This window comes from Monodelphis domestica, chromosome 6 (genome assembly GCF_027887165.1).
Source record: "Monodelphis domestica isolate mMonDom1 chromosome 6, mMonDom1.pri, whole genome shotgun sequence".
NCBI classification, from domain to species: domain Eukaryota; kingdom Metazoa; phylum Chordata; class Mammalia; order Didelphimorphia; family Didelphidae; genus Monodelphis; species Monodelphis domestica.
Genome location: NC_077232.1, coordinates 15,191,016 through 15,263,104, shown reverse-complemented (window position 1 = coordinate 15,263,104; position 72,089 = coordinate 15,191,016). Strand labels below are relative to the sequence as shown.

General features: G+C 34.8%; 2 protein-coding genes across 2 annotated transcripts; one reads left to right on the top strand and one right to left on the bottom strand.

Moving 5' to 3' along the window:
* The first annotated feature begins 8,835 nt into the window (after positions 1-8,835).
* LOC100028726 (olfactory receptor 14I1-like) lies at positions 8,836-9,825 on the top strand. The gene has a single exon (XM_001378649.3). It carries the CDS (start codon positions 8,836-8,838, stop codon positions 9,823-9,825), a length of 990 nt encoding a protein of 329 aa, XP_001378686.3.
* A 25,657-nt stretch (positions 9,826-35,482) lies between these two features.
* Positions 35,483-62,203, bottom strand: VN2R619 (vomeronasal 2 receptor 619). The gene is given in 6 exon segments (NM_001099571.1): positions 35,483-36,387; positions 39,431-39,554; positions 40,925-41,143; positions 54,974-55,777; positions 58,044-58,335; positions 61,959-62,203. Coding segments are annotated over 6 exon segments (2,589 nt in total).
* Between the last annotated feature and the right edge of the window lie 9,886 nt (positions 62,204-72,089).

The following is a 72,089-nucleotide window of genomic DNA, read 5'->3' as shown; positions in this document are numbered from 1 at the left end:
AATAATAATTTTATGTTTTTGTCTAGAGCACCTTTGCATAAGATCTAGTTTCTTTGATTATATCTTTCAATTAGGTCTATTTTTACTTAGCTTTTTCTGAGATCATGATTTCTATTGTTGGTTTTTTAATTCAGATACCATAATAGATTCTGCTCCACCTCCTTATTTTAACTATATGTGTTTTTTCTTTCAAGGATGTTTCTCTTAAAGAGCATATTTTTGGATTGCTTGTCTCTAATCCATTCTTCTATCAGTTTCAATTTTATAGATGAGTTCATCTGATTCATGTTTAGTTATGATGACTATGTATTTCCCCCATTCAATTTTTCCCTATTTATCACTCTCTTTTTTACTTCATTTTCACTATCCAAAAGCCTATTTTTCTGATCACAACCTCCCTTAATCCACACTTCCTCTGTCATGTTATATTTCTGCCCAATTTCCTTCCTGCTCAAATTCACTTCTGGCTAAGATAGATTTCTATTTTCGAATTGTATGTATCATACACACACACACACATATATGCATGTATTGATCAGAGAGAAAAATAGATGCCATGCCAAATGAAGAATATGAGATGGTGAATGTGAAAATGTTTTGTTATTCAGTCAGGACCTGAGCTATGGTTATGTTTTATCACCCACTAAATATAAAATAACATCCCTTTATATCAACATTAGATATTAAACCACTCTTATAATATATTTGGCCAGCTAACTTGACAAAATTAAGACTTATAAAAAAGCCTTCTGAGGAAATGATATAACAGGTTATGTTATGTTGGAGAAGGTAAAGTGAGACACAAAGAAAAGTTTATGACTTACTAATTTTAAACATAGCAATCAGTCTTCTTTTTTTATTAATAGATTTTGTTAAACAGAAATCAAATAAGATGATCTAATTTCTGTGTATCCCTTTCTTATGACCAAAAATAGAGTTTTCAGAGGTTTTTGGTAGCTTTAGCAACTATCACTCCATTTAAGTAAATCCATTTATGAATAAGTAAATATTCTCTCTTTACACACACTTCACATATATAGCCTGTATATAAATTCTCTACGCATAAACATATACACTTATGGATATATGAAGATATATTATATATACATCAATCATTATATAGCATACATTTATATATAATCCATATATATTACATATATATTGTTAGAATTAAATGAGTATCTAGTAATAAAAATATTATATTTTTAAGAGGTTTATTAAGGATTATTAGAAATCAAGGAATAAAGAAGATACAAAATAATAACCACATGCCCATGGCTGATTAGCCCATTCAAATCCCTGTGCTTAGCTTACTTACTATATCATTGCAATGGCAGAGAGGAGAGTGTGGGAGGCATTACTGCCAGTTAAATATTAATTGTGATCTCGCCCAGGTGGAGACTCAGGTGAGATTATCGGGAATTCTGGGAAATACTAAGGACTTCTGGGGATTGAAGTCTAGGGTACAAAATCTCCATTTTTACAATAGATGATATATCTCTCTCCATACTTGAATCTGTAGAAATGCTGGGACTCTAGTATTAGTTGTGAAAAATGGTAGACAGTGGCACAGAAAAATGCAGCATGGCATTCCCATATCAAAGAAGGCACTGTAATCTATGAGCAAAGCACAATTGTAGCAGTTTTAAAAAAAATGAGATGAGCAACTTTAGACAAATCTCCATATCAGATGTTTATATGGGCTCTTTCTACCCATATTTGTTGTAGAGTCTTTCAAGCTTATATTGGTCTGAACAGCCTTAGTCCTTAGTAGTAGTCTCTAGGTAACCGAGGATGATGATTGTCTTTGTGTGTTTTCATCTGTGATGTAGTTGAGTGTGCACAAAGACACTTGTGCGTGAAGGAGATTTAAGTGGAAAAGCCGATGCACAGAAACAGTCCTACTCTCTTGGCTTTGGAAGCCTGGGTCCAGTGGCACGAAAAGTCGTTACACCTGGAGACTTCCTCAGCTGCATTGGGTGGCCGTGTTGTCTTTTGTGCTCCAACATGCCCTAAGCACTCCAGAGTGCTTTGCTGCGTCGCCATCTCAGCTGCTGAACCTTCTTATTGGTTTCTTCTGTCTGTTCAGCCGAAGCAGTCTTCACATGCTGGGTGAGCAAAGCCCTAGTTCACCAGGGGTCGATGTCGACCCGATGGCTACCCTCATAAGGTTTAGCCAGCCTGTTGAAGCCATTGCCCGGGGTGTGGCCATTGCCACATGCTAGCAGCTACTAGGAGCCACAAATGAGAGCTGGGTGTCAGGTGAGGGTCAGAGGTTGGAGAGCTGCCCTAGAAGGGCACAACAAGCCCTCCACACCAGAGATTCTACTCCTACCTGAGCACCCCATACACCCCAGCCACATTTGGACATATATATATTGACCCCAACATAGTGATGGCATTTTGGTCCTCCCTCTGATTATGGAGGACAACAACCAATAAATACATATAAATACATATCCTTTTATAATTGCACATGAATGTATTTATACTTTATAAAGCTATCGCCACATAGATCAAAATCTCTAATTAAAGATTAAAAATAAAAATTAAGAGAGACCAAGAAACTTTATTAATTAACATTATAATATAATATAATGATATTATATATACATAAGTAATATATTTATTACATAACTTAAATTATATAATAAATTTATAGAAATAGAATATAATTATAATATAATGTATTAATTAATATAATAATATAATATAAATAATGATTAACATTAATTAAATATTAATGAATTTTATACTCTACATGCCATTTTCTCATGTTATTCATAAAAGAATATGTACCTCATCTAATTATGCTCAAGGGAAAGGTCAGAATATCTATGGCTAATAAGGGCAAGATAACTGTGACTTCTCTGGGGACTTAAGGAAGCAGTTCTCTAAAGGTCAGTTGGCAATATATTTCTTCTCACTTAAGAATCATCAACATTTCAGCAAATCTAGTAGCTTCAAATGATTCAGTTTCAGCACCCCTTCTCTGAAATTCCAAATGAGAACCAAATTAATTTATAGAAGAAAGAGATAATCTGTATATCCTGACTGTTCCTCATGAGTAGGTAAGAGGAAAAATTTATATCCATATCTATATAATCTATATACACATATGTTTGTATATACATATAGATGAATATATATTTTCAGGCACCTGATTTTGAGTAATAACAGTTTTGCTGCCATTCTAAAATTCTCTGTGGTATGATGTATGCAATGGTGTAATATCTAAGGTGGTAGACTTGAATCTATAGACACCTCAGTCTAATCCTTCATTAACAAACAGTAGCTCATGAATAAGAGGAAATCATTTAATCTCTCTGAGTCTCAGGTTCAAGTCCATGAAATGAGGATATTACCAGTAGTCTTTCAAAGGGTTACTTGGTGCCTTGATCAATATAAATATCAATTTTAATTGTTGTTTTTATTATTGCTGTTGTTATCATTACTATTGGGATTACTATTCTATCCCAGGTACATAGATATCAAATTTGGCCCAGGTGCCAATGTACAGTATTGTTCCCAAGTAAAATTAGGTAAAGTAAGGGAAGCAAATTCTTCAAAGTATTTCTCCTGCTTTTCTGAAACTTGCACTTCAAGATGAGATTATTACAAAAATAATTTTAGAAGGAATTAGGAGATGTAGGCTTTACTTCTAATGCTTGTACCTCATCTCTTGGTACGTCCATGTTCTCATTTAACAAAATGAGATACAACCTCACAGGGGAATGATAAGCAGAATTTGAAATGAATTTCATTGAAGTAAGTTTTTGAAAAGTTCAAAATATTATGGACTTGTTCTGTACCACTCTAGTAAATATTCCTGCTTCATTATCATTAACATGAATGCTACCATCATTGTTTATTTTTTTTAAGTATGTTTAACAGTGACTAGAAAGATGGCTCAAAGTAAGAAAGACTTGGGTTTAAATCTAAGTTTCCTACACAAACTATATTTGTGCCAATGGATAGCTCATTTAACTTTTCAGTGCTTCAGGTAACTAGGTCTGAAATCAGTAGCAATAGAGTTACAGGATGTCCTCCCAAGAAAGATTTTCTTTCCTGGTAACACCTTTCTCTGATAACATTATTTTGCTGAAGTTCAGTCATTTTAGTCTGGTCTGAAGCATCGTGACACCATTTGAAGTTTTCTTGGCAATGATACTGGAGACCTTTGGAATTTCCTTCTACAGCTCATTTTATAGATAAGGAACTGAGACAAATCGGTTACAGTGATTCACTAAGTACCACACAGCTAGGAAGTGTAGGAGTCCATATTTGAACTCAGAAAGATTATTTTTCCTGACTTGAAGCCTTGCAATCTAGCCACTAATTTATTATTAATAAATCAATAATTAATCAGTAAGCATTTTTGAAATTCATATTATATGCTGAGTTCTGTGCTAGACCTTGGAAAAGAGAAGAAAAAAAGATACTCCTTGCTATCTAGGATTTCAATTATCATCACAGCATCACAGAAGAATTATTATTTTTACAAGTATTTTATGGAAGAATATGTATAAAATAGTAATAATTTATGGTTTTAAGTACAATGATTATATGTAAATGGAAATAGGTATGAATATCATTCTATCATTTTTAATGCTTCATTTTTCCATTTTTTCCCTCTGGCTTTAATGTATATATATATATCCTGTGATCCAGAATTATACATTCAAAAAGCTGAGCAAAATAAGGTAAAAAAGTCAAAATTATTTAGGAGCGACAGAAGGAAACTATCTTAACAGTACAAACTACAAAAGTGTGTGGTGATTTGTGCCATTTAAGGGATACAATATAATAAATATTGATCAATTAAATTAATCAAGTCAGCATTTATCAACAGAGATATAAATTAGGTAGATTAACCCATTACTTGTAACAGATTTTATGATGTTCTTAGAGATGAAACACATTTTAGAGGAGGTTAACTACCACATGGAAGACTCTTATGGATAGGAGACCAGTGTAATATAATTTCAATTTTGTTGATGAAGGTGAAAAAAAATTTAAATGTGGTTACTATAATTAAATAAAACAATTTGGTTCTTTGTTATTTATGAAGATTCTATTCCTTATTCTACTTATACCTAAGAGAAATGTTTGAAGCTCCATAGAAACTAATTATGGCCATGTCTTAGAGGAATCCAAGATGACAAAATATTAAATTTAGAATCAGCACATGAAGTTAGAAGTTGCCAGTTTCACACACTAACTTCTGTCACCCTAAGGAACTTATATACTTGTATTGGCAGACTTTTAGTTGGGGAATAGCACTCATGATCTCGAAGGTCCTTTGCAATAATGAGTATGACCTTGTCATCCTATTTCACAGTCATATTTAAATAGTGAGAAATTGGCTCATTCCTCGCACTCCATGATTCACCAACTATCTCTTAGTGAGTTTTAATATATTTTGAATTATTTTTTTTATAGATCCCATTTCCAAGAGCCTAAAATAGGTACCAGGGTTCCCATTTTGACCTTTTTGAAAATGAAAATGTCTATGTATATGAAATACACAAAATATTAAGGCTCTTTCCTACATATTCACTGAAAAATCAAATTAGGATTCCTTAATGATATTATACACTTCTCGCTATTAGCCAAAAAGATATTTCTACCTAATTAGTATAAGTTAAAAAGTCATAATCTAAAGACACACAAGAAAACATCTAGTTCATTTTCTTTATCTTGTAGAGGAGATAATTGAAGTCCATTGAGATTAAGTGACTTGACCAAGGTCATACAGTTAAGTGATAAGAATTTAATATAGGTCATAGTTTTTAGCCATAGTCCTTTTTGAACTTGTGTGTGTGTGTGTGTGTGTGTGTGTGTGTATTTAGGGCAGAAGTAAGTGACTTCATGGGTTCAAGTCAATAGAGTAGGGTAGGTATTGTAAATAATAAAATTGGATATAGTTGCTGAGGCAAAGATGTGGAATTAGACTTCAAAATAGGCAAAAAGGTTCAGAAAAGTTAGACAGAGGATCTGTGACCCTTCAGAGAGATTTAGTTATGAGTGTACTCTGAATATGTCAGGATACAATGATGAATTGAGTTTTGGCATAATGATCTGATTAATACTAATTGGTTCTTGTTCAAAGAATTGATGGATGAATAAAACTGACTTCATTTGGAGAAAACAAGCTTTATTATAAGAGACCATAGCAAGAGAATATCTAGAATAGTGAATAATTAAGGTAAGGTAAGGAGAAAGAGGGGTAGTAAATAAAGGCAGGGATAAAGAAAAGAATAAGAATAAAAGATAAGGTAGAGAAAGGTAAAAGAGTAAAAGGTGAGTTGGGGGTCTCAGGAATTCTTTTTATGTTGAAAAAGTTGCTAAGGAAGGAGTTATTTGGGCAATTGTGGCCTGTGACTCCAGGGAACTGATGTTGCTTTATACATGGTCCATTTTGTTCTGTTTGGCTTTTCCTTTGGTTCTGTTTGTCCATTGCTGGGAGCAAACCACAACATGAATGAAATGCAAATAATATTTTCAATGCTCTGGGATGACTTTAGGTTAAGTTTTACTCTTTTTCTGGGGAGACTCTAAGAAAGGCAGTGAGCGTGGAAATTGAGCATCATTTGAGCCTAATCCTGTGTGACTCAACCACCTGTACTTCCTGTCCAGAGACACCAATTAATTACCTAGGTTATGTCTAAAGATTGATGTGAACTTTTTTAGAATTGTGAATCTAATCAACTCACATGTCTTTATATGAAAGGTAGCCCCATACTAACCAACTTATTTTTGTTTCAGTATTCTTTTGGTTGTGCACAGATACCTGGCAGGGTTTGTGGGACATTCAGCCCACATCAATATGGTGTAAAGATAAGATATTACAGCAGAAGTTTTGAACTGGGGAACTCTACTCCCAAACTGTTCCTGATTGCTCCTGGCTGATGCCAAAAAGAACTCATACTTGATCAGTTGTGCCAAGATGAAAACATAGATAAAGATAAAAAAAGGTGTAAAACATATTGAGTGAAAACCTTCAGGCTGAGATTTGTTTTGCAAAGTGGTTTGAACATAAAAAGTTAAAAATATTTGTTGAAATAATTGATGGGCAATGTAAAAAAATAAATACTGTCAGTTGGTGAATGCTTTACAGGTTTTGTTCAACTTATGCACAACATGTACAATTGAATTTGGAGAAGAACATCTTTCGTTCTCTTTGAAGGGACAATAGACATGTTTAAGAGCTGTATTTGAAATTGCCTGTCTTTTACAACAGCTAACCAACATAATAACTGATTGTTGCAATCATCTTCTCTAAAATCAACATATATGGAGATCACAGGAATCATGGATGTTGGGGCTAGTAGGTTCTTTAAAGATCCCCTAGAATGACCTTCTAATTTGATAAATTCTGGGCTCTTAGATGGGAAGGGTAAGAAGTGTAGACAAATGGAAGAGTTGGAACATAGAACAAAATAAGTAGATAGTGAACAATTCGGTTTTTATGTCAAGTTATTTTGAGGTTAAGTTCTGTCCTCTGTGTTGTCTCTGACAAGAGACGTAAGCTAGCATCAAGAGAGACTCTCACTGACTAGTGAAAAATGGCATCACAATCACAAGAAGAAATAAAATTATCATTTAATAAATCATAAAAAAGAGAAGCCAATTATTAAACTGCTGTAAATATTGGTAAGCTAATAAACAAATATTAAGAACTTGTCAGGTATCAGCCATTATGCTAACGAGTACAAAGAGAGAAATAGTTTTTGGTAGCTACAGACCCATTAAGAAATGCTTAACAGGAAAGATGAAAGGAAATAGGTAGAGGGGTAGTAATTTGACCAGTGGAGGTTTAGAGAACCAAAGTCGAAACATTTCAGGAGAAAGCTACTAGAAAGAGATTAGAACAGAGCAACCAGAGTTTCATTCCTGGCTCCTCACTATCTTTGCTACTAGTACATTGATTTCTTACTAATATTCTTAAAAATATATTATTAAAAAGTGACATTCATATTAGAACTTAATTTTCAAAACATTTTATTTTAATCAATCTTGTAATGTGAGCAAATACCGATGTTATCTTGAGTACACATATGAAGAAAGTGAAGTTCTGAGAGAATGAGTGATTTACTTATAACTTTGAAAATATCTGAGAAAGATTTTAAATTAAATTCTCCTAACAATAAAACTTTCTTCCCTCATTATCCTACAATTCCACTCTGGTAAAATTTGAAAATAGCTACTATTCTTAGCTCTATCACTTAACTCAATTTAAAAATATTTATTAGGCACTTACTAAATATAAGCTATTGTTAATGCCTTGGAAAAATCCAAATTTAAACAATTTCCCTATAATGGTTAAATTTGATTTTTTAAATAATGTTCTATTGAGTAGATCACTCAGATTTCAGATCTGTGATATGATTTGCTTTAAATAATTTCCTGAACTCATATGATTAAAACTAATGAGAATTCTATTGAGCTGAAAACATATTCCCTTCATGAGCTATTATACCCTGATCTTTCTTTATATATTTGCTAAATATATATTGGCAAAACTGAGCTAGCTAATAGTTATGCACTGGTAATGATATATGATCTGTTCTCTTATATACTTGGGTGTATAATAATTTACCTTTAAAAACTTTTTAGAGCAAACAGGACTCTGTTCTGGAATCTCAATTGCCCATGTTTCCCATTGCCGGTTCTTCTCTCAGCTTGGCATAAACTCAGAAATTTAAATATGGTCTGATTGTCTTTGTGACATGGTTAGTGGAAATGGGTAGTTCTAGGCCTTTCTCCACAATTAGATGTTTTTATTTTCTCTCCTCTTTAGAACCTGATATCCTCTGCTCATGTTGTTTCAAGATGAATTGCGGAACAAAAACAGGTATGGAAAATTTTACTATCTTCACAGAATTCCTCCTAATGCAGTATTCCACCATCCAGGAGTTGCAGGTCTTACATGCTGTGCTATTCCTACTGATTTATATGGCAGCCCTAATGGGTAATTTTCTCACTATCACTGCCATTGTCATTGACCCACACCTTCACTCCCCATTGTATTTTTTTCTGAGTAACTTATCTTTGTTGGATATTGGCTACATCTCAGTCACTCTTCCCAAATTCATTGTGAATTCTCTGACACATAATCCAACCATTTCTTTGCATGGCTGTGCTGTTCAGATATTTTTCTTAATCTTCTTTGCAGGAACAGAAATTGCTTTGCTTGTAGCCATGTCCTATGATCGCTTTGTGGCAATATGTCAGCCCCTGCACTATGGGGTGATCATGACACCAGCCCGATGCATTTGCATGGCAACTAGTTCATGGCTCAGTGGGATTTTCTATTCAGCTCTACATACAGGGAACATGTTCCGCTTACCTTTCTCAGGATCCAATGTGATTCATCAGTATTTTTGTGATATCCCTCATGTCTTGAAGGTCTCATGTTCTGAGGTTCGTGATATTGAGTATATACTACTTGCCACCAGTTCAACTTTAATTTTATTCTGCTTTGGTTTTTTAATTATATCCTATACTTACATCTTCTCCACTGTACTTAAAATGCCCTCTGTGGAAGGACGCTACAAAGCTTTGTCTACCTGTTCCCCTCAGTTGATTATCTTCATCTTATTTGCCCTTTCTGGCATAGTTACAGTTCTAGGTCCCCTCTCAGATACATCCCCAATCCAGAATCTTCTGATTTCAATGACCTATTCAATATTGCCTCCATTCATGAACCCCATAATCTATAGTCTGAGAAACACAAAAATCAAGACCGCACTTTTGAAGATAATCAAAATTATGTTTTTCCCTAAGAAGGAAGTGTCAGGTTTTAAGAACATCAAATTATAAAAAAATATATCATTAGAGTGTTTCACATACAATATAACATCAAAATTATCTTAAAAATGAAATAATAATTCATGATTTATCTATAAAATAAGCAAAAAAAGCAAAAAAAAATGTGTTGAGTGAGCAATGGTTTTCCTGAGATAAAAAATTCATTGAAATGTTTGTTAAATATTTCATTAGTGACAAACTGTACCTGTATTTATTTTGAATCTCTCAATGAGTTATGGAGAAGCTGCAAATGTTCACAAATGACAAAGAAGTTGAAGGAAATTGGATTAAACCCAGGTGTAAAACAGTTATTTTTATATGCTACAAAAGTTACAGAAAGAACTTCCCTTTAGCTGAAATATTATTGTCTTCTCTCCTCAATGACTTTGTGTCTACTATTTAATGTGTCTGAAATGACTATTATCAATTCCTTCATGTTGAAGATCTATTTGGCTTTCAAAATTCAATTCAACTGTTACCTCCTTCTTTAAGATTTCTTTAATCTTCCAGTGAAGATAGTTCTTTCCTAATTCCTTTGCCAATTCTTTCTTCGTGTTTGTGGGGTTTTTTTGACTTGGGTAAAAGCAAGTTCTTTCGAAAGATCCTTAATCTTTGAATTTCCCTCTAAGTAAGTTCATAATTTTAGAGGCTAAATTGTAGAGAGAATAAGGTCTTCAATCCTTATATAAAATGCATATTTGGTTATAAACTTTTACCTCCCCATAAAATAAAAAAGTTCTTCAATCTTGATAGAATTACACAGCATCCAACCATCATCCTTTGGTGGTCCTTTAAAATATACAACAAACTGAAGAATAATAGAGTCTGCTGAAAAGCCTTGGGAATGTGAGTTATGCCATTTGAAAAAAGATCAAACAATGCAAGAAAATCCCATTTTTTTTAGAGGAACTCTTTCTTTGCCTCTGGGAATGGAAGGGAGTAGTGAGTGTCTTTATTCTTCCTTCCTCTCTGAACTGGCAATGTTCTTTTATAGGGAAACAATTAACCAAATTAAGAAAATAAATAAACATCCAATCTAGCAGGGTACAAGTCAAGAGAGTGTTGACAGAGTACAGCTCAGAGATATTAGATTTCTAGAAATGATGAAGAAACTAACTTTTCCTTTTGAGTGTTGATTTTAGAATAGAGACTGAACCAAATACCAAAGAAAATCATTAAATTTGCATGTGTTTGTTGTCTTTAAGAAAAGTAATGAGATATTATTGCAATTTTCTGCTAGGTCTGTGTGGCACTTAGGGTATGAGCTCTGGAAAAAAAATGAAGATTGGGGCCAGGTGGGAAAGTATCACACAGCTCCGTTCATTAGATATCATCTTTACAAAGTTTTTCTGCTAAATCATTGTGTCATTACATCATCTCAGAAAGCCTCTCGGTCTATGAGATTACCCAGAGAACCTTGTTAATGAAGAGGCAGTCCCAGGAATCAAAATATTCCAAAGGGACATGAGTACATCCCAGATAACCACCTCCTGATTGCATTAATAGACCCAGCCTTACATGTGACTTTTGGCAGAGCACAGAAGTATCTCTCCCAGATTTATTCATGGCTTCTTCCTCAATAGTTCAGACTGACCCCAACAATTTTCTCTTTAATACAATAACCCTTGATTTGCCTGATTACCTTTTAAATTTTAAAACTATCTCCCTCTTATTTACCCTGTCTGAAAGTGCAATGGTTACTTAGGGGCCCAATCCTATAATTAATCTGAATGTGAACTTAGTCTCCTCCATTTCTTATTTGGGTCAATTTGCCTTTCATTAGTCAGTCCTGTTTTCAACTCCCATCCTGGAGACTCATCATAAAGGTGTCAGATTTAGTTTAGGTACCAAATGGCTTGAGTTCAAGTGAAGGTCAAAATTTGGGGATGAAGAAAATCACCACTTTGCTTATATGATCTCTTCCCTCTTGTTATATAGAACACTTTGTTTCACACTTTTCTAACATATCTATTCTGAATTATTGTTTCATGATGATATCTACATATGCATCTTATTCACCTGTGAGTTATTGTATGCCATGTGAGCAAGAATGCCAATTTAACCCTATCTAAACCTATTATCTTCTATAATACCCAATAGCCAGACAGAATAGTTAGGTCAAGCCTAATAATTATCTTGCATATTTTAAAGTTAACTCAGCCAAGGTGGGGAGAAGCATTTATGGAATTACTTTGTTATTTCTTTCTCTCTGATTCTGTGTCTTTCACTGTCTCTGTCTGTCTATCTATCTACCTGTCTGCTTGACCACCTGTCTATCTTTAACTTTCTATTATTTTTAACCCTTACCTTCCATCTTGGAATCAATAGTGTGTATTGGTTCCAAGGCAGAAGAGTGGTAAAGGCTAGGCAATGGGGGTTAAGTGACTTGTCCAAGGTCACAAAGCTTGTAAGTGTCTGACTCCAGATTTGAACCTAGGACCCCCCACCTCTAGGCCTGGCTCTCAATCCACTGAGATACCAAGCTGCCCCCTTTATCTCTCTATTTTATGTGAATCTCTCTCTCAACTTTGGTTAACTGAATTTCACTCCTTAAACAAGGGAAAGTAATTCCTGAAAACTTACTTGAGTCAACTTACATTAACCCTTAAGTCAGAAAAATTATTAGCAGCTTTTATTTACAAGGTAGAGATATTAATGTGGGAAATGTATGATGGAGGTAGAGAATTGGAGCACCCTTAGTGCTGCTCCAGTGAAGTTCAGCTCAGCACCTGGCAAGGGCTCCCTCAAGTCTTGATCTCCATGTGGAAGTCCTGGTGGCATCTTCAGCCATAAATTCACCAATGCAAGCTTCTTCCTTCAGCCTGAGTCACTCACCCAGCAAGCCTCTCCAAAGCAGAATGATCCAGCCCAGGATGTGTCCAGGAAAAAGTGACTGCCTCCGAGAGTCTCCTTTCAGTCTAGTTCACCAACACAGAATGAATGACTGGATCCTTGGGCTGGCCTTTTTAAAGCAGTTTACTCAATGTCACTTCCTGTCTCACTCCCCTACTTCATGGGAACCAATCACAGCCTTCCAATTTGCCTAGCACTGCTGGGGTTCATGGTTCTAAGCTGTTATCCAAAATGGTTGTATTAGCTCACAATCCCATCAATGTATAAATATTCCAATTTTCTCACATTGTCTTCAACATTTATAATTTGCCTTTTTGGTTATATTTGCCAATCTTATAGATATGAGGTCATATGTCAGAGTTATTTTACTACACATTTCTTTAATTAATTGTGATTTAGAGATTTTTTTCATATCAGTAGAGATAATTTTAATTTCTTTATTTGAGAACTGCTTATTCATATCCTTTGGCCATCTATTAACTGAAGAAGGCCTTGTATTCTTATAAGTTTGAATCATTTCTCTCTATATTTGAGAAATGAACAGAGATATTTAATGAAAACACATTTCACCAATTTTTTGTTTCCCTTATGATCTTGGTTGTATTGGATATTTAATGTAAAATATTCTAAAAAATTTAATGAAGTCATAATTGCTTATTACACTTCACAAAATATTTTGTCTTATTAGATCATAAATTATTTATGTTTGACAGGTAAATTCTTTAATATTTTTCTAATTTATATTTTCATCTTAATTCTGAGACAAAGGGTACATTTTTATTTTACCTTGGTATATGGTATGAGATGTTGGTTTATCATAGTTTTTGTGATACTGGTTTCAGTTTTCCTAGTAGTTTTTGTCAAAGATTGAATTCTTCCTCCAAAAATATGGATCTTTGAGTTTATCAAACACTGCATTACTATATTTATTTACTATATTACTATTTATTTACTGATTACCCACTTATTCAATAGATCCACCACTCTATTTATTAGACAATATCAGATTTTTTGATGATTACCACTTTAGTTTAGTTTGATATCTTCTACATCTAGACTACATTCCTTTATGTATTTTTTCACCAATATGCTTAATATTCTTCACCTTTTGTTCTTCCATATGCAATTTATTATTTTTTCTAGATTATGAAATAATTTTGGTAGTTTGATTAGTATGATACTGAATAAATTAAGTAAGGCAGAATTGTCATTTTAATTTTATTGATTTGGTCCACTCATGAGTAATTTTTTTCCCACTCATTTTGGTCTGACTTCATTTGTGTGGAGAGTGTTATCAAACTATGTTCATATAATCCTTAGGTTTGTCTTCAAAAGTAGACTTTCAATTATCTTGTGTCTTCTGCATATTGAATAAAATTTCTCCATCCCTCTCTCTCTCTCTCTCTCTCTCTCTCTCTCTCTCTCTCTCTATATATATATATATATATATATATATATATGTCTATCAATTGATAGATAGGCAGAGACATTTAAATATATCTGAGGAATTGAGAAGGATTTTATAAGTAATATGTCTGACACAGAATAATAGCCTTAAAATTCTATATTATTCATTCCTATGATAATGTAAAAACATCCCAGTAGCAGCAAAACCTCAACAGAAGAAACAGAAATTTTACTTAAAAGCACTTCACAATGGTGAGAAAAGGTTGAGCCAAGATAGGGGAATAGTAGCTATAATAATAAAAATGACAATTGTACCTAAATTAATTTACTTATTTAGTATAATACCAATGAAACTATGAACAAAACCCTACCTTATAGATTTAGAAAAAATAATAACAAAATTCATCTGGAAGAAGAAAACATCAAGAATAATCAAGGGAATGCATGGGAAACAAATGTGAAGGAAGTTGTTATAGCAATACCAGATCTTAAACTGTACTAAAAACTAGTAATCTTCAAAACAATCTGATATTGGCTAAAAAATGCAATGGTGAATCAATGAAATAGATTAGGGGTAAATGATTTCAGAAATCTAGTGTTTGATAAACCTAAAGTTTCCAACATTTGGGATAAAGAATCACTACTTAACAAAAACTGCTGGGACAATTATATAACTACATGAAAAAATAAGTATAGGTCAAAATCTCCTACCATCTACAAAGATTAGATAAAAATTGGTATATAATTTAGACATAAAAGGTGATATTATAAGTAAATTAAGGGAAAATAGAAGAGTCTACATGTCAGATCTCTGAAGAAGGGAAGATTTTTATGACCAAACAAGAGATAGAGAGGTTTACAAGATGTAAAATGAATAATTGTGAGTATATTAAATTGAAAAGGTTTTGTAGAAACACAGTCATTGTTAGAAGGGAAACAACAAATTGAGAAAAATTTTATTACACATTTCTTTGATAAATGTATCTTTTCTCAAATACATAAAGAACTAAGTCAAGTTTATAGAACTACAAATCCCAATTTAACAAATAGTTAAGAGATATGAATAAATAGTGTTCAGATGAAGAAATCAAAACTATCAATAATCATATGAAAAAATGTTCTAAATCCTTCATAATTAGATAAATGAAAATTAAAACAACTCTGAGGTGCCAACTCATATGTAACAGATTGGGCAATATGATAGTAAAAGAAAGTGATAAATGTTGCAGAGGATGTGGCAAAATTGGGTTACTAATACATTGCTGGTGGAATTGTGAACTGATCTAACCATTCTGAAGGGAAATTTGAAATGATGTCCAAAGGGACATAAAAGAATGCATAACTTTTCATCCAGGAATACTATTAATAGTTATATATCCCAAAGAGATTTTTAAAAAATAAGAAAGGATCGGTTTTTACAAAATTTATAGCTGCTCTCTTTGTGGTGACAAAGAATTGGAAATTAAAGGGATCTCCATCAACTGGGAAATGGTTGAAAAGATTGTGGTACATGATAGTGATGGAATACTATCATGCTAAAAGAAATTATAAAAGGATGATTTCAGAAAGAACTGAAAAGACTTACATGAATTGATGCAGAGTGAAATAAATAGAATCAGAAGAACAAGAAACAGAGTAACAGCAATATAATGGAATAATCAATTGTGATGGGCTTTGCTACTAACAGCAGTACAATGACCCAGAACCATTCTGAGGAATTTATGACTATATGAATATATGAATAAACACACATATACATATATAATATTTATATATATCCTTATTTGCATTAACAGGGATCTTAGAATTTTGGTATCTTTTGTAAAAAAGGGTAAAAGTTGGCACAGGACCATCCAGCATGGCATGCCCATATCAAAGATGTCTATGAACAAAACAGGATTATATTAGTTCAAAATGAGCATGAGATGTGCAAATTTAGAGATTTTTTATCTCATGTGTTTATATGGACCCTTTATGTCCACTCCCATTATAGAACCTTCCCATCTCATATTTGTTTGATAAGTAACAGCTGGAAACATTATACACTGGCTCCAATGTAGTAATGCCATTTTGGTTTTCCCTCTTGGAGTATGAAGGATAACAACTAATAATATATGTACTTATAGAAACAGATTAACATTAATAATACACACACGAATATATTTATACTTTATACTCTCAACCCCACGTAGATTAAAATGTCTAATAAAATGCATTTCAGAGAAACCAAATGTGATAGTCTTGCTTTTTGGAAAAGGTTAAAAAATCAAATGAATATCCTTTATGGATTATTTAGAAATTATACTTGACATACACTTTCCCCATGTTATTTATAAAAGAATGTAGACCTTATATAATTATACTCAAGGGGAAAGACAGAGAATCTATGACTAATAAGGGGAAGACAACAATGTCAGCTTCTCTGGGGACTTTAGGAAGCAATTCTCCAAGGATAAATTGGCAAAATATTTCTTCTCACCTAAGAATCATTAACATTCCAACAAATCCAGTAGCTTCACATGATTCAGTTTTAGCTCCCCTTCTCTGAAACTTCAAATGAAACTCAAATGTATTTATTTGGGCAAAAAATAATCTGTGGGCCCTCTCTTATTCTTATGAGTAGGTCAGAGGGAAATTCTATATCCATATGTATACCTCTATGTAATGTATACACACATATATGCATATATAGAGAGATGTATCTACATGTATATACATGTATTTGTGTTTTGAAAAGAGAGGAGACACAAAAAGACAGATATGTTATTCAGATGTATTTTTTTTCATTTTATGACTGTCCAGTTTGCTTTTTGATGGTGTAAATTCAGTCTCCTATATTGATCTCTACAAGAAAGGTAACCCTGCAGAATTTGATTTTGGTACGGTGTAATGTCCAAGGAGGCAGCTTTGAATCAAGGAAACCCTCAATCTAATCTTCATTAACAAACAGAAGCTGCATGAATAAAGGGAAGTCTTTTAATTTATCTGAGCCTCAGGTTGGTCTCTATAAAATGGAAATGTCACCTGTATTCTCACATAGCCTTGACCATGACAAATATCAGGTTTAATTGTTATTTTTACTATAATTATTGTTATAGCTACTAATGTGATTACTATTCCAATCCATATAAATTGTCAATGTATAGTTTTGTACCCAAGTAAAATTGGGCAAGGAGAGATGGTCAAAGTTTTCAAAATATTTGTACTGTAAGCCTGAAACTTACACTTTAAGATCATATTGTAAAAAATAGTCTTGGAAGAAATTAGGAGATTTGTGTTTTAGTTCTATTACCCATACCTCATCTCTTTGTATCCCCATATCTCTATTTAACAAAGTGGGGGGGAAACCTCACATAATTATGGGAAGTACAATTTGAAATGAATTTCATTGAAGAAAGTGTTTTGAAAAATTCAATTTATTATGGACATGTACCCTATCATTATATTAAATACTACCATTTTATTACTATTAACCTTAATTCTACCATAAATGTTTTTAATGTAGCATATCCATAGATATTGAAGTAAGAAAATAAAGAAATAAGAAACATTAAGGTTTAAATCCAAATTTCTTACACAAACTATATTTATGCCTATGAGCAATTTATTTAATTTCTTAGTGCTGCAGGTAAATAAAACTATGCCAGTTGCAATAAAATTACAGAGTTCCCACCCAAGAAAGGCTTCCTATCCTGGTTAATCCCTCTGATTAATGAAAGATGGCATACAAGCAAAAGAGAAAATAAAACTACCACATAAAAGAGAAGAAAATTAGGGAACTGCTATAAATGTTGGTCAGTCAATAAAGAAATATTAAGTACCTCATGGGTACCAGGCCTTAACTTATGAAATCCAAAGAGATGAGTAGTTGTTAGCTTTCTTTATCAGAAATGAAACATCCATTTCTATTTCTTCGAATGGCTACTTCCTAATTAAGATCTCTTTAACTAGGATTGGGCAAAATAAATCGGTAAAGGGAAAAAGATTTAATCAGTGGCTGATTAGAGATTCAAAGCTATTAAAATATTTCAAGAGGAAGGAATCAGGTATTTGTCTGGAAAAGTCTATCAATGGAGATAGCAAAAAGAAAGAAGATGAGAACAACAACTCCAAGAAAGGAAATTTCAAATGAATTTTATTTCTTTATTTACTTATTGAGATGCCTCCTCTGAGACTGTCTCTATCAATTATAGATAAATCTATTTTCTATTTGTAGGTGGGTTTTCCAATAATTTAGTATGTATTTATTTTATACCTTTTAGGGACTCTTATGGCAACTTATTCAATTTGAGCTCCCAGGAAGATGGCTGGTAATACATTCGGGGCTCTAGGGATAATCCTGTGGATGGTACTGGCAATCTGAAAAGTAATAAAATACTACCTAGTTCTATTTAAGAATAACATTTGTAATAAGAATAAAGAAGAAAATGATTACAGACATCTTGCAGAGACAACTGCTTTGGAATAACTAATTACTTAGAATTTTCTCAGAAGTACAGAATTCAAGGCTTTTATATAATTTTAGGGAAAGAAAGCATGTAAGGTATATGAATTTACAAAGCTTTAGAAATAAGGGATACTTATATTTTACAACCACTTGAGAAAAATGCATTAACACAGAGTTTGGGTTGATTGAGGGCAATTTTAATGTTATTTAGGTTCTTAAAGGTTCACTGTATTCTTTTAGATTAAGTCTGTAGGAAAGAAGTAACTCTAATTCATAATCTTTGTACTTTGCTAGAGCAGTGATGGTGAATCTTTTAGAGATGGAGTGCCAGACCCTGCGTGCACCCCACCCTCAGACTAAGTACTGTGTCCATCTCCTTTCAGAGACCAAGTGCTGAACTCTGCTCCCCATCTCCCACCACCCCATTCTCCCCCTCCCCAGATAGGAGAGAGAATACACTTTCCCCTAGGACTTTTGGGTAGAGGGAAGAGTGATGAGAGGAATGTCCTTAGACACATGGAGAGAAGAAGGGGACAGTTCCACCCTCAGTGACTCTTGCTTTCTAGTAACAAATTCTGATGGGTGACTAGAGGTGTGCACGCAGAAAGGGCTCTACATGCCCCTTTGGGCACCTGTGCCATAGGTTTGCCATTACTGGGCTATAATGTCTAGGCCTGATCTCTAATTCTTCAGATTTCATTCTCCTTTTTCAAAGTCAGTCTTCCAGTTTCTGGGAAGCAGAGGAGACTGATTCATAGTTTACTCAATTAATTTTTTTGCTTCAAACTTTAGGTTAGTGTGAAGATGAGATTATAATTGTCTCTTTCTAGCTTCTTGTAATATTTTCTCCTTAGCTTGGAAACTTTTGAATTTGGCAGTTACATTTCTTGGAGTTTCTTTTGATTATTTAATGTAGAGGGTGATCTATGGATTGTTTTTTTCAGTGTCTATTATGGCTCTTGTTGAAGAACCTCAGGGCAGTTTTCTTGGATAATTTCTTTTAGTATGATATCAAGTTTACCATTTTTTTCCAGGGTTTCAGGTAGGTCTATTATTTTCAAATTATCTCTTCTATATTGGTTTTCCACATTGGTCATTTTCTCAGAGAGGCATTTCATGTTTCCTTCTATTTTGTCATTCTTTTGACTTTATTTTTATTAATTCTTGCTGTCTTGTTACATCATTAGCTTACACTTGCACAATTCTTGTTTAAAGACTGGTTTTCAGCTATGATCTTTTCATTTTCCTTATTGGTTTGGTCAATCCTGCTTTTCATGGCTTCCAGCTGTTTAATTCTGGTCTCCAATTTGCTTATCATTCAATTTGATTTCTGGACTTCTTTTTCCAAGTGGGAGTTTCTGTCTTTTAAACTGTTGTTTTTTGAACTATTTTCTATTTTTCTTACCTGGTTTCTTCTATCTTAATCATTTTATTAATCATCTCAAATTTAAGCTCTTCAAGAGCCTGTGACAAATTTCCATTTTTTTTGGAAGGTGTGGATGTGTTTACTTGTTTGTCATTCTCTGCTGTATCTTCTGTAGTCTGGATTTTTTCTCCATAAAAATTGTCAAGGATCAATGCCTTTCTCTTAATCATTTTGGTGTTTGAAGATTGTATTTCTTGGGCATTGCTGGCCATTGCTATGTTTATTTTTTCTTCCCTTCCCAGCCAGAAGTCTGAGGGAGGACGGCAGGCTCTCTGTGTATCAAGCTATAGAGTTGTTTTTGCCTATTTTTTGAGTCTCTGTGGCTTCTAGTGTGTGCTGCCATCTCTGTTCTATATTTGAACCCAAGGTCCACATTCCCCAGCCTCCTGGGGTCCCATGTCTAGCTGCTTTCAGGAGTAAGTCTGTGGGATTCTTAGCAAGCTCCTGAGAACCTAAAGATTGCTCCACACTCACTTTGATTCTGGAGTGGGGGAGGGTTGATCAGCTTGCATCTTTTTGGTAGCTATTTCGCCCCTTTAGAAAGTGGATGTGCCCAAATCCCACCTACCTTCAATGCTGTGTCCTATTGTGGAGCCCCTTCACTCATCTGATGTTGGTTTTTTGTCCTCTTGAGTCACTCAATATCAGTCAGTGGTGAGGAGAGGAAGAGCCCTGTCTCTACACTGCAGCCATATTAACCTCAGAAGTGCTAGAATATCAAGAATTACTTTAAATATGTCTTCTTGTTTAGAAAATATTTGAGAGCACTGAACTATATAAATGTAATATCTTTTCCATTTGCACATGGTTAATAACTTAAGCATATTCTACTATATATAAGTCATTTGATACAATCTGGAAGTAATTACTTAGTAAGCTTAAGCATCTCACACCAGAGTTTTATTGTTGTTGTAATTGGAGTAAAATAAGCATCTCTTAGGTAAATTTATTTCTGTGGCCTTTAGATTTAAATGATAGAAGTAATCTACATACAGAAAATATTGTTACTTATGTGCTAGTTTATAGAATAAAATGGGGAAGCTAGGTAGCACTGTGGATAGAGTGCTAGGCTATGAGTCAGGAAAGCTCATCTTTCTGAGTTTCAGTCTGACAAATAGTTACTAGTTGTGTGAACATAGGCAATTCACTTTACCCTGTTTGCCTAAGTTGTCTCATCTGTAAAATGAATTAAAGATGGAAGTGGTAATCCATTCTAGTATTTCTGCCAAGAACACAAAAATGGTTCTAAAAAGTTGGAAATCATACAAAAATGACTAGCAACAATCAACAGGGCAAGATCCTTAACAGATACCATCCTCCTTTGGGTGGAGATTGACAGCTAGAATGAAAAAAATATAGTAGGTAAAAGAATGAAGAGCTAGAGTCAACATTCTTTGCTAAAATAACAAAATCAGAAGATTAGCTATGTCACATGTAAATAATATCTAACAGAATGCAAAGGGCTTTTATAGGTTGTAACAACAAGTTCTAAAGATTGGGTCTGCGGTTTGACATGTGCAATTATATTCACTCTCTGCACAACCTAACAATTTCAGAGTTCTAATTGCATTTGAATTTCCTAAATATATCAACACAAAAATTTATTAACTCAAATCACAGGGAGGGAATGTCTAAGTAATTTAAATAGTGATTTCTCCTTTTATGGGGATTGAAACTGAAATGAAAGATGAAATAATTTCTAGTGCAAAAAAGTTTAAATGTTGTTGAAGCTAATATCAGTTTGAAAATGTACACTTAACCATAGCTCACATGTTTTCATTGGTAAAGGTTTTCAGCCAGATTCTCACAGATTTATAGGTTCTCCTTTTTGCCTGTTTTTGCCAGGGCCAAAACTAAATATCTGAATTAGATAAAGATAGAGTAGCAATGAGTGAGGAAAATAAAAATTCTCTGGACTTGTAGTTGATAATTTGATTCTCTTCCTATAACCATATTATTAATAAACTAAGGACCATAAGGTTTGAGCTCATTTTTACCTCATATTTTGGTTTTTCACAAAGCAAAGTTAAAATGATTGAATTAAGTTGAGTTCAGAGCTGTTTTGCTAAGGCTTTTAAGAGCTACATTCAGGATCTCTACAAATTATTGAATTATAGGAACAAATCTGCTAGGAAAAGTTGCTTTAAAAAAAAAGCCTATTCTAGGGGGCAGCTGGGTAGCTCAGTGGATTGAGAGCCAGACTTAGAGACGGGAGGTCCTAGGCTCAAATATGGCCTAAGCCACTTCCCAGCTGTGTGACCCTGGGCAAGTCACTTGACCCCCATTGCCTAGCCCTTACCACTCTTCTGCCTCGGAGCCAATACACAGTATTGACTCCAAGACAGAAGGTAAGGGTTTAAAAAAAAGCCTATTCTAGGATGAGTAAGAGGAAACATTAGCAGAAGACCAAACTGTTGCTTAGATGTTCTGGCAAACCATATGGCTGCATGAGCCCTTTGAGCTCTAAGGTGTGATATCCTGATGAAATGGATGAAATGGACAAAGGAATGATTTACTAAGAAAGAGACTGAAAGAACACCCTGCTATCTCACTCCTTCCATATGCACCATTGTTCTCAGTAAGGTCTACTTACAGCCTTCACTGGTTCCTGTCATTGTATCAGTAAATCTTTCTCCCTTTTCCTCTCTCAACATTCTGGTTATGGCAAACACATCAACCTAATAATCGAAACCCTTGATGAAGTATTTAATATATTCAGATGTTTTTTCTGGTAATTCCATCCTGAGATTTTTAATAGTCATATAAGTTAGTGGTGCGTTGAGGAGACTGTATCTCAGTGAATCAAAGGGGGAAATGAGGAACATTTATATCAGATTGTATTATTTATAAACAATATTTCTCTGTGAATCTATTATTTCCTCAGACTCTACTTTTTAAGATCAAACATTTTCTTAAGGGCATAATTAAGTAAGGTAAATACTTCTAGCACCCAAGGCATCTGCCTGTTTTTATTTACTCCTCAATCAGAAGGCAGCTTGAGCTCAGCCACACCACCCTGGGGATGATTCTTTTTTTCCTTGCCTTCTTTTAGTCAAACTCTAGAGTAAACTTGTCTAAAGTAAGGGAGATTAAACCGGTAAAAATCTGAATGAAATGGCTTATTTTCTTTAGCCATAGATGCTGGACGCAGCTGTTTCTCATGGAGAAATGGAAATTCCTTGAGTACCACTCTTATTTTGATGTCCAAAGATGCCTATTAAACTAATCATTCTCTGTTTTGTGATTCTGTTCTCTGACACAAAGTTCCAAAGGCCTCCCTAAGAAAAGCTATTTGAAATGTAAGTCATTAAAATGAAGTTATTTTTGTTGGTAGATTATAATTTATTGAGTCAAAAAACCTACATTTAAGTCATCTTGCATATGTTAATAATATTCTTGGTACAAGTCAACATTCTTTGCTTAACAAGATAGTTAAGTAAAGGCAGTGCTTAGAAGGTCTCAGCAAATGGGGCCCAGAAGTAAATTAAACAAGGGTTTTAGTTATGAGGCCTCCTCCGAGATGAGGGGCCTCTCCAGAGGCTAGTACCTCCAGAACAAGCCAAGAGAGGGAATCAGTCATTTTTACCCATCCACATGGTAGTCTTATTAGAAAATAGAAAGCAGTCCTCAGCCAGAGCTCCTCCAGGGTCCAAGTGAAAGAAAAAGTCCTTTTCACAGGAAGTTCTTGCAACTTTTAAAGACCATTCCTATCATCACTTCCAGTGCCTTCTTCCCACTTTATGTGGGAAAGCTTTGCTTAGGACTGCCCAGGGGGCAGTCAGTCAATTCTGATTCTTCACCCACTATCACACATGTGGGTCACAAATCTTCTCCACTTAAGAATAAGTGGGGTGTAAAACTTCTGGTGATTAAATCTAAAAATGGGCAGGGGAGAGTTAATCCCATCTTTACAACATTCAGAGAAAGAACCATGGCAGTAGAAACAGAAACAGAAGAAAAATATATGATTGATCACATTGTTCAACAGGGATATGATTGGGAATGTTGACTTTAAATGATCACTCTATCGCAAATATCAATAATATGTAAATAGGATTTCAACAATGATACATGTAAAACCCAGTGGAATTGCTTGTTGGCTCTGGGAGGGGGGAGGTAGAGAGGGTTAGGGTTAGGGTTAATCTTAGAAATAATCCTCTTCTACATCAGACTTTATGATAGTACTAAACATGAAATAAAACTAAACTCACCAAGTAATCTGATTCTCTATCCAATGGTTCTGAGATAAAATCTGTTCAAAGTGCATGGAAACTTCACTTTTGAGTGTAAAGTTCAGTATTTTTAATGACCTTCTGAAATACATACTTACTTGAGAATAGAAAAGTGAAATATTTCAATGACTTCAAAAGCTTTATTATGATGTTTGAAATTAAAAGGTGGAAGCTGGACTGCAGTATCCAAGCTCAACTATTCAAATCACTATTCCTGAAATGACTGATTCATATAAACCTAGAGCATGAATTTCAAAACCATTAGATCTGTAGAGTATGTTAAGGATTTCAAAAATCCTTATGTCTACATCTTTATTCAGAGAAGCAAATATTGTTCCTTCCTTATACTTGGAATGCTAGTGAACTAAAAAAGTTATTTTCAAACTCACAAAATAGTAAATTGAAGGAGAGGAGCTGAATACTTCCTAATATTCTGAGACTGAAATAATTAACCAAGAAAATTTGCAAATCAACCTAGTTGAATGTCCTTATAGAAAGTGTGCAAAATCATATATATATATATATATTTACATACATATACACATAATATATATACATATTCAATACCTTTATTGAAAGTTAGGTAAATAATAGGCAGGACTATGGTGACTGCTAAAAAAGACAGGAGCAATCGATATCCAAGAAATAAGGTGTGAGAATAGTTTTCATAAGGAGAAAGGTTATGTATTCATCAGACAATGAAGTCACAAAGGAAAAAGTGAACAATGATGTGAGTGGTATGTTGGTTGCAAAGAAAGAGAAAAGGAGCTAATTACATCACCTCTGCTTTGTAGATAAAAATTGTAGGTACTATTCCTGGCTCAGAGTGTGAAGAAGGGGAAGATATGAAATAACTGCTGTGAAAAGACAGAGAGGACATAACTAGGGAAAAAGAAGATAAAATAGATTTACTGAGAGCAGTGAGAGTTCAGCTGAGATGGCATGATATAAATTTGTAGTGCATCCAAGAAATATATTTTCACTTAATACTCCAGAACTTTTTAGCAGAACCTAAGTAGGAATTGATGAAATTGATGCTCAAAGAAATTTAGAGTTAGGATACTTTTTACCATGGAGTAATTCATCTTATTTTGGAGATTAGGGGAGAATTTCCAATATCTATTCATTCTTCTATTCTCTAGCTCATTCATTCATCCATGCACCCAATAATTCATTTAAGTACTGTTTCTATAAACACATTCTTATTAAGTATTTGTGCCTATCACCATGCCAGGCATTGGGGTTGTAAATGTAAAAAAAAAGATAGATCCGATTGGCAGGAAATTTATATTTTATTGGTACCAATCTACCCTTAGAGACAAATACACACAAAGAGGTGCACACAAACACATAGAGAATAAATTTAAAATAAAAACATAGATATAGATACAAATATTGTATGGGTGATTTGCAAGTATGAATGGAAAACTCTTAATAATCTTTTAAAAGGAAATGGTAATCTACTTGGAAGGAAACAAAGTAAAGATAAAAGCATGTTCCATGTAGGAAATAGCTTGTGGAAAAGCATGACAACAGAAAGTTAGATATAATGTATGAACTGCATGAAGTAAGTCAGTTTGAATTCAATGGAGAGATCTGAAATGGGCTGATGTGCAATAAACTTATATAGGAAACTATATACAGAACCTATATAGAGAATGTAGATTATAAAGGGTCTCAAAGCCTAGTAGTTGAATTTCTATTTGATATTAATGGCAATAAGGAGCCACTTATGATCCTTTGTACCTCCAACAGAAATTTAATGTAGACACATCAGTACAATGAAATATTTTCACAGCTTTGAAAAGTATTGAGCCATAACTTTAACAAAGGCTCATCTGTACAATATCTTATAGTCTTCTGGGGAATATATCCATTGAGAGAGCCCTCATAGTCTCCTAAGTGAATCCATTCCATATTTGGATAACTTTAATCATTAGAATGTTATTTATTACCTCAATCTTAAATTTGTCTCTAAATTCTAACAATCCTACTAGTTTTGACCATAAAATCTAAGCAGAAAAAATAACTTAATTTCTCTGAAATTAAAAACTTTTACCCTTTATCACAGCTAGTATGTGCATCGTTTTTTCTGTTAAACCCTGATGATTACTTCAGATTGCATCATCAACATTACAGATACAAGTGCTTCTTGCACTTTTACATCTGAAACTGTTAGCAATATTTCCTAAGATATGGTGCTCAGGAAAAAAAAAATATTTCATTCTTAATATTAGGAAGAAATTCCACTCTTTAAATTAACAGTCCAATAAAAACTCAGAACATTTCATATAAACCACTTGTAACTATTCTTCCATTCCATTATTATTGTAGTCAAATTTATTTTAGCTCTACTATTATTTGATTAAATTCCATTTTTGAGCATGTAGGCATCTTCCTATATCCTGACACTTTCAAATCATGTAACAAATCCTTCTAGCTCTGTGTCTACCACAGATGTAATAGCATGACACTTTTTCCTTTACTTAAGTTTTTTGTTAAAGATAAGATAAGTAATTTCATTTTTTGGACCACATATTGGAAAAAGTCCCTTGGGTATTGTAAAAAAATGAATTCACATCTCTATATGTCATTAACACAAATTAGCTGTGTGGCAGGAAGTATGTATATGTGATAGCTCATAGCATATACTGAGAAATTAAAAGGAATATATAATGATATTAAAGAGTGATATAAACAAATTAGAGAACAGAAGAAATGACTTAAATATAGAGGAAAATTATTGTATTTACATTTATATATGCAATTGAAATAACATTATCTTGTAATTAATGAAAAAAGAAATAGTTCCAAAGAAGTAAGGGAAGAATCATAAGCTATTTTAGAAAAGAGATTATCTCTTGGCTCTTTTTGTAGTCCCAGAGCTTTGTAGGGCTGTGTGTGTGTGTGTGTACATGCACATATTCACAGGCACATATATAAAGACAATTTGTCATTGGCTTCCTTTGGGTGTGTTCCTTGAAGTAGATTCCCTAGTCAAAAGGGTGTGGAAATTTTAGTCACTTTACATGTAGACCTGTAAACTGTTCTCTAAAATAATTCTTCACCAGCAATGCAGCATCTATCTAATCTATATAACCACAATGAATTGAATATCTACTACATCTATATTTTATCTCTTTTTAAAATTTGTTGAATATATGGTCAAACTCAAATTGTGAGAGGGACTGTAATTTCTTTTTAATTTGACAAAATTCTGTGAAACAAAAAGATTAAGATTTCCTTCTATATCGGCAATTAAACTCTTAAATGCTAATTACATTCATTTTATTTATTAAAAACATTCTTTAAAACCCTGACCTTCCATCTTAGAGTCAATACTGGCTATTGGTTCCAAGGCAGAAGAGTGGTAAGGCCTAGACAATGGAGGCTAAGTAACTTGCCCAGAGTCACACAGCTAAGAAGTATCTGAGTACAGATGTGAATCTAGGACATCCTGTCTCTTTGTACTTTTGTACACTTTGCCTGTGCAAGTGCATTCAAAGAGCTAGTTCCCCTGTCTAATCATGCTGTGAAGAATTGAAGCCCCACACAAGGGAGTCCTCAGTATTCCTGACCAGTTTATTATTCTCCTGTTATATAGAATAAGTTTATTGGGATTGGTAAAAAAGGATTTTGACCAACTTGCCTGTACTTTCTCATTTGTTTATGTTATTGTATTTACTGATTGATTTAAGGTTTAAATTTTTTAAAGCTTATCTGTATTAACCTAGTCAATACCTTTCTGTAATACTGAATCTTTTTAAGCTACTATGTTTTCCCTATATTGATCTTTAATTGGTACCTTTACCTTGGCTGAAGAACAAAATATCACTAAGTCCATGAACATCTTGCTTAAAACACTTGTCACTAGATCCATTGAAGATCACATGTTGCCTTTGTGAATTTCACAAATTATTGCAATTTTGATGTTGATTATGTTTCCACAATACTTTTGGGGAAACTGGTTTCCCAATAGGATCACATTGGAATCATGTATAATTGGAGACTTTGAGCCTTCGGACTTCATCCCACAGATGTCCCTTAGTATTTCCCAATTTTCCCCTTTTCCTGTGTTCCCATGTTTTGTGTGATTGTATTTAAATGGCTGTAACTCCTCCCTCATTTTTCTCTTGGACCTGCAACCTGAAACTATGCTGAAGTCGGGCAGTTCTTTTGATTAAGTTATTATTAATAAAACTTTATAAAATATAATATTTCATGATTGATTATTAATTTTAAAACACACAAAGATTTTTCAAAGAAGAGGATCAGGTGATTGATGGACAATTGGTAATAGATTTTGTGTTTTGTAATATTACATATTCATATTGCAATGCATTCAGCAGTACATATTACTACCATGGACTTTGCAGAAGAAGAGATTTCATCAAAGAAGATGAGAAGATGGAGGATCTGAAGTTGTGATAGGTATGTTGCGTACAACAGAAGCATAACACAACACAACCTAAACATATAGATATAAACATAAACATAAACATGGTTAGTATACATGGATTCAAGTAGTGAATATATGAAAAACTACTTGTTATAAGATTTATTTATATATAAATGTCATGTAGATAAATGGATACTGCTTAGATTTTAGATAGGTTGGAATAGTAGTAGCAAAGCTAGCTAGGTTGTTTTTTAGTAGACCACATTAAGATAGGATGTCGAAGGTCAGATGTTCTATTTTGGTGATGTTAGGTAGTATATAGCGATGTAGTTAGATTAGAGTTTAGGGATGATAGGTTAAGGGAGGGTAGAAAATTATGTTGCAACAACATTTCATCTCACACATTACATAGTACATAGTACATATCACATAAACATGTAAATAGATAGCTAAATATAAATATAAAAGTAGCAAGTATTTTAGGTTTGAAAAATTGTATTATAGTGTATGTATATGCATATATAAATATATGTATTTGTGTAACATATATATGTATATAAATATTATATGTAATGTCTACTGGGATCAAAGAGATGATTACATTCCAACCTTTGTCCTTAGACCTGGAATATTACTTACAAAGTTTGCTCTTTTGCCTAAGCTCCAAACTTGGTTGTCTCTGTCAAGTTTATAAAGATAGTATTTTATAACTTTATTGTTTTACATGAAGTTTTGTGTTTTTATTTCTATTGTGAAGTTTTCTTTTCTTGCTTTGCTTTGGCATAGGCTTACTTTGCACTTTGAGCTTTGTATCTATTCATTGTATAATTTTTCCCTTTTCCTTTCCATTGTTTGAATCCCTAGAGTAAGGTAGTGTTACATAGGATGAGATAAGTCAGTGTAGGCTGTTTATTATTTTGGGTCAGAATTTTAGTTTGGGTGTAATTCAAGTTTATTGGTGCACAAATGCCAAAACATTGTTTTCAACACAATTTTGGCTTTGTGCAAAGTGGGGAACTGTTATAAGGAAAAGTTAAGTCAAGAAGGAAAGTGTATCAGTTTGCAAAGGAGAGTGGCATGAGACCAGCAAGAAGAGATTCTGGAATTTTGAAGGAAGGCTTAGACTGGAACTGAGGGGGCTGCTGTCTCTCTGGAGGTACCTGGAGGGTGTGGTTGCTTTTCCTTGGGGGCTCATCTTATCCTTATACCTTTCCTGCTTGTGAAATAGTGTGCTAAATTTCATCCCAGAAAAACCTGGTACTTCTGGTACCAGAACCAACTATGCAATGATTGTGAGACCAGGTCTGGGTCCTTTTTGGATCCAGGACCTTCCTTGGACCCTATCAGTCTTACACAGACCAGTTCCTTAATACCATTTTAGCCTTTCCCTGTTTCATTAAGCTACTGTCCAATTTTATTGAGTGGTCTGTGTGTGATCTCAGAGCAGGCTCTGCCCTGGTCAGAGTGTCTATTAGCCTTCAACCCACAGTCAACCTACGGACACCGGCCCAATTGCATCCTTCCGATCCCAGCCCCAAATACCACCCTTTTACACTTCATGATTTAAAGATAATGTTCTATGTTTAATGACATTACAGCCTCCCCAACAATCATGGTACCTAGAACTCAGTAATTTAATAAAGCCCTGAGAGTGGATACCAGGCCCAGGAAAGGTTCTAGTCTCATAGAAAACTCACAGCCTTAGCAATTGAGAAGGAATACACACCAACTAAATTCCCTGCCATTTACTACCCTAATTTGTATCCCAAGTTCTCCAATCACTGTGCACAAAATAAGGAAAATGAGTTCTTCCTAGAATTCCTTTTGGACTTAAGAAAAATTTATTTTTTCTTTGAGGCTTTGGATATAGCAATATTGATTTTCTTTCATTCTTCTGTGTTTGTGATCTGGTCTCTGTCACTAAAATAAAACTCTATACTGTATTTCATTTTTGTTTTTATTCATTTTGTAGCCTTTCTCGTGGTTTTTATCTTTCATTAAAAAAATGTTAAAGTTGATCTCTGTTCCTGAGTTGAAAAGCTTGAGTTTATTTGAGCAAGTGCTTTCAGAGCTAACTCTGGAGATTTGTAAGTTTTCAGCTCTTCCAGGTTGGTATGATCTAAAGACAGGATTATTTCAAACCTTTCTAACCTTTTTCAGGGCTGTGAGAGCCTACAAGCACGATTTTCTACCCTGTTACTATGACCTCAGGTCCATATACTACTCTCACTACAAGCACTCATGTGGTAGTGCTCAGCTTCCCAGTGGGACTATACCCTGGATCTGTGAGGGGTAATGCAGTAGAGTCCGGTACTGAGAGCCAGAAAAAAGGACTCTTGTAATTACTGTTGGATACATTGTCTGATCAACTTACCATTTGGGTCCAGAAAGCTCCAGGAGATCTTCCCACTAATTTAGCTTTCCCCAGGCCTATTGTGACTTGATTGTGTGAATTCTGATTTGGTGTACTAGGCTGTGTTCCACTACAATACAAGGGTGACAGATCTTTCCTGATCACTTTCTAAGTGGTCTTGTGTAGAATATTGGTCCATCCTGTCTTTTGAGGGGGGTTTATACTGCTTAGGCATTAATTAAATGTGACATATCAAATATTTTGTAGGGTAATTTAGGAGAGATAAGGAGAGTTCATATTTCTTCTCCATTATCATAACATGGCCATCTACCATTGTGTTTTCAACAGCTCTTTTTCAGGTAGCAATAAAATGGAAACATGGTATGACATTATTTGTGGAATGACCAAACATGTTTAGCATTTTGTTTTGAATGGGTTATTAATGTTTTATAATATAAAAGTTAAATTTAATTTCTAGCAATAAAAGTATTATACTTTAAGAGGTTTATTAAAGATTATTAGAAATCAAGGATATAAAATAATCAACCACATGCCTAGGGCTGATTAGCCCATTCACATCTTACTCACTAAATATTTCCATATCCAAGTAGAGGAAGAGGGAGGCCATAGTAGGAGTTACATCCATTTTAAATACAAATTGTGATCTTGCCCAGGTGGGGACTCAGATGAGATTATAGGGAATTCTGGGAAGTACCAAGGAATTATGGGGTTTGAAATCTGGGGTTCAAATTTCCATTTTATTTTACTACCCTGATGTCCAAGGAAGAGTAATCTTTCAGCTGGGGCTTGTAAACATACACACTTTGAAATTATAATAATTTGAGGATAAGAGGGAAGAGAACAAAACTAATGATTGCTAGGCACATTGACAAAAATCCAGTTAGGGGGCAGTCCCCTTTGGCATGAAAGTATACATACAAATTAAATGTTCAATCAAACACACCCAATGTTCATTTTTGATCTTTCTTGTGCAGTTTGTGGTCTGTGGAGGCATCTTCGTGGTGTCTTCTCCAAATGGTTTAGTTTCTGGATTCAGAGAGGTAGCATGTTTCTTAACCTAAATTACTCTCAAAAGGAATTTAAACTTTGCAATTTAGAATAATAATAATTTTAAATTACCCCCCTGAAGATGGTGATTGAAAAATACAGGAATCATTTAGAGATGTGTGGATGAGTTATGAGGTATATGAATCAATTGGCAAGAGAAATATCAAAAACCATCAGAAAAATCCAAATAAAACAAGATAATTTCTGGATGAAACACAGACTATCAAAGTCTTATATGTAAAAATTCTAATTAAAGGAAAAGTAAATCTATAACAGATCCTTGAATCAGGGCCCAATTAAAATGATATATGCAATTGAACATTTACCCAGTCAATAGCCAGGACTACAGAAAGTATCCACACTTTGAAAGACAGAAAAGGGGTGAGATTATAGGAGCCAGGTAGGGGGAAAATTTTGAGATAATTGTCTGTAAGTATTTTCAAAAAGAGTGTGGATACAAGTAACTCCTATGTCTTAATGTATGTCAAGCATTGCAAGCTCAAATCTCACACTAGGTTCAAGTGCTTTGTATTGGCTTAGAAGTGCATCAATGCTACCTGGATTTGTTTCCCCTTTTTTTTTTTTGACCTGTGTGCTCTTTTGGCACAATTCATGTTTAGTTTTCTGCTTCTTTGGCCCTGTGCAATGGCTATTTTTATATTATCTTGTCCTGGAATCGATCAGAATCATTAAGCAAAGACCCATAAAGTTTTTAAACAATTAGTGGCATCTATTTTTATAGTCTCAAATTTGGGGCCATTCATTGACATTATAGCAAATGTATTTTAAACTTATATTACTGCTAAATCAAAAAAGTTAAAGAAAATATTAATACTGGTGACATGTGCTTAAAATATAAAAAGGAGAGGAAAAAAATAAAAATAGTATATTGCACATGCAAGAAAATTATAATAATAAAAAAGTTTTAAAAGTTAAAAAATGTAGCATATAATCATTAACCCACTGTGTCAGCTAAGGAAATATAGAATACAAGGCTTTCTCACCAAAAATGAGATCCATTTCCTCTTCATTCCTGGCCATGATCCACTGTAAGTGCAAGCAAATGAATTTCCCAAGGTAACAATTTATTTTATAAAGAACAGTAGTACAAATATGTAGGTATCAATATCCCCAAAATTCTCAATAGCCCAATTAATTACAGTAGCAAACAAAACCACTATCATTTTTCACACAAGTTACTGTATGACATTTCTAAAAGCCTGTGAACTGATGGATATTTGTCACACTTTTTACAAATGTAGCAAATCTTTCAACTTAGGTAAACATATTTTTAAACAAAGTAAAACATATTTTGGTTCTAGAACATTATAAAGAAATCTAAATATCATTCTGGTGGAAGTAAAGTGAGCTGAAGAGTTATACATGAGAGATATTCTTCTTTGAGGAGTGCTCCAGGGTATTACATGCCCTGGGATAAATTTCCCAGCTTCCATTCACATTTTTATAAATGTGGGAGGTGGGGATTAAATTTGTGTTTCAATTCAGTTACTAACATGGAACTTACTTCCTCTTAGGGGCACACAAAATGACCAGAGTTGTTGGGAAAAAAAATGCTAAAGAACCTTTAAAATCAATTTGAGATATTTACCTTTCCAAAGGTTATTATACAATTGTAGCAATGTTCTGAAGCAATCCATCTATCCTCTATGTGACAATTTACAAAGTCAAAAATAGAAAAGTTGTTCGTATATGGACTTACTCAATAATATTTGATCAGTATAGTTATAGGGGAAAAGCAACAGAATTTAACAGTAGTTAAAACCGTACATTAAAGTGATTCAGTGTAACAGAATAGTATTGAATACATTAATGTATAAATTTAAAATCACAAAGTTCAATCTTAAACAAAATAATCAGTAAAATGTAATAAAATACAGAGATTTTTATAAAACATTGGAATCTAAAAAGCCTTAAAAATATAACCTACAGTCTCTTTGAAGTTCCTTGGTTTTTTTATCCATTTAGATGCCTGTTCTCAGAAGACAGAAGAGTGTTAAGGGGTAGGCAATGGGGGTTAAATGACCTGCCCGGGCCCACACAGCCAGGAAGGCTGAGGCCAGATTTCAAACCAGGATCTCCCATCTCTAGGCCTGACTCTCAATTCACTGAGCAACTGAGCTGCCTCCCCACAGTGAGGGTGAGTTTTTGGAATCTCAAATTGGGCCAAAGAATTGCAGGGAGCTGAAATTTTTCCCCTGAATATCTGAGAGAATTACAGGTAGTAAATTTAAAGATTCCTCAGGTACTTCCAATGATAAGGAACCATCTGAGGGAGATAAATAAAAGGACCAGTGCACTCAAAATATATCCTTTTAAAGCCATGCTTGTAATTTCCTGTTTGGAAAAGTCTCTTCCTTCTCTTCATTGTCCCCACCTGTGATCCCCTGGCCCTTGACACATGGAGGCTAATCCTGGCCTAAAAAAAATCACCCTTGTTTTTTACCAGCTAGTGGAATGAATCCTGGGTCTGGGGAGATGAGTGATCTGCTCGGAGGCCAGAGTTGCTGGGGCCTGGAACGATGGGACTGGGAGAGTGGATCTGGGTCATACAGGTTTGGATTGCAGGATTCCAGAAGCAGGGCTGGGTTGGCAAGGCTGGGACTAGGTAAGAAAACTGAATCAAGAAAGTCCAAAGGGTATTTCTGCAGGTAGGAGCACAAGCAAGCAGGCTCAAGCTGAACAAGAAGCTTTTCTAAAAAGCCTTGGAGAAATGTGGCTTAGAAATAATTATCTAGGCTATCTTTTAAAAAAAATTGAGTTCTCATCCAATCTAGTGGTAGCTAGAACTATAACACTTAAATTAGTTTCTCTATTAAAATTATTATATTTTTAGATGTTTCTTAAGGATTATTAGAAATAAAAAATAAAGAAATAGAAAAATAGAAAAAAAACAGAGGGCTGGTAAGCCCATTCAATTTCACTTACTACATCTTGAGAGACATGTGTGCTTAGAAGCAGAAGCAGACAGACCGAAGTATGTATTGCAATCAGTTTAAATACAAATGCTGATCTCGCGCTCAGGTGAGGAATCAGGTGAGATTATAGGGCATTCTGGGAAGTGCCAAGGACTTGTGGGAATTGAAGTCTATGGTTCAAATCTATATTTTTATAGATAGAAATGTGAAAAATACTAAACAAAGAATTGGAAATCAGGCATACAAACACACTCATGCACACATACACACATATATAATTTATTTTTAGAATACTGTTTTAATTTTCATCAACATATTAAGGTTCTGCTCTTTAGAGGCCATTTTATATACTTAATAATTTAATTCTAGCACTCTTCAGAAATCAAGCAATATGACGTTCTTCAATATAATTTTTGAATTTAGTACAAAAGAAATGATGATAACAGAAAATAAATGATATAAAAGCTAGAGTATTTTAAATCATTCATTAAGAAACAAGAGCTATATCTTTAAGATTTGTGAAGAAGAGCTTGAGAAAACATTGCTCCTCAAGGATTAGCTTTGTTTTTTAATATCTCCAGGGTATTTCTGCCAGGCTTCAGAAGGATCACATAGCATTTGGGAGCAAAGATACAGATGAGAATCCCAGCACTGGAGACCAAGATGCAAAAGATCTCCATGGCCACCATGGCCTTCCCTTTGGTGCTCTGATATGCTGGCAAGAAGGAAATCCAGACACTGCAAAACACCAGCATGCTGAATGTCAGGTACTTTGCTTCATTGAAAGTATCTGGCAGATTCCTTGCCAGGAAAGCTAATGTAAAGCTGATCAAGGCCAGGAAGCCCATATAGCCAAGGACACAGAAGAAGGTAACAAGGGAGCCCTCATTGCACTGAAAGACAATGAAGGACGACTCAGAGTGTGTATCCATCTCAAGGAATGGGGGATCTGTCCCCAGCCAGATGCCACAGAGGCCCATCTGTATAAGTGTACAAATGAAAATGAGGGAATGAGATACTGCTGGTCTCAGCCACCTCCTGAGCTGGCTCCCTGGCTTAGTGGCCCTAAAGGCCAGAACCACAGTGATGGTTTTGGCCAAGATGGAAGCAATGGCCACCGTAAACACAATGGCAAATGTGGTTTGTCTTAAGATGCAGATGGCTGGTGTGGGACGACCAATGAAGAGTAAGGAAGAAAGGAAGCAAAGGGTGAGAGAGATGAGTAGAATGTAGCTGAGACTGCAATTATTGGCTTTTACTATGGGGGTGTCTCTGTGCATAACAAATACTCCAAGGACAAAGGTTGTGAGAATGGAGAAGCAGAGAGCTGCAGAAGCCAGAATCATTCCCAGAGTCTCTTCATAAGCCAGATAAGTTACTGTCTTGGGCAGGCATCTATCTTTCTGCTTGCTTGGGTACTGATCCTCAGGGCATTGCATGCACTGTTCTGCATCTGAAATACAATAAAAATTAATCTCACTCTCTTTTATATTCAGTATATTTTTCTTTCTCCAGTAAGTTCAATTTTTCTTTCCCCAGTAATTTCAATATTAGACATTCCACATGAAGCTCAACATTTTTTTGGAACTCCTCTTCAGTCAGAAGAATAAGAATTCTAGACAGTCAATAAAATTAAAAAACATATTTGAGTTTCTCTTTATCTCTACTTGTGGGAAAAAAAACTTGTTAATTATTCATTCTGTCACATATTTCTTAAATGAAAACTAAACTATGACCCATTACAAAATTTAAATCTCCACAGAAAGACCTTAAGGCCTAAGTGATGACTATATGTATATCTATCTATGTATCTATCTACATATATATATACGTATATATATATATAGTTTGTGTATATTTTTATATTTGTATATAGTATTCTCACAATACTAATGAAATAGAGAATAATTGATTCTGTAAACATTGTGTATTATAATAATTCTTTAAAGAAAATGCACAATTGCAAGTCCTCTGGTTTCTTTAGGTATAGGATTCTGTTGATGGTAATCAAACATGTCCCATTGAAAGTTGTTAAAGATAGTTTTCAAAAATATTTTGGTTTTTTTAATTAGAAAGTATCATGCATCTATAGCAATGTCTCCAAACTTTCTTCAGGTTATTAAGTGTTGATATCAAATCTGTCTTCTTCATGATTTCCACTTATCAGGATGATGCTTTTATTGCATACATTAGCATTATTTCATTATCAAGGACTATTTCTCTCACCAAGTTTATGCTTCTTATAAATGTACATATATGTCTAATTCTTTGCTATATTTTACCTGAACTATTAATAAAATATATACTTATTGACTAGAGTTTTTATTTATGCTCATGAGATTTGGGGAGAGAGTGAAATTTAGAGATATACGAGAGAAATATTATAGGAAGAGGAATTTGATTAAATAGCATTTATTCAAACACTGATGGATTACAAATCATTCATTATTCAGTTAGAGGGTAGATGCCAATTTAGTCATAATCTAGAAATATTGAATATAAACCATTTCTTACCATTGAGCCTTTGGAAAAAAATAAAAAAAAGTAAAAAAAAATCAATAATAGGTAGAACGAAGACCAGTCACCCTTTGTGATTTATACATGGCATTTTTATACTCAGTTTTTCAATTTCAGTTGACTATTAGCACTATGATATTAATAATCTTTTATTCCTTTTTCTCATGAAGAAATGGAGACAGTCATGAATTTTTAGTATATTAGACCCTCATTATTTTATTCAATCTTAGCAAAGAAGGAAGAAAAATATAAGAGAAACAAACATCATTAAAGATGGTTCTAAGTCTTATATACACTGTTTTGCCTATGCATTGCAAATGGCAGAGTTAGGGGAAATAGAAAGAAACTGGTGTGCACCAAGTAATATATTCATTAGTTTGACCACAAAAAATATGGTTTTCAAGACTGTGAATTGCCACACTGTAAAGATAATTTTTAGTGTCTTGATTTAAATAAAAAATAAGTGGTCGCCATGGGAAAATTCCCAAATATGAAATACCCAAGTCAGCTGTGCTTTTAAGGAGATTTTAATTAATATGAATGAAGGAATTATGGGAAGGGAAAGAGACTGAGTAAGAGGAAATAGTAGGAAAATGCTAGGGCCTAGGCCAAATGGTCTAGGCTTTTCTCACTCACCACAAGATTATGTCCCAAGCAAAACTCTAGTGTTCAGAGAGACCCTCCAATTCAGCTTCCAAACTCAATCTAAGTTCAGAGGGCCAGGTACTCCAAACTAGACTGAGCTCCAACTAACCCAAACTTTCTCTAAGTAGAGAGAGCCAGCTCCTTTTAAAGAGAAATTTCTTTTATGTCACCTCCCCTAAATTTTAACATCTACCCATCACAGTAGACAATTTTCCACAGGACTGACCATTTTAAATTCAAATCTTCTTTTCTTATCACCTTCTCTGAATAGACTAAAACTTCACACCTCTTTTGTTAAACTTGCCTTTTGAAAGTTGCTTGAACTTTTAGTGATTAATTTAACTTTTATAGGTACTTAGTACCCTTTTGTATTAGATCTAAAAATAGACCTAGCTTAAGGTTTTGGCCTCACAATAAGTATGAGTTAGGGACTCTTTCATTGTTCAGTAAGAAGTTTTACAACTTTTTCGTCCCCTAAAGTATGCCTAAGTATGGGTGGAATAATGATAAAATTCCCAATACATTCCTAAGTACCTCCATTGTTTAAAATGGGGAATAACTTAACCAAATCTTCTAAGGTACAGTCTGAGCAGTTTTAAGATTCATGTTGGTTTCAAATGATCAATAATTCTTTCATCTCTTTCTAGTTTAAATGAAAATACTCATCAGGGAATAAGGAATTGTTTTATTCCTGTTATTTGTACTTAATTTCAATATATCATATAATACATTACTACTCTATTTCTAATTTATCTTGTGCTTTTGAAATTTAAGAAATCTTTCAGAATTACAGTTAAAATATGTTTTAAACAGGGGATGCTATTAGATTAGAGATTGATCTTTTTTTTTACAGTAAGATGTCAACAGTTATCTGAACACAGTTGAATGTTTAATGGAATTTTTTAAAAGAAAATATGTTCACTATAATAAACACAATTTTAATTTGAAAACAATTTTGCTATAATTTCCAAAACATTTTAAATATTTAGAATATTTTAAAGGTATAATGTCAATACATAAATATAAATCTGCTCCAATGTATTCTTTAAATTCTGAAACCTAAAAATGAAATTAGTTTTACTTAAAAGTAAAAAATGAATGGAAAATAATTGTGCGGAAAATATGGGAATATAATTTTCAAGGTCTAAGCTATAGTAAATGGAATTTTGCTAATTGAAGTAAATATTCTTAGGACACCATATAACATAGAAATATTCCATATTACTCTGGTAAGAGAAAAACTTCCCAGGTTAAGCCATGAAACTAAAATTAAATAAAAAGATAGAAATCTAGTATTTATAATTTGGGAGAATTCTTTTTCTTTAGGCACCCACCTGTTTTATTAGAAATCTTCCCATCAGGGCACAAGGTACAGTCAAAGCAGCAAATGGGCCGGCCTTCAAGAAATTGCTTCCTGAACCCGGGGCCACAGGCCACACTGCATATAGAACTAGGAATCTGAGTTTCCATAAAAGGAAGAGAAAAAAATATCAGTACAAGATGAGGAAATGATGATTTAAAACTTCTTCTGTAGCAAACATTTAGAATAAAATATTTGAAGTTTCGAAATACAAGGATGATATATTTCTGAACGGAGATTTTTCTTCCAATGATTCCTCTTCAACTCCATCTAATCTGCTCCTAAACACATGAATATGGACAGAATCGACACAAGACACACTATAGCTGCTCCAATTTTTAAAATACAAATATTTTGATACTATATTTTCCACAAAATATGTGACAGCAAATCTCTACAGTGAACTTCATTTTGTACAAGTAATGTTGAAGTAACATATTGCTCACAGGAGAGGAAATATTTCTTTATATTTTTGTTCACTAAAAATGTCTTGTTCTTCTAATTTGTGTAAGGTACCTGTTTTTTTTTTTTCAGAAAGTCACAACTTTAGAGATTTTATAATAAATTTTTAATTAAAAATTTTAAAGCAATAATTAACTAATATTTAAGTTTGATTGAATCTGCTTGATTAATAAGAATCAAGTTATTTGAATGGTTGATCTTGTTTCCTAGTGTGGCATCTGGAGGTACCTCTGATTATTCAGAGAAGGTGGGATTTATGACTTCCCATAGACAAAAAGAATTGAATCTAGATATAAGTTCAATATCAGAAGAGGAAATGCCCACAACATTTGATTTGTCATTTGGTCATTTTGCATTTGTGCCACTTTTCACAAGCTTACTTGGGATTTTCTTGCAAAGGATGAAAGAGTGGTTAACCATTTCCTTGTCCAACAGATTTTACAAAACATAAAAACTTAAGGAAAAACGATTTAGTGACTAACCCAGACTCATAGAGCTAGTACATATTTGAAGCCAGATTTGAACTGGAGAAAAGGAGGCTTCCTGACTACTGACACTCTTCCCATTATGCAGGCACATTTGCATTAAGAGCCTCTAAAAGCAGTCATGGGAATTTTGGGGAAGACAGATTCATGATCAGATGTTAATATCAGCTATACTTTGGTGTTACAGGTCTCTTTTGAGGGTTAACATTTTCCACTGTCCCTCCTTCTGTTGCTATTCAAACTTGCCCACTTGATCTGAGGTATTTCAAGATTTTCATCATGTGATTAATTCAGATCATTATATAACTTAATCAGAAAGACTTTTACAGGAATATTAAGACAAAGAAATAAGAGGAATCAAGCTTCTGTCTTACTGAGAGCAAAAGAGGAAAGTAGATGTTTCAGTCCTGTCCTAGTCATTCACAATGTCTTCAGGGAAGTTTTAAGGTCTAATGAGAAGACAGCAGTGTCCAGGCTTCTAACAGCCTCATCTATGTAGCTCTCATTCACCTGACTCTTACCTGGGGGAAATCTTCTGGCCAATCTATGTTCTCTTCATTAATGCTTAACACTTTTTCCTGAGGAATCACTTCTCCAACTTTCACCTCTGTCCAAATCTTACCAGGGAATGATCTAAAATTCAGGATATCATATCTCTCAGCAGTCGTGGAGGGTCCATCCCCACTTAACTCATCTTTGATTCCATTGACAGGATTAACACACTTCAGGAAGTGGAGGAGCTGAAGGCAAGGGCAGAAGTTTGTTACTCCTTAGGGAAAGAAGGGCTCATTCAGTCTTCTGCATCTTGATAATCAACACAAAATGGGCTATTTGTTTGAAGCTTACAAAAGCCATCATTCTTTTTTTTTCCATAAATTCTTCTTACTGAGTTTTATCTAGCATTCCACACTTGATTTCTCTTTTTTCCTAGCAAATAATAAGTGACATAAGAGTAATGTTCTAGATAATGAACTGACCTCAGATGTAATTTTAACTTCCCTCCAACAAATCATGAATTTCTTTCAAATACCTATGACATCTGCTATTCCAAGTTCTTTTGAAAAAAAAAATCTGTATTCACAGACAATATGTGGCTTTCAACAAGAAGTCTTTTTCCTTAGGAAAAGTCTATAAAAGATTTATAGAATATCTGATGAGGTAAATTTAGGATTAAAGAACTCTTTCAATTCATATTGCTGAAATTTAAGGTAAAGAAGAAAAGGAGAATACAAATATTTAACAGAGTAAACAATTCCAAAAAAATCATTGAAACAAAATAAAGGAAAAAATTTTAGTAAAACAAAAAATGAAAGATGTTGTTGCATTACAATTGATTGTAAGAAAATGAAATAATAACAAAATTGAAGAATATTTGAGAGAGAACAATTTTTAAAATACCAATATAATTATTTTGTTGGAAGTGAGAGGACAAATAGAGAAATTAATTTATATAAAAATGCACCCAAGAAAGATCTTTTGCAGTGGAAATAAAAGAAAAATGAGCAAGCAATGGTTGAACCCCAGAGAAGTACTATGGAAGGAAATGTTGTTGTTGGTTGTCTCTCGAACCGAGGATGATGATTGTCTGTGTGCGTTTTTGTGCACAAAGACACCTATGCATGAAGATTTAAGTGGAAAAGTCGATGCACAGAGACAGTCCCACTCTCTCGGCCTTGGAAGCCTGGGTCCATTGGCACAAAAAGTTGTTACACCTGGAGACTTCCTTGGCTGCACTGGATGGCCGTGTTGTCTTTTGTGCTCCATCACGCCTTAAGCATTCCACAGTGCCTTGCTGCATCGCCATCTCAGCCATTGCACCTTCTTGTTGGTTTCTTCCACCTGTTCCGCCAAAGCAGTCCTCACATGCTGGGTGAGCAAAGCCCTAGTTCACCAGGCTTCGACGTTGATCCGATGGCTACCCTCACAAGGTTTAGCTGGCCTGTCGAAACTGTTGCCCGGGGTGTGGCCGCTGCCGCATGCTAGCAGCTACTAGGAGCTACAAGTGAGAGCTGGGTGTCAGGTGAGGGTCAGTGGCTGGAGAGCTGCCCTAGAAGGCCACACCAAGCCCTCCATACCAGAGATATTACCCCTCCCTGAAGTAAAAGACAAAGCAAATGAACAGAAAACAGAATTTTAAGTAAAAGACTGGACACAAAAAGAATACAAAGGAAAAACAAAAAAAAAATATATATATATATATATATATAATGGAGAGAAATAGGTAGTAGTGTAATCATGAATAAGAATGGAAATGAGATAGATTAATTCATAAATGGCATCAAACCACAATGCATAAGAAATCAAAATCAGACAATATATTGCGTGCCATAAAAATGCAGGTAACAAAAATTCTTTGAATTAAAATAAGGGCTTTAGCAGAATGTATAGAATTTTGCTGAATTTAAAAATAAAAAAGTAGAAATCAAGATCTATGATAAAACAAAAGCTAAAACTTCCCTTTTTCCCTTTTTTAAAGGGAAATACCAATAGGTTTGGTTTAGACAAACATGGAAAAGCTTTTATGAACTGTTGTAGAGTGAAAGAAGAAGCACCAGGATATTGTGCACAGTAATAACACTGTAGCTGTGATGATCAATTGTGAAAGAGTTGACTTCTCTGATCAATAACATGATCCAAGACAATTCCAAAGAATTCATCATGAAAACATACTAGACACTACTAGAGAGATTAATTATGAACTCCTAACATAAAATGAAATTTAATTCCTCACTCTTTTTCTTTTCCTGCTTTTTCTTCAGAGACAAGGCTAATACAGACAAATTTTGTATAATTTCACATGTATATTTTATCATTTATCTTGCCTCTCAGTGAATGGAAGTAGGGGTGGAAGATGGAAAGAGTTCAGAAGTCAAAATATAAAATGAAAAGAATGTTGCAATTAAATAAGCAATATTTTTAAGTATGGAAATGTTATGGGAAAAAACCCAGGAGATATTAATGGTATACTTAAAAACAACCAATTCTCTCTATAATCTATTCCCTTGATACATTTCTAAATTTAAACTGCTATATTTTCACTTTCTTAAATGTCAACAATAATTCAAGAGTTCAAATAAGAGCAAAAAGATAATCTATTTAGAATTTTCAAGGATTCAAGGACAAGTGTGCTTGCCTAGAATTAGTAGATGTAATAGTGGTCCCAGTAGTAGCAGTAATACAGTAGTAGTAGTAGTAATAATATCATAGTTGTAGTCTTAGTCAAGGTAGAAGTAGTCATCATAGTAGATGTAGTCATCATCATTGTCATCATTATAATCATCATAGTGTGGGGGTAGTATTTCTATTGTGCTGTTTTATAATTACACATTATACTATATATTTTACATTATTTTTTATTTTTGAGAATCACATTTTATATTTAATAATTATTATATACATGTTGATAAAAAATTATCATCCTTTTTTTAAACTAGCTTTATGTACTGCCTACTAAATGCCAGACACCATGTAAAACCATGACTTAGAAATAATTTTATTATCATGACTTCCTAGAAATTAAGGTGCTATTTTATCCCTGTTTTGTAATTGAGGACTATGAGAAAAAAAGAGATTAAGTGACTTGTCCAGAGTTATGCAGTTACTATATTTCTGAGGTTTGGTTTTAAATAAGGTTTTCTAATTCAGTCAGATGTTATGGATGTCTGATGTAAAGATTAAAATTAATATCCAGTACTCCAAGTATTATATTTAATAAAATTTATTAAATATTTATTTTAAGTATTAGGAAGTAAGGCTAGCAAAAACCAAGAGCCACTCCTCTTTCCTCCACCATTGATTCCAAGAGACCATGTGGGTAGAAACAGGAACTCAAAACTCCCCCATGTAATGAGACAAACAAACAGGAAAAGGAAAAGGGGATTGTGGGAAATATAGTGTCTAGGGTTCAAGATTCTAAATCAATACATATTCCCCTGTGATCCTTTGGAAGACCAGTCTCCTCAATTGATCTCAAAAACATAACTTATAACCTGAATTAGAAGTATATACAAATATTTCAGTTTTTAAAAGGAAATTACAATTATTTGGGGAAAAGGAGGAAATAAAAAGGAAAAGGAATAAAACCAATAATAGGTTCATTAACAAAAAGCCAATTAGTGGGCAGTATTCTTTTGTATGAGATAATACATTCAAAAATAAAAGCATTCAACCCCCTCAAAGTTCAAAATCACCATATCTCAAAATTCACTCTGGATTTTCTGGATTAGTATGTGGTCTTTGCAGGCATCTTCACAACGCCTTCTAGATTCTGGGAGGTAGGCTTTTATTCTAACTTTGTCTCTAATTCAAGTCAAAGTTTACAATAATAACATAGTCCCCTCTGAGGAAAATAATAATACATTCTCCCCTGAGGAGGATACAGGAATTCATGTAGTAATTACAATGGATACATGGTGAAGTTATAAGGCATATGAATCAAGAATCAAAAAATATCAAGTAATCAAAGAAATTAAAATAGAAAATGACTTCTAAGTCATATTAAAAAAAACATAAAAAAAGAAAACTTGAAAAATAATCCTGGGAAGAAGGGTAAAAAAAGAAGAAAAAGGAAAAAAAAATCACCCCTCACAACAGGTTCATGTAGTGTTCCATGTCCCATAAGTGTGGAACCATAATTAGTCACTAACCCAGTTTAGCAGTCTGTACTACATTAAGTTGTCACATCATGAGAGAAAATAGAAAAAGAGACTAGATCTCAAGCCAAATGGGAAATAGAATTTCCTGGTTCAACCCTATTCTTTGTTTTATTTCGGGATTATGGAGTCAGAGCAATCAATTTTATATTCTTGATATAATGTGTGATACAAGGAAGTCCTTCAATTTACACATATTCAACAGCCACAAGCTCGATTCTCACATATGGTCAAGTCATCGTGCTTTTTGTGCAAAATGTCATCAATCCCCATAGAACTGATTTGGTTTCTTTGGCCGTTTTGTGCTCATTTGGCTCTTTGCAAGTCAAGTTCTTTGTGGTCTATTTGGCCTTGGATTAGACATAGTCATCAAGGTATGGGATGAATAATAGGCTACTGAGCATTGAGCAGGCACCAAAATTTGAGTTAAAACATCTAAAGTTATGCCTTTTTTAATGAACCTATAAGGTAAATGGTTTATCATAATTTGGTATGCCTATGGCAGTGGCACACAGAACAGCTTTTTTTTGGGGTAAATGCTACAAGGGACTTAGTTATTTCCCCATAGCAAAGGATCCACTGCCAACAAAATCCTGTTGCTCTAAGTATAGCTATCAATTGGTTTTTAGTGGTCGGAGGAGTTAACTTTTCAATATTTTCAATATGTTTGGGACATTAAAAGGGACCCAGCAGATAAAATAAAGCCTAAATATTGTACCTTGGGGAGATACTACTGAACTTTGTCCTTGGAGACCTTGTGGCCTCCCCTATGTAGCTCTAAGTGGAGGTGTTTGCTCTCCACTTTCCATGCTTCGGTATTTCATGAGGCCAAGGGTAAATCATCCATATACTGAATTAAATGACTGTATTTAAATTTTATGGCATCTGTGTCAGCAGTTAAGAATTGTGTAAAGAAAGTAGGTCTGTCCACAAACCTTTGGGTAAGATGAGTCTACATCCCCTAGAAGCTATTCAAGGTGAAAGTAAAGATATGCCTGGAATTCTCATGAATGGGTATAAAGAAGAAAGTTGAGCAAAAGGCTAATATTGTAAAGTATGTTCCAATGCTAGGAACAGAAGAAATAACAGTATTTATGTTGGAAACTACAGGGTGTCTCTTTATAATGTGATTGTTCACAGCTCTCAAATCCTGGAGAAATTTTTAGTGCTGCTTGCCATCGGGCCCCAGTTTTCACTTTTTAACAGGCAGGATGGGTGTATTGTATTCAGATTCACAGGGAATTATGATGCCATGGTCAATCAGGTAATTTATTACTGGCTTAATGTTATCAATTGCCTCCTTCAAAAGAGGGTACTGAGGAATGGAAAGAGGTGGGAAAGATTTTGTTTAAATTTGGACAGGGATAGCTGATTTATGTAGGCCAACAATAGAAGATGATGTGGCCCAGAGATACTAATGTATATCATCTGGGATCTCAAAAATAGGAGTTTTCTTCATTTCATGAGTATCTGAAAGAATTACAGGGAGTGAAGTTAAGGATTCCTTAGGCACTTCCAGTGTCATAGAGCCATCTAGAGAGCAAGTTATTGTGGCCCTAAGATTGCACAAATGTTCTCTCCCCAGCCAATTTAAAGGGGAACCACGCATTAAGAGCAAACAGTGTTCCATACTAAGGGGTCCTACAGACAGTATTCTAGGGGAATGCTTGGGATTCTTTAGGGGTGTCCCTGATACCCCCCTGACATTAACTGAGCCAATGGAACTGCAATACAAATCAAGTGTTCTATTCAATACAGACTGGGAAACTCCAGTGTCCATGTCCAAAGGCAATCATAATAGATATTACCAACCTATAATGTTACATGGGGCTCATTAGTCTGGGGGGGGCAGGATAAGGACAATGAGCAGTAAGACATCAGGGTCTGGAAAGTTTGTAGCCTCATATTCTTGTTCCTCACCCCCCCCCTCCCCTGATACACCTTCATAATCTTTCATTAGTACCTTGGACTGAGGCCGGAAGGGCACTAGCTCCCTGTGTTTTTCAGGGGCGAACTCCACTCAAAATATACAGCATAAAATATACAAAATAGAGGTCATTTTGTATGAGTTGTCAGGTGACTGATTTATGTCCCTAGGATTATTATCAATCCTAAAATTATGATTCCTGAAATTACTATTATAATTATCATTCCTGTAATTATTTCTATAAGAATTTCTCCAATCAGTATAGTTCATCATCACCCAGAAAAAAATCCTACTGTTCATCATTATGTGACCCTTCTTATGACAGAATTAGCAGGTAAGGGACTGATATTTAGGTTCTTGGTGAGGGGCTAGTGCCATTAGTTGAGCATCATGCCCTTTGTTTTATTTATTAATTTTTATCCTCCAAAATTTTGATTTATTTTCTCAGGGTTTCTATGATATTATTAACCTCTTCCTGTTTTTCCTTTTGGCCTTTAAGGACATAAGAAGCAGTGTTTCTCAACTCTTCAAGGTCCATCTGAGGCCTCCTTTGCAAGGCATCTTAAAATAATCTTGGACCACCCAGCAAGAGTTGTTGACACAATGTCTCTTTATTTGCTCAATATCTTTGTCTTTAGAAATATCAAGGACTAGATATTGACCCCCCAGGTCAATGACCTTATCCAAGAGTTGTGAGGATGTCTCATTATCTGATTGTCTAGGCCTTTCTAATTTTACCATGCTTCCATATATTTGGAACATTCTAGCATAGCTTTTATAATGGCATCCTTACAATGATGTAATTGAAACTGGTCCACAGTACTTTTATAATCCCATGCAGGATCCTGAGCTGGCTAGTGTGCTACATTATGCCCCTGGACCATGTTAATGTAAGAGATGATTTCATTTTTCTCACATTCCATTAGAAAAGCATTGAGCAAATTCTCAACATCCTTATCTGACGGGTCATATTGATAAAAAAAAATTTCAGTCATCTTCTTGGTCATGACCAAAGTTTCAAATTCAAATTAAGGTACATTATGTTGCATTTCTCTAATTGCTTAGGGGTGTAAAAGGAATATGATTTCTTAGGATCACCACATCCACATTGCTTCCTATTTCAGCACTTCCCTTAATGGGAAAAAACATTCAAAGTAGTCATATGATGTCTATTATTTCTTAGAAATTGACTGTGGGGATGCTGAGGCAACATGGTTAGGAAGAGGTATGATAGTAGAATGAGATTTCTTTGGAGTTGGGGCCAGTTGTAGGGTGAGAGAAAGGGCAGGAGAGGATAGGGTGCTAGAAGAAGAACAGAGGAGGTAAGATCAGCCAGCAGTTGCAGAGCGTGAGATGTTACAGAGTATTAGAGAGAAGGGTCTGCACCTTATGTATATGAAGGGGTGTCTCATCTCCATTTCAGGAGAGAAAGGATTATACTTTATTTGTGGTTCAAAAGAAGGCTCCCAAAAATCAGACTTGTCTTGGGTGAGATGAGTATTTTTCATTACCCCATTTAAGTGATTTTTTTAATTGAATTTTCCTGTTGTCCTACATTTTGGCATTAATCTCTCATATAGAGGCATCTTTTGACTTGAGAATGAAGATCAGAAAAATATAATGTGGTAGGAGTACAATGAGGAAGAGGGAATTTGGAATTTTACATGCTTCTATTTGGATAAAAAACAAAAGACTTTCACATATGGTAGCATTTTGATCAAAAAAGGAGAAAAAATACTGTATATATATATATATATATATATATATATATATATATATATATATATATATATATATATATATATAAATTTATTATTTAATTATTTTTAGTACAAGTGGTGGAGTAGAAGGTGAAGGTGTTTCGCTTATTTCATTTTATTTCATGATGATTTATTGGATTTTGATTTTTATTTTTTTAAAAAGTGAAAAAAATAAATTATTTATCTATTGCTGCCATCTAGTGGAAGCACACAACCACAGTAGCTAAAGAGGAAAAGGGGGAAAAATAAAAGAGAAGAGTAAAAACAGGAAGAGTTGTGAGAAGAAAAAAACAAGTGTTCAATATTGACCAATAGTAGCCAAGAGGCAGCACTATAACTGGGAGCAGTTAGGGGAGTGGTTAGGTGTGGTTTTCAGGGTAAGGGGTGAGGTTTGGGACTGCCAGAAACCAAAATGGAGGATATGACTTCAAAATTGGGCAGAGATGGAGAGATAGAAGTAAGGCAAATTTGGTGAATCATGGAGGGGTAGAAATTAAGCTGGGTTGGTTAAAAAGAGGGCTAGAACCCTCCCAGCCAAGGGAAAGAGCTTGATGGAGCCTAGGAGGCAATCAGCTGTTCAGTGGTGAAAGGGGCTTATCTTCCACACTGGCTTGGGAAAGAGAAGCTTATATTCACCAGCTGGAATGGATCAGGGCAGCAGAAGTGGCAAAAGCAACAGCAGAAGCAGCAAAAGCAGCAGCAACTCAGGATTAGGGGACAGGCTGGAAGTAGCTTTGGCTAAAAACACATCCCAAAAGAAGTTCTGGGAGCTGGTAGGGGAAGACAAGCTAGGTGTGACTAGGCTTTAGCAGCATCAGGATGTAGTAGCAGTGACAGAGGGGCCTGGAGTGCTTGGGTGAGGTAGTAGTTTGAGGCAGCTGGGGAGGGTGGGCCTGACTCTTAGCCGGGGTTTGGCCAAGCTACAGACAGGAATGGTCAATGTCTGATTGGCTGCTTTTCAGGCCATGGGCAGGAGCGGCTTTTCCACCAAGTTTCCTAAATTAAGGCAGCTGGGCCAGTAAGAGCCTGATGGCCCCTCGGGATTTGTAAAAGTACTTGCAGAAAGTACTCGCAGCTTCCAGAGGCTCAGAAGGTAGAAGCAGAAATATGGAAATGAGCAGCAGTTGGGCAGCTAGAGAAGGTTTGAAAACTCGCAGTAGAAAAGCAGCTTTGGTTGTAAACCAGTAGCAGATTTGAAACTGATGGGATGCTGGGCTGTAACCAGGCTGTAGACTTTAAACAACCAGGCTGCCAGCTGTCCTTTTAAGGAAAAAAAAAGTTCTAGAATGTCTTCATCATCTGCCAAAAAATATAAAGATTAGAATTAGTATCCAGTACCCCAGGCATTCTATTTAATAATATTTATTAAATATTTATCTTGAAGTATAAGGAACTAAGGCTAGCAAAAACCAAGAGCTGCTCCTCCCTCCACCATGGATCCAAGAGACTGGTGGGTGGAAACTGGAACTTAGAATTCTCCCCATGAATGGAAACACACAAACAGGAAAAGGAAAAGGGTATTGTGGGAAATGTAGTCTCTAAGGTCCAAGATTCTAAATCAATACACTGGTCACTTAAGAGATGGAATGTAGTGGAGTCAGTACACAAAGGACAGGAGCTTCATTTTGTTTTTCTGGATCATCTGTTACCTGGCTAAACTTCTTTCTCATGATCCTGTAACAAACATCTCCTATGGTAGGTAAGTTTCTCTGCCTCATCATTAGTCTATATAAGAAAGTCATGTTTTTCTGACTCAAATTTCTCTTAATGACCAATGAATAAAATTCTTTGAACTTCCAGTCAGTTCTGTGGTGACTGATCCCATAGAATTTTAGTTCATAGCAAATATTCTGTCTAATTGTATTTGAAATATGCTTATGCAAAATCTAGACTTTCTCTACTCAGATATATGAGCTTATTTTATGAATTCTCCCAGGCTAAGATGATTCCATACATCTCCAGGTTCCCAACATGTCCACCAAAGCAACCAGTTACTCTAGCATGTAGGAATAAGACATAGAATACAATTTTCACTAATGGGTTCTCTACCTGTTAAGAAATAAATGTATCATCCATGCAATGGTGTGTATGATTATTCATGTACAAATATAACATATTTTGGTCAGCATGCATTTGTTTTTAGAAGTTGAAATAAAATTGAAATAAAAAAAATAAAATAAAATAATAAAATCAGCCATGGGCACACAGTATTTATTTTGTATCTTCTTTATTCCTTGATTTCTAATGACCATTAATAAATCTCTTAAACTATACTATTCCTATTATTAGATATTATAATTGAATTTTTACAGTTGTTAAACAAAAGGGTCAAGAAATTCTCTCATTTTTTATAAAGATAGCCTAGATAAATTTTTTAAGTCACGTTCCTCCTGCCAAGGTTTTTTGTCCATCCCATCCACCCCCACAAACTCCAACTCTCTTTGGAGCAGCTGCAATTTTTTCCCTACTTTTTGCCCGATTGCTTGCTTGCTCTACTGGCCTGGCTATTTTTAGCCAGGGGAGTCCTGGTGAAAAAGAGATAAAATGCTACTCTTGCCCATCTGCCTGAGTCCTTCATTCCTCATTTCTCCTTCATTTCTTGTTCCTTGCTACTGACTCTGGCATTGCTGATAGTGCTTCCTCCATCCCCTGACTCCAGTCACTCATCTGGCCCCAAGTCCCAGTCCCCCAGTGGCTCTACTCATAAAATTCGCCTTCTGAACAGATCCTGACCCCTACTGCTGTTGCTGATTGTTGCCACCAAGAACCTAGGAGTCAGGACAGATGGTAAAGTAACTTGTGTGTTCTTTCCTTAGGCAACAATTAGCCTCCACATGGCAGGGTACCTGGGGAGGGTGAGGTGATGAGGAGAAGGAAGAGACTCTTCCAAACAGGACTTTGATGATAAGCATGGCGTATTTTATGAAAGAGCAGTGCATTGCCTATTTCAAAAAGCTTCTACCATTCATGAGGGCAGTGATCCTTTTACTTATTCTAGCTGATATTCAGGGGAGGTATTTATCTCCCTGCAACTCTTTGCCATTTGGGACTATCCAGTTTGAGATTCCTAAGACCCATATTCTCCCAGTACTGACAAAAGGAATCTCAAGGGATGAAAAAAAGAACTTTACAGAGACTGGAGGTGAAATTTTTAAGGCCTTATCAGACTCCAATGGTTTATAAAATCCTCTATATTTTATTGTATTTTACTGAATATTTTGTTTAAGATTTAATTTTGTTTTAAGTTCACCTATAAATGTATTTGATACTATTTTGTTAATCTGAATCATTTTAATCTACTGTACCTTAACTATTAGATATATTCTTTTGCCTTTCCCCTAGGGCTACTGAACAAAATATTTTAAAAGCCCATAAACAGTTTTCCCCCATTTTTCATTTTTTAATTATCATATAGATATTGGATGGACTCAACCTGGCTAACAACCTTTAGAGAATTTAATAAGCTAAAAATTTAATGGTGATTTTAAGGGGCCTTAAGAAATAATTTTAATTGACTAGTGGTTTCTGAATGGATGAACTTTTTTATACTTATGTTTTAAAGAATACTGTATTGAAGTTATAGAAACAAAGATATGTTCCTACCAAAGTGTTTATATGAATGAGGAAGTCAAAAAGAGAGCTCCTAAAAAACCTCTTCAAGTTAGTTTACTTCCACCAGAAAAATCTAGATTTCTTGGTGATGTTCTATACCCAAATAAGATTTACTTTGTTTAAAAATATATTTGCCAAGTTTGAAAGATTTACAACATCTGTAAAAATTGTTACAAATATCCATCAGTTCATAGGGTTTTTTTTATTATACAGCAACTAATACAAAATATAATAGTGGGTTTATTTGCTACTGTCATTAACTGCGCTATTGTGAATTTTGAGGATTTTGGCACTTCTTTGAATGTGTATTATCTTCTGTATTACTGTTTTATTTTGAAAATCATTTGTACTCACACAGTGGTTAATTTAAAAAAAAATGCATCTCATATTTTGGGTGAGAAACCTTTGTACTTTACATTTCCTTAGCTGTCACAGTGTGTAAATGATTGTAAGTTATGTATTTTTGAATTTTAAAACATTTTTATTATTTTTTTCTTGCATGTGCAATACATTATTTCAGTTTTATTTTTCTCTCCTTTAACTATTTGAAAATTACATGTCAACAGTATTGAGAAGATTTTTCTTAACTTTTTTTTTAATTTGTAGTAATATAAGTTTAAAATATATTTGCTATAATATGAATGTATACCCAAAAGTTTTAGTGTATAGAAAATTGCCATTTATTAAAAATAATTATGGGACTTTTCTTAATGTTACTGTCTGATTCCAAGACAAGAGAACACAAAAATAGTCATTGAACAATGACAAAGAAGCACAAAGCTAAACTGCCTAGTGCCAATTGAGCACAAGGTCAAAGAGACCAACCAAATCCTAATGAGATTGATGTAATTTTTTGGCAAGACAAAAGGACTTGAACTTGTTTGGGGTATGAGGTTGAGGCTGTTTTGACATATATCAGGGGCAGGTCTTCCTTTTCCTACATTCTACCAAGTATCTCAAATTTGGCTCCTACCTATCTCCTATAATCTAGTCCCTATTCTGTCTTTCATAGTGTGGCAACTTCCTGTAGTCTTGGTTGCAAATGGGTAAGTAAATTGTGCTGCAGTTTGTCCTACAGACTTGTGGGAATGAAATTACTTTAATTGGATCATAATATAAGGGCCTGTAATGAATTTATTCTTGTTTACTCAAAATTGTATGTACATAAATTTTTGATATTTTGAATCTGATTTTGAATTTTTTCTTTCTCCCCAAAATGTTACATTTCCTTCCATTTATTTTTCTTTTATGTTTATCTTTATTTCATTTGATAACTGATTAATATACCTCATAACTCAGTCATGCATTTCTAAGTGGTCTCTGTGTTTTTCAATATCTTCAGAAGGGATTGTATAATTTTAAATTGCAAAATTAAAATTTTTAAGAGTAATTTTAGGTTAAGAAACATGTTACCTCTCCAAATCTAGAAAGTGAACTCTTTAGAGAAGGCACCATGAAGATAACTGCACAGACCACACCACATTTCACCAGAAGATCTAGAGAGAACTTTGGGATATGGTGATTTGAACTGTGTGGGTTTGAATGAATTTGTTTTGTATGTATCTTCTTATGCAAAAGGGGACTGCCTCCTAACTACCTTTCTGTAAATGCACTTAGCAATATTCATTTTGTTCTCTTTTCCCTTCCCCCCAAATTATTGTATTTTCAATGTTGGTTACAAGATCTATTGGAGAAATCAGTTTTCCTCAGATCTTAGGGGGGGATATATTTTTGAAAATCTGTTACCATAAAAAAAAACGACATTTTCCAGGAGCCCAGTGACTTCTTGTCATTATGTACTTCCTTTGGATAAAGGATATTAGGTGGGGATGTGGAATGTCCCAGCTCTTTACTTGTAGTCCTAAGCTTGGTCATGATAAGAGGGATGGGGGGGGGGGTGTTTGAACTGGCTGATCAGCCATGGACACATGGTCTTTATTTTATATCTTCTTTGTTCTTTGATTTCTAATGATCATTAATAAATCTCTTAAAATATAGTATTTTCATTATTAGAAATTATAATTTAATTTTTACAGTAGTATTGTGATCCAGCAGAGAATAAATACCCTAAATTTGAGTTAAGTTAATGGAACTCTCCTACCACATCGAGTTATATGCTGAAAAATGTGTATAAAGAAGAACATCAAGATTTTTCCCAAGATCATTATATTAGAATTGGAGTAAATGGTGATTATCTAAGAGAATACCATAGTTTTTTACACAAATTGACATATAATCAAATAAAATAGACAAAATAGGGAGTAATTTGTCATATTAAAATATCATATCGCTGCAATATCATATAAAGATAGATATTTCAGCATAGAATAATGTATTTTTCTTATTTTAGTATATGGTTTGCATTTGGGGTTTTATAAGGTTATTCACTTCCAAATATGAATAATATGGAAATATGTTTTGAGTAATCATACATGTATGACTGAGATTGAATTGTTTCTTAACTCCAGGAATAGGGAGGGAAAAAGAGAGGGAGAGAGCATGAATAATATAATTTTGGAAAACAAATGCAAATTTGTTATTAAAATAAAATAATGATAAAACAAAAACAAGTGTTATGAGTAAACTGTGCCAAATTCTATGTTGCAAGAGGATGGTTACCTTCCAAGAAAGAAGCGAGTATGCTGGAAGTTCTGATAGATCTTTAGCCTCAGTCTGAAGCATTTGGTGGAGAGCATGAGCCAATAAATAAACTCCATTGTAGATATTAGAACTCAGTTCCGTTATAGACTTGTCAAAATAAATAGGAAATACATCTGCAAAGGTCAAACTTTCATTGCATTTTCGATATGTCCGATTTAAAGTCTTTATTTCTGAAACTAAACAATTAAATACTATCTCCCAGTAAGACTTTAGGAAAATGTCCTCCTGGTTGGCTTGGGGATGCACACTTTTTAAGAAGTCTGTAAAACCAGGAATCTCCCCCTTGAAGTGTGAAAATATTAATGTACCATGAAAATTGCTCATCATTTCAGTAGTAGAATGTGCAGAATAATCCCAGGAAGCAGTGATGACCAACATCTTCCCATACAATGCAAAGGAATTTAAAAATTCAGAAAAAACACTAAGGGAAGCTGTATTTCCATAGATGAAAATCACATTGGATGAGGACCCAAGGATCCTAGCCAAGAATTTAATATCATCATCTTCTGGTTTAAGTTTTTCAGAAATTTGTTCTGTAAAAGCCAAACATAAACCATTCCAGGCCATCTCCTCTTTTAGATGTCTGAAGAATTGTTCCCCTGTCAGGTCATCTGAAATAATCAGCCCCACCCAAGTCCAACCAAAATGTAGCATCAGTTGAACTGCTGCCAGGTGCAGAGTGGATTCCCTGCTGCCCAGCTGATAGACATATGGATACAGGACCTCATCAGACAGGAGAAGATCAAATAAGCCATAGCTGAGCTACATGAATATAAAGAAGAAATAACTGGAGTGCTGATATAGAAGCAATTTCTGAGTTCTTTAAATTTCATCTCAAGCAAATATCAAAGCCTCATACATTCAAAGTATTGATAAATTCTCTTTAATATAATTGGATAGATCTTGTCTACAATAGTTTTAACAGAAGGCAATTCTCTAGGTGGATTCAAGATTGAGATCACAAAATGACAGAATTAAGAAGTGAGACATTTTGAAAGGAACTCCTAATCTCTACTGTATAAAATATCCTTTTACTCATATCTCCTCAAATTATTATCTCTGTTTGAAGCTTTGTAGTGAGGTAATACCATCTTCCACTAAAAACACTATTCTACTTTTAGACAACTCTTCCTATTAGTCCCTTTTTTCTTACATTCATCATTTTCAAAATCAGCTTCTATGGAACATCTGCTCATTGCTCCAAATTCTTTTATCATGATGCAAACAGAAGAGACTGTAAGTCTCTTGAACAAACTTATGAGTTTAATATTGCAGCATAGTTATATGTCCTCTTCATTGATCTCATCACTTTTTAACCTTATACAGCAACCCTTCCTTTATCCAGCCTTTCTGCATCAAGCATGCTATTCATGTCAAGGTAAGGAGAATTTGAAGGACGAAGAGTTTTTAATCACTGGACCACAAAAGTTCCAAATCAAGTGTATATAAGATGTATAAAAGAATAATTTGGGCAACCCTGAATGAGACTCAGCCTTAATAGGTGTTCCTAGTTCCCCCTGAACACCCAATACCTTTTTGATGTCTATCAACACTCACCTGTGGCTCCTAGGAGCTCTAACATGCAACATGACCACATACTAGTAAAACTTTATTGGCAGACAGTCTAAACCTGGTGTAGGGTAAGTGTCCAGCCCCATCCACAGACTCAGTTAGGAATGAAAATCTACTGCATCAAAATTGGATGATGAGAACAATTTGTTCCAAAGGCCATGAAGGCAGCTAATGCAAAAGCTATTCTTCAAAGGTAGAACAAAAGTAATTTATGGGTATAACATAATTAGTGCACCCTTTTCTGACCCAACAGAATAATAAAAACTACAAAAAATTATGAGGATACTTTCATTTTTTAGTAATTGTATTCTTATTAGTGACTTTTTTGTATTATTAATATCACATGACACTGTATTCTCAATGTGGTTTGAATGGAATTGTACTGAATCCTAGTTGGGAAATTAGTCATTTATTTCAGTGATCCAAACTTCAAAGGAATGTTGATGTTCACAATTGCTACTCATAGGAACTAGCTAAAAACAGGGGGATGATGGATCACCATCACCATGATCTTTGAAGAATTAAAACTGTGAAACTACCAAAGGGCCATGTAAAGAAACAATGGCACTATAAGTAAGTTGTGCCAGGGAAACATCAGGAAATTTACTGAAATATGTAATTTCTTACTTTCCTAATGCAAATACCCATCTTCCTTGCCTATGGAGGGATGCATTTGGACAAGCAAGTAAATGGAAACCAGCCTTTGCACTTAACCATCACTTGATTCTGCTTCATTGTCATGATGATGACTCTATATCCAAAACACCCAGGAGTTTTTTTCTTCTTCATCATAGAGTTCTCTGAGGATCCAATTAGAAAATGCATATCAGGCACTTGATATTATTCCCCAGAAATAAATTTACTTGAAGAGATAAAAAATTTGTGTCTAAAGAATACATCATATATTTAACCAACCAGGCCCAGATTAAAGAAGGGAACAAACTCTCAGCTGAAATTTTAAAATCACTGTAAAAACAGAATTATATAATAATTATTAAAACAGAACATAAGGGATGGAAAAATGCTTCATATATGTAGGATAAAGTACAAATTAATTTCACAATATATAGAAGCATAGTCCTTACCCTGGCAAATTTCTGTTCTGAACCTGGAAAAAAAATGAACTCTCCAAATTCTTCAGAATTTTTCTCCCAAATAAAAAGGTGAACTGAGAGGATGGGACTATGTCTTGGGAAGATATTCATTCAATTCAACATCATCACTCAAAATGAATAATTCAATATAGCATCACCTCAATTAAAGAACAGAGTGAGTTTCTTTATGGAAGGGACATTTTTTTCTACTTTTTGTATTTCTTATTTCAAATCTGTGCCTAGGGCTTCTTGATGAATGTGAATTGACTCCCTGGTGCCAATACAGATCTTATAAAAAATCGTGTATTATAAACTCATAGAGCATATGGGTTGAAAATGGGCAATAGTATTGCCTCACTTACCTGTGGGACTTTATAGAGTCCTAACAAAGTGGCCATGGCCATGGACAGGGTAGATGACATCCCTCCAATGACAACCACTGATTTGTGCTGCCTGTCACAGCTATAGTTAGGGATCGTTGGCCCCTTCCCTGACAACCACATCAAGGAGTTCTCCACAGCCAATCGACTTTCATGGAAGTTATTGAGCAGCTGGTATCCCAGAGATATGTTGGGCAGCAAATGGGGGTCCTTGTTGATCTCATCCACAGCAAATTGGACAGTGAGAAAATGTTGGTAATGTTTGAGCATGTATCTAATGTGACAAGGAAAAAGTAAGAATTAGGCACAACTTGGCAGGCACAGGAATGGCAAAGTATCACGATGGATAAAATATGGGTCATAAGCTGAATGTTTCAAAGACTATATAGAAACCATGACTGATCCTTATAGGGCTGTCATTGAGTAAAGGAAAAAAGATGTAAGTGGAAAATTTACCCATTGGTTGGAATTATGAGTGTGCAAGTGAGTGTATACACCTCTTCATGAGACGCTGTAATGAATGAATAAAGGATAGACAGCTGTGAGAATAATGTATTTGGAATGGAGTGGGAGGATTAAGAAATAAACCTCAAAGCTTTTGTTTTCAGCATATAGTAAGGCAATGATCACAGCTGAACTTTAGGACAATAATGAGATATTGGAAGTTTGTAAAGCCTAGCATAAGAGTTAGAATAGCTATTGTGGAAAAAAAAACAAAAAGAAATCACCCATAGCAATATCCAGCTGTACACTTGTAATTTTGTAGTGAAATCAGTCTGAAACTATTTGTGACATTCTCAATTTTTTTAATACAAGCTGAGTAGGAGGAAAAGCAATAATTGCTAATAATAATCTGGGGTAGGTTTTTGACAATACTTAAATGAGTGATTGTTGCTGTTTGAGAAGTCATGCTATCAGAAATTCCACAGGAATAACCACTTGTCCTATTCTCTGATTTTTTTACATCATATATTATTTACATATTTATTTGTAAAATACTTTTCGTGTGCCAAACACCATTCTTGGAGCTAGAAATTTATAAACTTTAAATTCTTATTCATATTTTTCTATATATTTGATTCATAGGAAATAACTTGTATACATATACCACACACAAACACACACACATATATATACATGCAATAAAAGTACAAATTAAATACACAAAAACGTTAACAAAGAAGTTTCAGGAATTTAGTTAAAATAACTTGAAGACTCAAAGTAAAACCCTTATTGTAAATAGTACACACGATCAGATTTAAAGAAAGAAAATGTATTTTGTTAGGCAGAGTAGATAGATATGAGAGCATCTTTCAGACATAGGTAACAGCTTCTGTTGAAATAGCATGAAAGTGCCATAATTTCATGGGTGAAAGAAAGTAAGAAAATCAGTTTAGACTCAATGACAATAACTTGAAAAGGAGTGTTGTGCAATAAATCTTTAAAGGAAAAGTTGTTTTGAGTCAGAGCCTGAAAAGCTCTAAAACTGCAATAGATACATTCTAATTTGGTACTGTTGGCCATAATTAGCCATGGATGTTCCTTTGTACCTGGAGCCAAGGAATAATATTGGCACAAACACTCATGTCATCAAACATTATTCCAGTAGCTTTGTGAAGACCCAACTAATACTACAACAACTAATCTTTCCACGATACATCAGGTCTTGTGCTTTCTTTTAAGTTTCAAGACACCACTGTATCTAAAAGGAATTCTATCAATATTTACATCACTTAAACTATTAGGAGGTCATTCTTTCTCTGTTGGCAAATTTAAACCAGCTCTCATATTATTGACTTGATTCAAGAAAATTTAAAAAATGAAGTGAGTTGTCCAAATCAGCCATCATTGGTACACGATAACAGTTACACCTTTCCCCTAGGTTTCCACATCCTCTTCAACGTTCTGTTGAATTTTCTATAATGCTGAATATAACAAATTCCACCAATAGTGTTCTGACTAGAATTTTAAACTGAGAGACCCTCACATTCTTTGTATTATAAGAAATTTCTTCTCTTCCAATCATTTCATTTCTCTCTAAGTTTATCCAATATTTTTTTCCTCATTTTAATCATGTCAGTCGTTTTATGTTGGTGTTGTTGATTTTAGTGGCAAAGTAAAGACTGCATATAACACAGCCAAGTATCCACTTACTTGATTCCTTTGCCATCACCCTTCTTCCAAGACTGCTTTTGACCTAAGTTTACATTCATTCTTTTATTAAAACTTTCTAGCTCTGTTTCTTCTGAAAATTGGATGGATTGCACTCTTGTACTTCACCAAGCCCTTAGAAAAGTTGGAACTCAAATTATTGCCTTTGGAGGACATATTGGTGGAAAAGACTGGGGCCCTTTCCATTATATTCAGAAGAATTATCAGTCACTAACTTTGAAGATGTTTAAAAAAGGGAATCCCTACAGTCATTAGTTTGAAGAAATACTTTAATCATAACAAAACCTAATGAGATTACTGAAATACTTTCTCTATCCTCAGAATTGTAAGTTCATAATAAAGACAACATGAAGGAATTCTGGCAAAATAAAAGACAATTATCAACTCATAGAAGTACTAAAAAGCAGTACAACTTCAAAGGAAGACTATGAGGAGTTATAATATCTTGTCATATGTAAAGGAAAAGAATTATATAAGAGTAAGGGAAATAGTTATGAGTGATTTTCCATGCCCATGGCTTAGCAAAACTCCCCCTGCTGACTAGATATTACATGTGACAGGAATAAGAAATATCATGCATTTCACAAATCTCAGGTTGGATATAACCTAGAAAAGAACACAATGCCATTTTCTTGGAGGACATTGTGCTAACAATTTATTGGTGATTCTAAAATCAGATTAAATCACTATCTTCAGAAGGTTGAAAAAGATTTGGAAAGAACAAAAGAGAAATCAGAGTAAAAAGATTGGGGTTAATAAAAAGAAGTGAGGGGATTTTACATACTTAATCTCTAAAGGTTCCAAAAGAGCAATCTTATTCAAAAGGGGAATTATTGACATACACAATAATCTAAAATATATCTAATTTTGCCATATTCTTAATTGACAAATTATCCAGGCATTTAAATACATGGCCCCTGTGGACATTTAAAACTTAACATTGTTTGGCATTTTATTCATATTTTACTATTATATTATAATTGTAAAACCCCAATAAGAAATTACTTTCACCAAATTGTCCTTAACTCCATAAAAGCTCACAGAGAAAGATAAACATTTTGTATATTTCTACTGCTAAATCTCTTTCAGACAGATAAGACATGAAGCTTTTGTTTGGATAAAACTTTAGAGTGATTGTAGATTTCAGAATTAATTTTCTTTCCTGATGACTTAGTAAATCAATTGTAGATTCTTCTTCCAATTTGTTACATCAGATTCAGAGACTGCCCCTGGCAAACTCATCCAATCAGAGGATAAAAAATTGATTCCAAAAACTTCCTCACCAATATGTGTCTGATAAGAAGTCTGTCTCTCCATGTTTAAGACTCGTAGCCTTTTCTCGAATAAGGGTATTCTTGGGGAACCTAATTGTGCCACTTGAATCACAATATTAGGTGTTTTCCTTCCCTGATATGTCTACCGAATCATTTCCTTTGATGAGTTTCTTCCATCCATGGTGACAAATTCCTCATGATCTGTGTTGCCACGTAGTATGTATATATACTTTCAGTCTGCCTGTTTGCTCCACAATATACATTGGAAAAGCCTATGATTTTACCAGCTTCCTGACTACCATTTTCCTCCTAACATTCAAAGCCAGATCTTTTCCTTACCCAAAGCTGTGAGGCCAGGTGAAACACAATTCTGCCCACAAGACCAGTCAGTCAGGAATGTGAATGATGACATTTCAGCAATGAGAAAAATAACACAGAAATAACAACTTACAGTGATTCTACATCTATCGATGCTGGAGGGTATTTGAAAGACTTCTTGTCAGTCATTAATTCAGGGTTCGTATATAAGGACAGGAAGGCCCCTATAACGATGTCTCCTTCCTTTGTGTACGTGAGGCTATAATCTCTTCTTAAGTGACAAGGATGCTCCCCAATCTGATATGCGCAAAAATAACTTTGAAAAATCAGGATCACAAATAATCTAGAGAAAAAGAGCCCCAATTTCCTCAAATCCATGGCCAAACTGCACAATCTATGAAGTATTAAAGAAAAGAGAAGTCTAATATTGGGCATCTTTTTTCATGAATCTACAGACACATTCTCTGTTTCTAAAGATTTTGATTTTTTAATAATATTTTAAACTGTTCTATTTTGAACAGTTCCTCATATTTGGGAAATCCTAATAGGAGACATGACACAGGCTTCTGTTGAAGATAAAGGAAAAAGATAGCTGAATAGGGTATATTTATGAGACATTTTTGCCTTCTGGATATTATTCACCGTGTTCCCTATGGATAGGGAATGAAAATGGCCTCATCTTTATGCCTCTGGAGTGTTAGTCAAAAAATATGTTGACCAGAGTCTGAAAGTGAGAGCATCTGGGGACCGTCCTGGCCTGCAACTCTTCACCTGCATCCTCCTTCCAGAGGTAAAAACTCAGGTGATGAAATAAGTTTGGCCACCTGCTTCCTTGCTTCAATCTCTGCTGTATTAGCAACTTCCCTGGGGTTTGAGAAGTCAAAAGTTTTGTCTGATCTGTCTCAATTGAGGGCTGAAGGACTCTTGAAGTGATACTTCCCCTCTCATCACACTAATTCACTGCAATGACTTGATATTTCCAGATATTACATCAGGCAGATTCCAGCTTAATCTGAAGAGGCAGAAAGTGTCAGTGATAGTTTCCATGACAAGGCCCGACAGTTCCGAGATGGGGTTGAATCTAGCTGTGATAACACACACTAAGTGAATCCTGAATGAACGTATACATAATAGTAACAAAATAAATTTCAATGTTTGATGATACCCTTACCATGAATTTTCCTTCCAGAGATTTTGATCACAACCCAGATATACCTGTCGATTCTGGAAGACTCTTTTCTTTATTTTCCCATCAGTTTCCCTTTGTGGGACCAACACTTATTCTACACATATGCCTAATTTCTAAATACAGGCAAATGTCACCAAAAAATATGCTATCACTTCATCTATTTGCTACAGATTGTGACAAGGAAATCACTTTTAAAAGACTGATATATATTAATTTAAGGTCGCCAAGGAATTCAGCTATGTAATTCCTTAATGAAAGCTCAAGTCAGCCGTCAACCTTTTATGGAGTTTTAATTACAAACAGGAGGAAGAAAGGAATTAGAGATAGAGAGATAGAGGGAGAGAGAAAGGGGAGAGAAGGGAATAGGGCTTAAATACCCCTTCTGTTTAGGCTGGGCCAAAAGGCCCAAGCCCTTAGAAAGCTGGGGCAATGAAAGGAGATCAGTCCCTATTACTCACGTGATCAAAAATGGAGAAACAGTCTCCGGGGCCCCCACCTTCAGCTTCCTTCAGCGCAAGCTTCTCAGAGCACACCGCAACCACTCCGACAAACTCCTCCACCACCTCCGAGTCTTCAGACCCCCCTATCCTTAAGGAAAACATCCAAGTTCCCTCCCCTCAGTCCTCACATCTACCAATCACCTGTCCATCAATTTCCCTGTGCCAATGGAGGCTCTAGCTTAACCCAGGACCGCTCAGAGGTCTCTGGCTTTGCACATGTCTGTTGAAGGTCATATAATTAAATCTTTGATCCTTTGCTACAGCCCTTTCTAAATCCTGTTAACCTGAGTAGGGTAGAGATTGGAATAATTAAATTTTGATCTATGCTGCAGCCCTTCCTCAATCCTGTTAGGACTGAGTAGGGTGGAGATTGATTCCAAGTATCTCCATTGTATCAATTCTAAAATCAATCATGACTCAAAGAAATTCCTGTTCTATGCTTAAGCATAGGTCAAAGTCCTTTCCATTGTTCAGCAAAAGGTTTCTGTCCTAAAGTAATCTTAAGAAGGGAGGAGAACAAACCATTCATTCCAATGTGTCCAATTTTTTTGTGATTGCATCTGCGGTTTTCTTAGGATGTTATTCTAACATCCTTATGTTAGAATGCCTTGATGTTTCCTTCCCACAGATCCTTTCACAGAGGAGGTAATGGAGGTAAAAAGGGATAAGTGACTTTCTCAGGGCCACACATCTAGTAATTATCTGAGTCTGCATTTGAAATCAGATCCTCTTGACTCCAGGCCTATTATTCTATTCTAGCTAGTGGCTCATGTCAATAAATGTATAAGAATTGCTAAAGGATGGGCTATTTCTGCTTTTTCTTTCTGCTCATGTCACTCACATGAATGTATGAATAAAAGTAATCCTATAATCAATACACTGACCATGTGGGAAGGTTCAGGAAATATTATTTTAATATTAACACATAATAGAAAAGATATACTGGTTGTGTGTTTCTGATATATTCTGCTTCCTTACCACTTTCTCAATTTTACTGACATCTATCAGTCAGAGTGTCAGTCAACTGCCACACACTCTGCTAGTTATAGGAATTACAAATCAAAGCAAAAACATAACCTCTGCCCTCATAGAGCTCAACATCAACCTGAAATATCAGGTCTTCAACAATCCCCATCTAGCCATGGAGAACTCCTAGAGGTGGTAGTCAGGGACCAGGCTGACCTGATTGAATTATAGATCTGACAGGCAGCACAAGTCAGTTGTTTACCTCAGGGGAGCCATCACTCCACTTGGCATTACTCTTGGCTCTCTAAGATCATCAGACAATTCCTAAAAGTGCCCACTAGACACGAATTCTAATCTTCCTTTTCAGTTAAGGGGTTCAAGGTTAGAAAATGCTGGGCCTGGAGTCTGGAAGATCTGAATTCAGATCTGATTGTGTATCCTTATGCGCTGCGTGAGCAAGTCATTTAACCTCTATCTGCCTTAGTGTCCTCAACTGTAAAGTATGAATGAATATAACTCCTATTTCCCAGACTTGTTATAAACATGAAAGAAGATAACATTGTGGAATTCTTTTTTTTTTAATTTGATAAATTTCAAACATTATTCTTTGGTTACAAACATCATATTCTATTCTTGACTCCCTTCCCCCACCCTTCCCTTTGCAGACATGCAATTCCACTGGGTATTACATGTGTCTTTGATCAGAACATGTTTCCATGCTGTTGATGTTTGCACTAGGATGTTCACTTAGGGTCTATATCCCTAATCATATCCCCTCAACCCATGCAATCAAGTAGTTACTTTTCTTTGGTATTTCTACTCCCACAGTTTTCCTCTAAATGTCAATAGTGTTCTTTCTCATATATCCCTCTGGGTTGTTCAGGATTGCTGCATTGCCACTAATGGAGAAGTCCATTACATTTGATTTTACCACATTGTATCAGTCTCTGTGTACAATGTTCTCCTGGTTCTGCTTCTTTCACTCTGCATCACTTCCTGGAGGTTGTTCCAGTTACCATGGAATTTCTCCACTTTATTATTGCCTTGAGCACAATAGTATTCCATCACCAACAGATACCACAATTTGTTCAGCCATTCCCCAATTGAAGGGCATCCCGTCATTATCCAATTTTTGCCACCAAAAAGGGGGGCAGCTATGAATATTCTTGTACATGTATTTTTCCTTATTATCTCTTTGGGGTACCAACCCAGCAGTACTATGGCTGGATCAAAGGGCAGACAGTCCTTTATCGCCCTTTGGGCATAGTTCCAAATTGCCCTCTGGTATGGTTGGATTAATTCACAACTCCACCAGCAATGAATAAATGTCCCTACTTTGCCACATCCCCTCCAGCATTCATTACTTTCATTTGCTGTCATGTTAGGCAATCTGCTAGGTGTGAGATGATACCTCAGAGCAGTTTTGATTTGCATCTCTCTGATTATAAGAGATTTAGAACACTTTTTCATGTGCTTATTAATAGTTTTGATTTCTTTGACTGAAAATGGCCTACTCATGTTCCTTGACAATTTTTCAATTGGAGAGTGCCTTGTTTTTTTGTACAATTGATTTATCTCTTTGTAAATTTGAGTAATTAGACTTTTGTCAGAGATTTTTGTTATGAAAATTGTTTCCCAACTTGTTACTTCACTTCTAATTTTGGTTACATTGGTTTTATTGGTAGAAAACCTTTTTAATTTGATGTAATCAAAATTGTTTATTTTACATTTTGTGACTTTTTCTAGCTCTTTTTGGTTTTAAATCTTTCCTTTCCCAAAGGTCTGTCATGCATACTATTCTGTTTTCATCTAATTTATTCATAGTTCCTTTCTTTATGTTCATCATTTGTCCCCTTCAAAAGAGGGTAGTGAGGAATGGAAGGAAGTGCGTTAGATTTTTTTAAATTTGGGCAGGGAAAGCCGATTTATGTAGGCTAACATTAGAAGATGATGTGGCCCAGATATACTCAAGTATATCATCTGTGATCTCAAAAACATGAGTTTCCCTCATTTCATGAGTATCTGAAAGAATTAAGGGAGTAAAGTTAAGGATTCCTCATACAGTTCCAGTGTCATAGAGCCATCTGGAGAACAAGTTATTGTGGCCCTATGATTGCACAAAAGTTCTCTCCCCAGCCAATTTATAGGGGAGTCAGGCATTAAGAGGAAACAGGGTCCCATGCTAAGGGGTCCTATAGACACTATTCTAGGGGAAAGCTTGTAAACCTTTAGGGATGTCCCTGATACACCCCTGACATTAACTGAGACAGTGGAACTGAAATATGAATGAGGTGTACTATTCAATACAGACCAGGAAACTCCATTGTCCATGTCCAAAGGCAATCATAATAGGTATTACCAACCTTTAATGTTACATGGAGCTTATGGGTGGGGGCAGGATAGGGACAATGAACAGTAAGATATCAGGGTCAGGAAAATCAAAGTTTGTAGCTTCCTATTCCTGTGGCCCCCACCCCCATACACCTTCATAATCTTTCGTTAGTACCTTGGATTGAGCCCTGAAGGGCAATAGTTCCCTGTGTGGTTCAGGGGCGAACTCCACTCAAAATATACTGCTGTGAGGTCATTTGGTGTGAGTACTCAGGTGACTGATTTATGTCCCTAGGATTATTATCAGTCCTAAAATTGTGATTCCTGAAATCACCTTTATAATTATCATTCCTGTAATTATTTCTATAAGAATTTCTATGATGGGTGTAGTTCATCATCAACCAGAAAAAATTCCTAGAGTTCATCATTATGTGACCCTTCTTATGACAGAATTGGCAAGTAGGGGATTGATATTTAGGTTCTTGGTGAGGAGCTAGTGCCATTAGTTCAGCATCATGCCCTTTGGTATATTTATCAATTTTTATCCTCCAAAATTTTGATTTATTTTCACAGGGTTTCTATGATATTATTAGCCTCTTCCTGTTTTTCCTTTTGGCCTTTAAGGATATAAGAAGCAGTGTTTCTCAACTCTTCAAGGTCCATCTAAGTCCACCGTGCTCAATATCTTTGTCTTTAGAAATATAAAGGATTTGGGAGAGGCGGAGTCAAGATGGGGGCCTAAAAGGAGCAGAAGTTCAGACCTCTGAATACCCTTTCTAACTGATCACAAACTGAATGCTCCCAGGTGACTGAAAATCAAACTTAACAATAAGACAGAACCAAGGAACCCTCCTGCTGGACTTAATTGAGTAAGCCCCCCAAAAAGCCAGAACCTGAGAACACTCAGGTTTAAGGGGAAAACAGAAGGAAGGTCCCAGGACCCATCCCCCCTGCCACACAGAGTGCTGAGATTCCAGAGGCAGCGGGAACTTCTGGGTGGGCAAAGGTGCTGGTCTGAAGGGCATACCTTGGGAGCAAGGCTGGCCAAGTTCAAAGCATCCAACAAAGATGGCAGAGAAAGAACTAGAGAGGGAGCATAGACCTGGCAGTCTCTCCAGAGCTGGGGAGAGCCTCCGTATTTGCTCCAGCCTTCTGAAAAGTTTTGGACTCAGAGCAAATGCAGCCCAACTAAGCTGAACTTAATCCCATCAAAAGTCTCCAGAACTCAGGGAAACCCAGGATCCATACCCATCCTCTTTGATTGCTGGACTTAAATCTAATCAAAAGCCTCCAGAGAACAGAGAAGCTCAAACCCTAACAACTCCCCACCAGAGATAATACCGAGAGATCTCCTCTTAAAGCTCCAAGAGGGGAGACTGACAGAAGCCCCCCAAAACAAAAAAAAAATGAGAGGAGCGAGAGCACAGACAAATACGGGGAGTAAAGAAGGGGTGAATTTGAGTAAACAACAGAATAAGAAGAAAGAAACTACAATAGATAGCCTCTACTCAGCAAATAGAACAGAGTGGGAGAAATCAGCAAATGATAAATCAGAAATCCCAGCAAATTGGATACAAGCTGTGGAAGAACTCAAAATACAATTAAGAGAGTCTGAAGACAATTGGGAGAAGAACTTAAAAATTAAGATAAGTCATCTGGAAACAGACGCATTTGAACTAAAAGGAGAAAATTTTGTCTTGAAAGCCAAAATCAACCAGCTGGAAAATGAGGCAAAGGACATAAAAGATGAGGCAAAGCAGATGAAAGATGAGGTAAAGAGGATGAAAGATGACCTTCAAAGAAAATCAGACCAGAAGGAAAAGGATGACCAAAAGGCCAGGGATGAAATCCAGTCTTTAAGAACCAGAATACAACTGGAATTGTGTGACCTCACAAAGCAGCAGGACACTACAAAACAAAATGAAAATAATGAAAAAAATTGAGGAAATATGAAGCATCTCATTCACAAAATAGAAGATTTAGAAAATCGTTTGAGAAGAGACAATTTAAGAATCATTGGTCTACCAGAAGACCATGAAAAAAGAAAAAGTCTGGACATAATACTAGAGGAAATTATTCAGGAAAACTGTCCAGATATCCTAGAACAAGAGGGAAAATGAAGATTGAAAGAATCCACAGATTGCCTCCTGTATTTAATGCTCAACTAACAACACCCAGGAATGTTATAGTCAAATTCAAAAACCATCAGACCAAAGAAAAGATATTACAATCTGCCAAGAAGAAGCCATTCAGATACCACAGAAACACAGTGAGAATAACACAGGATCTGGCTATATCCACACTGAAGGACTGAAAGGCATGGAATATGATATTTCAGAAAGCAAGGGAACTAGGTCTACAACCAAGAATCAACTACCCAGGAAAACTGACTATATTCTTACAGGGGAAAGTATGGCCATTCAACACAATAGAAGAATTCCAAGCATTCATAAAGAAAAGACCAGAACTGAACAGAAAATTTGAGGTCCAAGCACAGAACTTGAGAGAATCATCAAAAGGTAATTAAAAAAGAGGGGAAAAAGAAAACAACAACAACAACAACAAATTTTTAAAGAGATTCAATAAGTTAAAATGATATGTATCCCTATAAGAAAAGAGGTCATTGGTAACTCTTAAAAACTGTTGCTACCACCTGGGCATCTAGAAGAATGACATTTAGAGGGAACAGTGACAAACTCTATATAATGAAAGGACAAGACATAAATAGGTATATAGATATATGCATGCATAAATGTATATATATATATGTGTGTGTGAATATATATATATATATATATATGCAACTAGAGCTAAAAAGTGGTTAATACTAAAAGAAATGGGAAAAGAAATAAATGGGGGTAAATTTATATGTCACAAAGAAGCTCATGGAGGGAGGGAGGAGAACATACATAAACTGGAAGGGTAAAGAGGTTAGAGATAGGAAATACTCAACTCTTACGTGCTTTGAAACTGACCCAAAGAGGGAAGAACAATCCAATCCATTGGGGCAGAGAATAGATTTGTGCCCTATAGGGGAGTAGAAGGGTAAAAAACGGACTGGTGGGGAGGGAAGCAGTACAAGGGAGGGAGAGGTTAGGGGCGCAAATTTAGAAAGACTACAGGGAAAATGATGAGGGGAATAAGAAGGGAGGGGGTAGAAAGGGAAGTAAAATAAGGGTGGGAACTAGGGGGACTGATTATAAACAAACATTGGTATAGAAGGAAATAGTGAAAGAAGAAAAGGCAGGTCCAGGAGTAGAAGTCAAAAGGCTAGGAAACACACAGCTAGTAATCATAACTCTGAATGTGAATGGAATGAACTCACCCATAAAAAGCAAGTGAATATCAGAGTGGATTAGAATCCAAAACCCTACCATATGCTGTCTGCAAGAAACACACATGAGGAAGGTAGATATGCATAGGGTGAAAGTAAGAGGATGGAGCCAAATCTACTGGGCATCAACTGATAAAAAGAAGGCAGGAGATGCAATCATGATATGTGACAAAGACAAAGTAAAAATAAATCTAGTTAAAAGATATAGGGAAGGTAATTACATCCTGATAAAAGGCAGTAGAGACAACGAGGAAATATCTGTACTCAATATGTATACACCAAAAGGCATAGTATCCAAATTTCTAAAGGAGAAAGTAGAGGAACTCAAGGATGAAATAGATAGAAAAACTATACTAGTGGGAGATATGAACTTTCCTCTATCTAAACTAGATAAATCAAACCGAAAAAAAAATTTAAAAAAAGGTGAGAGAAGTGAATAAAATCTTAGAAAAATTAGAGTTAGTAAATATGTGGAGAAAATAAATAGGGACAAAAAAGAATACACCTTCTTTAGAGCAGCACATGGTACATTCACAAAAATTAACCATGTTAGCACAAAAACATTGCAAACAATGCAAAAAGGCAGAAATAGTAAATGCAACCATCTCAGACCACAATGCAATGAAAATAATAATTAGTAAGGGTACATGTAGAGGTAAATAAAAAATTTATTGGAAATTAAACAATATGATTCTCCAAAACCGGATAGTTAAAGAACAAACCAGAAACAATTAATAACTGTACTGAAGAAAATGACAATGATGAAATATCCTTTTTAAACCTATGGGATTCAGACAAAGTAGTACTCAGGGGGAAATTTATATCCTTGAGTTCATATATAAACAAATTAGTAAGGGCAGAGGTCAATTAATTGAGCATACAAATTAAAAAACTAGAAAGTGAACAAATTAAAAATCCTCAGAGATCCTAAAAATCAAAGAAGAAATCAATAAAATTGAAAGTAAAATGATTATCTCAATAGATGCAGAAAAAGCCTCTGATAAAATACAACACCCATTCCTACTGAAAACACTAGAAAGTATAGTAATAGAAGGGCCTTTCCTAAAAATAATAAACAGTATATATCTTAAACCATCAGCAAACATCATCCGCAATGGGGATAAACTAGAAGCCTTCCCAATAAGATCAGCAGTAAAACAAGGCCCATAATGCCCATATCACCTTTATTATTTAATATTGTACTAGAAACACTAGCAGTAGCAATTAGCAAAGAAACATAATTGAAGGTATTAAAATTGTCAATGAGAAGACCAAGCTGTTACTCGTTGTGATTGATATGATGGTTTACTTAAGGAATCCTAGATAATCAACCAAAAAGCTAGTCAAAATAATCAACAACTTTAGCAAAGTTGCAGGATAAAACATAAACCCGCATAAGTCATCAGCATTTCTATATATCTCCAACCCAGTTCAGCAGCAAGAATTAGAAAGTGAAATTCCATTTAAAGTCACCCAAGACAATATAAAATACGTAGGAATTTATCTGCTGAGACAAACACAGGAACTATATGAACACAACTACAAAACACTCTCCATACAATTAAAACTAGATCTAAACAACTGGAAAAACATTGATTGCTCATGCGTGGGACGTGCTAACATAATAAAAATGACCATTGTACCCAAACTTATCTATCTATTTAGTGCCATACCCATTGAACTACCAAAAATCTTTTTTTCTGAATTAGAGAAATCCATAACAAAGTTCATTTGGAAGAACAAAAGATCAAGGATATCCAGGGAAATAATGAAAAAAAAAATAAAAAGGAATGTGGTCTTACAGTCCCAGATTTCAAACTATACTATAAAGCAGTGGTCATCAAAAGAATTTGGTACTGGCTAAGAGACAGAAAGGAGGATCAGTGGAATAGACTTGGGGTAAACTACCTCAGCAAGACAGTCTATGACAAATCCAAAGACCCC

Coding starts and splice junctions, on each gene's coding strand:
- LOC100028726 (XM_001378649.3), top strand. CDS start 8,836: ATGAATTGCGGAACAAAAACAGGTATGGAAAATTTTACTATCTTCACA.